This window comes from Corvus kubaryi, unplaced genomic scaffold, assembly GCF_017639235.1.
Source record: "Corvus kubaryi isolate FWS band 111438036 unplaced genomic scaffold, C.kubaryi_AGA036_p1.0 37396, whole genome shotgun sequence".
Lineage (NCBI taxonomy): Eukaryota > Metazoa > Chordata > Aves > Passeriformes > Corvidae > Corvus > Corvus kubaryi.
The window spans coordinates 26,049,270-26,114,791 of record NW_024581135.1 but is presented as its reverse complement, the minus strand read 5'-3'; the positions used below and the strand labels follow the sequence as shown (position 1 = coordinate 26,114,791).

General features: G+C 39.2%; 4 protein-coding genes across 10 annotated transcripts; 2 read left to right on the top strand and 2 right to left on the bottom strand.

Moving 5' to 3' along the window:
• Window positions 1-11,262: 11,262 nt before the first annotated feature.
• On the bottom strand, window positions 11,263-22,124 carry FASTKD2 (FAST kinase domains 2). 3 transcript variants are annotated; one of them, XM_042040665.1, is made up of 12 exons: window positions 22,049-22,124; window positions 20,659-21,426; window positions 20,149-20,252; window positions 18,599-18,707; window positions 17,124-17,247; window positions 15,850-15,989; window positions 15,390-15,562; window positions 14,842-15,005; window positions 14,028-14,246; window positions 13,014-13,098; window positions 11,870-11,984; window positions 11,263-11,410 (listed from the first exon to the last, which is right to left on the bottom strand). In XM_042040665.1, exons 2-12 carry the CDS (start codon window positions 21,316-21,318, stop codon window positions 11,291-11,293), a joined length of 2,013 nt encoding a protein of 670 aa, XP_041896599.1. In that variant the 5' UTR covers window positions 21,319-21,426; window positions 22,049-22,124; the 3' UTR covers window positions 11,263-11,290. The 3 variants fall into 3 exon arrangements, with proteins under 3 accessions (XP_041896599.1, XP_041896600.1, XP_041896598.1); XM_042040666.1 differs by lacking the exon at window positions 22,049-22,124 and adding an exon at window positions 21,649-22,039; XM_042040664.1 differs by lacking the exon at window positions 22,049-22,124 and having other exon boundaries at window positions 20,659-22,039.
• Window positions 22,125-22,151: 27 nt separating this feature from the next.
• Window positions 22,152-32,751, top strand: MDH1B (malate dehydrogenase 1B). Of its 5 annotated transcripts, none has more exons than XM_042040673.1 (9): window positions 22,152-22,224; window positions 22,821-22,933; window positions 23,883-24,014; window positions 24,163-24,305; window positions 24,966-25,468; window positions 26,433-26,574; window positions 27,541-27,704; window positions 28,793-28,932; window positions 29,625-32,751. In XM_042040673.1, exons 1-9 carry the CDS (start codon window positions 22,203-22,205, stop codon window positions 29,679-29,681), a joined length of 1,416 nt encoding a protein of 471 aa, XP_041896607.1. In that variant the 5' UTR covers window positions 22,152-22,202; the 3' UTR covers window positions 29,682-32,751. The 5 variants fall into 5 exon arrangements, with proteins under 5 accessions (XP_041896607.1, XP_041896606.1, XP_041896604.1 ...); XM_042040672.1 differs by having other exon boundaries at window positions 23,880-24,014; XM_042040670.1 differs by lacking the exon at window positions 22,152-22,224 and having other exon boundaries at window positions 22,251-22,933; window positions 23,880-24,014; window positions 24,166-24,305.
• Window positions 32,752-33,157: 406 nt separating this feature from the next.
• DYTN (dystrotelin) lies at window positions 33,158-54,476 on the top strand. The gene is given in 15 exon segments (XM_042040667.1): window positions 33,158-35,632; window positions 37,654-37,728; window positions 38,681-38,870; window positions 40,860-40,945; window positions 41,501-41,589; window positions 42,238-42,309; window positions 42,656-42,819; window positions 43,673-43,784; window positions 45,974-46,119; window positions 47,733-47,901; window positions 49,576-49,646; window positions 51,704-51,863; window positions 52,487-52,958; window positions 53,502-53,648; window positions 54,434-54,476. Coding segments are annotated over 14 exon segments (1,956 nt in total). The 5' UTR covers window positions 33,158-35,586; the 3' UTR covers window positions 53,606-53,648; window positions 54,434-54,476.
• A 2,917-nt stretch (window positions 54,477-57,393) lies between these two features.
• Window positions 57,394-61,965, bottom strand: FAM237A (family with sequence similarity 237 member A). Its single transcript, XM_042040674.1, has 2 exons — window positions 61,554-61,965; window positions 57,394-57,542 (listed from the first exon to the last, which is right to left on the bottom strand). Exons 1-2 carry the CDS (start codon window positions 61,960-61,962, stop codon window positions 57,394-57,396), a joined length of 558 nt encoding a protein of 185 aa, XP_041896608.1. The 5' UTR covers window positions 61,963-61,965.
• Window positions 61,966-65,522: the final 3,557 nt, after the last annotated feature.

The window sequence follows — 65,522 nt, the reverse complement described above, 5'->3', positions numbered from 1 at the left end:
CTTCAGAAAGAAATTGTTTCCCTCATTCTCTCTCTTGGATTAAAACTATTTTGTGGTGATTTAATGAAGAAAACTGCATGATATGGGGTGCAGAGACTCCAGTAAGTCAGTTTATGTACGTACGTAAGGGACATGATACCATATTGTAACTGTGGGATACTTATAGATTCTTCTCATCAAAGTATGAAGTCCTCTTACATTTTTACCAAGGCTGTTATCAAGGAAACAGGCAGCAGAACTGTCCCAGTATAAAAGAGGAACAGCTTAACTCAAAAGAGTGTTCTCACAAAACCAGGCTGCAGGGAAGAGAAGAATATGCTCTTCTTTATAAATCACACCAGACCCTTTCTGTTTTATTGCAAACTTCTCAACAGCCTGGGCCTGAAAATGCTGAGTATTTCTCTCCATGTAGATATCCAACCCACAATGACTTCCAGAAGAGCTGAAAGAAGTCAGGTTTACAGGATTAGATGCAGGTTCGTTTGTGAGGATTCAGCACAACAAATTGATGTTGGAAGTTCATATTAACACTCAGGACATCTGCTCAGATAACCTTTGCTTTTGTTTCCTTTGTCTCCAACATGGCTATGAGGCAGACTAATGTTTCAAAGACTTCTGCAGTGTTGTCTGTGCCCTTTTAACAGTCCTGGCTTTGAACTGGGGTTCAGTCCCTTGCAGGGACTCAGAATCTAGGAACAAAATAAAATGGAGGCATCAAGAGAAATGGAGCAAATTACAATCAGCGCTAAAATTCAACTCCTGCCCAAAGCTTACACCTTCATGTTGAAAGCAAAAGCTGTTTATTCTGTGGTGAAAACATCGCTCCTATGATGCCAAATAGTTATGAAGATAGCCAGATAGATAGATAGATAGATAGAGTCATTTTGCTTAATGGGCGTAGAATTCAGAAGAAATGACAGTTGCTTGCTAGGTCTTTGATTTGGATTCTTTTGAAGTCTAGTTGATTTTAATGGGCTTTAGATGAAAGTCCTGTGCAAATAATCATGGACATTTCTCTGATTTAAGAAATGGACTTTTTTTTGGATTTCAGTAGATTTGCTCATAAGAGACAATACTTCATTTTCTACTCATGCTCAGCTTGCAAGCAGCACTTCTGAATTCAGAATAAAAGCCATTAGAGACATTATTCTGCCACCAATGTGAAAAAATATCTTGGGATGAACAGTTAACTTCAACAAGCCTATTGCCCTCTTGGGCATAAATAATGTCTCTCTCAGTCTCTCTCTCTCATAAAGTCTGTTCTTTGGTCAGGTTCTTACTGGAAGCTGTTTATCTTTCTAGCAAATGTGGAAGGCAGCTTAATCCACTTATTATCTCCTTGAAAATCGTGAGCAAAAAGGCATGGCACTTTCTGGGGAGAGGAAAGGTCGTAAATATGTGGCACAAACATGCCACATGAAACCATGTGGTGTCCTTTCTTCCAAACAAGTTTACTTAGCATGTCTTCCATACATTCTTCTCAGAGCTTCAGAGCATTTTTTTTCGGCATCAGTTTAGCCTCTCAACTGCCCTGTTAGACAAGCAAATATTATTTCCACTACTTAAAAGATTAAGAAAAAAGAGGAAAAAAGTGACTCCCCAAGGTGACATAGGAACACTGCTGCAGAGCCAGGAATAGAATTCAGATCTCCTGACTCCCTGTCTGGTGCTTCCTTAAATATATGACCATCTGCTTTACTGCTGGAAGTATAGATACTATATGCTGACTCCAACAAGCTGGCTGCTAAGCCTGTTAGTTTATCCTCTTTTTATCCCATACTGATATCATCTCCAGCTAAGCTTTTGGCCTGGAGTCAAAGTGATTTCCAGTGTTTGAATGATTCGACCTGCTTGTTATTGTTTTAACCTTGCACCACACATATGCTCAGCTATTTGTGACTTATCTGCATACAGTCTGTGTAGCAACAGCCACAAGCTAGAACTGTTTTGTTTAAAGACTGCATACTGAAGCACACCACATGTTTTAAATAACTATCATATAGCAGTGAGTTTGATCCTGGTAGCTGCCTGCACCCAGATTCCCTACTGAGCTGCATGTTACTTTCAAGGACAAAGAGCTTGTTAAAAAGACAACAAAATGTACACACCTGTGTGTCTCCACAAACATCAGTTCATCATGTCAAGCTTTCCCAATTCACAGCTAAATCCCACACTGAACTAAAAACCTAACTAAACTAGATGGAATTCAACATGATCAACATTTTTTTAAATCATCATTTTGATTCAGAGAAAATCATCCTCTGTAAATTCCCTTCTCTCTTTGCTGCAGAAAATTTACCGTATGTGTCCAAAACAGAATCATCATTCAGTAGAGTCAAAACAGTAGCAGACTAACATGCCTTAAATCCTAGTCTTGTGCTCCACTGAAGAGGGGGGTAGATAATTTGGCCATTTTACTAAAATATCCTCTGTTTATCACTGTAGTTTTACTTGGGGGAAGCACACAATGAATTGACAGTTCTGTTTCCCATTGTCTTGACACAGGAGATAGCATATTCTATAGGTATTGTCATTTTCTATGAATTCAAAAATTTCTGGGTTTTTGTGAGAAATGTTCAAAATATTCCAATTCATTCTTCAAGATTAAATTTTATATAATATATCTCTCTATATATAGCCATAATTCTGTAGCATCTGTGTATTCAGCAGTATGTTGTGTGATCTGCAGAGTGAATCATTGTTCCTCTCAGTATTCCAAGCCCTCAGCTTCCACAGCTCTGTTATAGAAAGGTTTTACTGAAAGTTTCAGGACTCCACTGTGATTTGACAGTGCTAAGTGTTCTCAAACCTCATTAGTTCCAGCAACAATCCTAGCATAAATGGGAATATACTGGAAACTATGCTGAGTTACAACAATTTTGTTCTAGAGTTATCTTGCTGACATTTCCTTGTTCTCTCTCTTTCTCTGATATTACACTGAAAACACCCCATTAACCTTACATCTGGGACTTTAAAATAATCACAAACCAGGAAGAATTCCAGCCGACATACACTAGATTAGAATGACATTACTAGCAAACCTTAAAATTAGTTCCATTAAGCCAACCTTAAATGTCCTGCAGATCATCAAGCGACACAGGGTACATAAGCTTTATCTTAGTGGAACTAATTTGACTATTGGCACACGATCTAGCAATTTCAAGAAATACACATTTACAGATACTTGCAAGGATGTCTCAATAGATTTTACAGCATTTATATACAAGCATACTCACATATTTGAGCACAACTGTAAAAAACAGTGTGTTGTGTCAGTGTGGGAAATAACACCTGCCTTTTCTCCACAAGTCCTGTGATGCAGCTTTTAGGCAGCTTTCTTATCAGAGAGGAGCTTCAAGTACCCATTCAGCAATCAGCTCCTTACGGAAGTGGACGGAACCAAGCTGACAAAACCTGTATTGGTCTCATTAGCCTGGCAGAGCAGCTTCCTCAGACACCATTTTCTTTAACCAGGAAAGAAAAATGTTAGTACTGAATTGTCTTTCCTTAATAACAGGGGGCCTGAACAGTTATTTTTACTTCACCCTTTAGACAGCAAAATGTCACAGCTTAAGGACCTTGAGCTTTAACATACAGCCTGAATTTAAGATGATATTTACCATATTTTACTACAAAGTAACAAACTCTTTTGGTTCTGTTCTAAGGGTTGAGGATGATCATCTTTACAAGGAGTTGTGCACAAAGTCCTACAATCCTTATGTAAACACCATTGCTATGGAAAATTACTCTGCATAAGGATTGTGCAATATAACTTTTAAAAATATTAGCAGTGTTTTTCAAGTGCAGTGGTAAATTGCTGAACCCCAAAACATACAAGGCTGGCTGCAGAATATTGCTCTTGTAGTTTGATCAAAGATTCAATTTGCCCATAGATTTTAATGTGCTTGAATCCACTGTCAGAAAAAACACTTAGGTTTTTTTAACTCACCTTCTCCACCCCTGAAAACTTTCCTTTGTAAGAATACCTTCTGATGACATGATTAGAACTCATGATTTCAAAGGTATTGCTCTAGGGGGAAAGAATTTGCAGAAGTGTTTGATCCTGTGTTGATGTTCTGAGTGGGCAAGAATTAGACAAGAATCCTTTATTTTGTGAAGAAACAAAACTTCTTGTAAAGCTTTAGCTGTCGAAGTAATGCACTTTTTATTTTAATTAGGCCTTTTTAAAGAAGATGTCATGTAACATTAAAAATCTGGCTTGTATTTTTAAATAAAATAATTACCTTTGTATATAAATAAATTAGTATTATATTATTGCTACTAGCAGAACTGTAAGGGACAGCACATAAGTCTCTATTATTGCTTAATGGTTAAAAAACAAGCTTACTGCACTGTATCCTAGAATAGCCAAGATTATTTTTAATGAGTTCTGTTACAAACACTAAAATACTTTGTGATTAGATGTGAATATGCTTGCATATGATTTCTTAAACAACAATATACACTGTGTATTACGTAATTAGCTTTTGCAGCTATAAAACATGTTCATATTAACCTTTGTCCTTCATTCTGTCAACAATGACACACACACTGAGCTTTCTGTGCAATGTCAGCACTGCTGAGCATGAATGTATTGTTTGTGTGCATGTAGTTACGTATGTGTGGCCATGCAAGGGGACTAATGCTCCAGACCCCTCAACCACTGTGTGAAACTGTTAAAAATGCTTATGATGTCCCTGAAGAATCTCAGAGATCATTAATGAGGTCAATAGTACCTGACAGATCTCAAAGTGGGTCTTGCCTGAGCCAAACAAATCCATTCTGTGTAACTTACAGTCAGTAGAATTTCCAGTGTATTTTTGCAAATGAGCCTTAAAGAATTTGTAAGCCAGGTTTGAAGTGTGATGTGTATGAATGGATGTGACATGCAGTGGAAGCATCTTGTATTTTGGTGCGTGATTTTGTTAAAAATAATTGCTGCTAATGGTATCTGAGTAAGGGACTGGGTAGTGTAGCTTTGAAGTGCTTGTTGTGTGGCATGGCTGGGTAGGTTTGCAGTAAGGCTATTGACATGGCTTGCATTGGTCATGAGCTTTGGGGTTCTTCAGCAAAGGCAGCCAAGACTTTCTCCACTCTCGTGTCTGAACTGTTTCTACTCTTTGTATGAGGAGCGGATCTGAAACATCAGCCAACTCTGCCCGGGAGAGCTTATAAATCCAAGCAACTCAACATGGGGGCATCCCCATAACACGGACAAGGAACACAGACACCTGGCCTCAGAACTGTGCCTCTGCTGCCAAGCAAGGCATTCCTTGGAGTCATACACTAACAAGATGGGTGCAGAACCAGGAATCTGGTGTGCCCCGAGGACCTTCTCAGTGACTTTCCTGTGAGCAGAGAGATGAGCAGTGCCAAGCAGGGTGCTGAAGTCAGATTCCCCATGTCTCTGACTACTACCTTAGTGTCAGATCATTTTATCTCTGTTCAGAGAGAGGGGTTTTGATACCTTCATTGTTCTCTTTTTTCCCCTTCAAATACTGAGTTATTAGGTGCAGTAAATGAATGTCAAACCTACAGCGGAAATTTTGGAAAGTTCTTTTTTTTATTCTTCATCAGCCGAAATTGAACCCACCTTCATCCTCCTCAGTACTACCTTTTGGGGGGATTACTGCCTTCCGAGAAGAAAGTCTTCTTGCTGGCATCAGTGAGGGATTCACCATTTTGTACTGCTCCTTGAGCACAGACTGACATGAAGCAAATCTCCAAACACACATGCACACACTTTTTTTTTGGTCTGCTTTACTTTTCAGATATCCATCATGCTCCTTACATTTATACAGAAGTGACCCAGACTGAAGATTCATTTAGAAGATAGCATGTCCCTGGGACAAAGCATTCATTGGCAAAACGGAGCATATTCTAAACCAAGAAATACAAATGCATCATCTTTGCCCTCTTTTTGCCCCATCCAATGCAGTGTGCAAAGGATGTGAGTTTCTTTTGTCTCTTCTGGAGAGTTCTGTGTGTCCAATGAGCTGCCTGTTGTTCTGATAAAGCTGATATCTAACTGCTGAACAATCACAAAGGGCAAATGACCACCCAGTATTGTTCTTCAATATATATATTTTAAAAGATTAAATAGTCTTTTATTATGTGAATGACATTTCAGATGTGGGCTCCTCCACAACAGGCCATTGTATGTTTCCTGAATCACATCTCATCTGTGTCAGCACAAATCAAGACTTCAGTGACAATTGTTGCTATTTACACCGGCCTCAGTACAGTCCAAGGCCAATTCACCAGCTGCTCCCTCCTCCAGAACGAGAAAACTCTGTTCGTTTAACACCTGAAGTTTTTTGCTTTGAAGTTGTAAAGCCACTGTGTCAGCTGGTGTATATCTGCTGTAGTGCCCTGACTTTAACCCAAACCAGCTGAGGAGACACTCCCCCTTTCCCCACAGTCTCCACATGCTTCCCCACCTTTCTAAAGCATGATCAAGCACAGGTGACACGTGCAGCAAAATCCATGAAAATCAAACAGGGAAATACAGAAGATTTAGGAAGTGCCCCTTGTGGATTGAACTGATAAGAATAAACTATGGCACCTACTCAAGAATCAGGAGTGTTCAGTTAAAATTGCCCCTGTCTGTAGGCATGGATGGAGTCCCTTACCTATAGCAGTGAAAAGTGAAAATAAATTCTCCTGTTTATAAAACAATTTCATCTTGCTTCATAAAGCAAGAGCTTATCTAGGTTTGAATAGGTGCCATGGCAACAATGTTACTGGAGTACTCATAGGAGCATTTCTGGAGAGAGGAAACAGGATGAAACAAAAAGCTCACTGGTTATCTGTGGCCACAAGGACTTTTGCTGCAGACAAATACAAATTCTCCTTCTTCTTGTTTCTGGGTGGCTATTTACAGTTGCCACCACATTCATATACTTTCAATTTATACTGTTGTTGTCCAGAAATACTGAAAAATGGGAGAAACCTGCTACAACTAGAAGGACTGATTTTAAACATAGTTCAGAATTCCATTATATTTGCATCAGTTAAAAGAGATGAACAGCACAGAACTACTAAAACCACTGTGGTTACTAGAAAAAAATCTCAATACCACAAGATTTATATGTTCAGTAAAACCTATGCTTAAGTACCCTAGTCCCTTCACAACCAACAGATAACTATGGCTCTGTTCTTGTTCTGAAAGAACTGATTTCAGCACATTCCACCTAGGAGTGAATGTTCCACCTTTTTTGATCTTTGCAAAACACCTGCAGTTCTATTTTCATTCCAATATTCTAGTGTCAGTAAAGAAATATTGAAACTGGAACCTCATTCATGCAAACTTAGGTGCATTGGTATTTGTGTGCAAAGAGAGTATCTCAACATTAACACATGGTAATATACAATAATACTTACTGCAATGACCAGAGAGGGGGAAAAAAGCCCATTAGAGGGAAGTCCTAGTATTTTCTTGACTTTACCAATTAACCAGAGCCACATCTCTACGTCTCTGCATACAGAGCATTATTCAACCTCTTGTCCATGCAGAAACAGTTACCTGAGAAACAGGCTTTAAATCAATATCCAGTTTATTTAGATTCTGATTTCTTAACAAAAATCACACTCTTGCAATTAACTTTTAGTCCCTCTTTCCCACTAATTTATGAATAACTTTATCGTTTTGAGACCAAGGTGGAAATTTTAAAGAGAGTTCCTGTATGTTTCTTGTGAAATGAGTGGCCAGAAAATTTCATACCCTGAGAAGGCTGGCGTTAGGGTTCAAAAGTAGTTTTAGACATGAGAAATCCAAGCAGGAGAAAACTGCAGATCATTAGGGTCTGCAAATCCAGCTGTTTATGGAGAAATTTTGTTTTTCCAAAAACTCACTGTTCTCATATTGCATTAATTCACAAAATTGGTTTCATTTTTGCTCAGATGATATCAGTTTATTTTCTGTTAATGCAAGAACCCTCCTGACCCCGGCAGCCCACATCTTCTGCCTGTTTCTTGCTTTCATTTTAGAGCTGTTCACACATCCTGCAATGCTTAACATGGATCCTTGTGAAATTTGCTATATAATTTGTATTTGTAAATCCTTCTCTCAATGTTTTCTTTTTGATTGTGTGATATATGACAATGATCTAACCTTGTCACCCTTTTGTATGTATAGCCTTCAGATGATGTGGAGATTTCACAGGATGAACAGTATATGCCTTATTCTCAAGGAAAAAATTACCACATAATCCAGCTTTATCATGGCATTCTACTGTTTTGTAATAAGACAAGATTTATGAATGAAATAATGTCTAATGGCAAGCAGCATGTAAAAACCAGGAATCATAAAAGGCAGTATCTGTTTCTTTGAGATGACGAGGACAAATACTTAGGTCCAGTATTTCATAGCTCAGAGTGAAGGAAAGGTATGCTTCTAATTTTCTGACTTCTTTGTGGCCCAGGAATAAAATATAGTGTCTTCCTACGAGAGTCTGATCAAATATATGGTTGCTTTGTGCAGCTGAGTTCACTGTCTTTAAGTAATTGGTATATAATTACTCTAAGCCCTATACTTTCTTTAACAAGCCTTCAATTCATTGAAAATCCTCCCCTGCTTCAGCAATTTAGTTTACTTAATGAATTATCTATTTTCATTTCACAAGGAGTTGAGAACCTTGGCTTGCTACAGATTCAATACCCCCTTGAAATACCTTTAGTCAGTCAAACATCACAGCAAATGTCTGGGTTCCATCCATTAATAAGATACACCCATGGACTGTATGAAATAAAGCCATATACAGCTTACTTGTTCCTCACTCCTCATTGAGAAACAATTTCCAGCCACTGCACTGACAAAGTGTTCCAAGTGTGAATAAAGGTTAGAAATACATGTTCCCAAATCTGCAGGCAGATTGTGAAAATGGTAGAAAAAGAGGCAGCTTACATCTCCAGTTAGCCTTATTGGCAGGTCAGCTAAAATCATCCATTTTGTACCTGTTTGGCTTAAAAAAGAGGATTTTGCACCTTTCACACCAAGCACTCCATGCAGTGACAAACCCCATAATTACAGACACAAAATAATTATTGTTGATCTTCATTGTGAGTCTCCCACTAATTTTAATAATGATTCAGGAGAGGAGAATGGTATTCTAAATATAGATTGTAATGCACAGAACAGGGGATTAGATCTTCCTTACTATGTGAATTGGACACCTGAAAAACCTAAGTTTATTTTCGGCAGAGTAGCTTTTTAGCATATGTAAAGATCCAAGAAACCCACAGCTCTGAATCTCTGGCAGCACCTACATACTACTTGGAACTCTGAATCAGTGTAAATGACATAGGAATGACGTAAATTATTGAGAGAGCATAGAGCAAGAAATTTTAGTAAGCAAGGTGATCCGATCCTTATGGCAGACTACTACACTTCCACATTGCTTGTTTAAATTTCTACCTACTTACAAGCTGTTTAAGAAAGAAAGAATATAGTGATTAGCTAATTTAATAACGTGCTATGTCATTTTGTGCCCACTAGTGGCTAATTCTGTCCAGGCTGCTGGCACCTCTGCCTGAGTTCTGCCCCTGAAGTTATGTACCTACGACTGAGGACCCAACTGAAAAGCTCGGAGCAGCTGGAGGAAGCAGCTCCCCAGCCCAGGCAAGAGCCATGGCTGACACTGCAGTACTGGTTTGCAGGGTTGCAGCTTGAGCAGCACCAAGTGCTTTCTCAAACACAGCTCTGTGTGCTACCTGGCCCTCCAGCACAGAATATTTCAGACATCCTCCAGTGCAGGCTGAGACCACTAGTCCAGCTCAGAACAACAGAATGGCACTGACTACTCTGCTTCACAGACAATGCTTCCTTAAAGCAGAAGATCCAAAATGGAGCATAACAAACTTCTCATCAAGTCAAGCAGGTGATGTCTGCTCTGACTGTTAAGTTTTACAATTGCATCAAATCTGTTTTTCTGCATGTGCTGCATTTCAGAGACTGAAATGCTGAAAAGCTCTCTGCTTTTTGTGCCAGAAAGAGTGACAATGCTGCTTTGGTTGCGCTGCTTCCTTTATAAATATACACCATATTCTATCTACATGTCCCACAAAAAGTTGGGCAGTGAATTTTTCCAAGCATATTGTTTCTTTCCACCTTATCTCATTACTGTAATACCTTTTCTTTATCATCATTGTAGTACCTTAACCATGTGTCCATGCTACTTCAGAAAGACAAAGAACACTGTGCTTGTAGCTTAGCAAGTGAAGCAAGGGCACCACGGTTAGGTAGCACATAGTCACTGTAGAAAGTATTGCTATTTCCCTGTTTCCCTTCATGCCCATGGGCCTGTGACTGTGCTACAGTAAAATTTTGAGTGAAGATCTGATTACGCCACAGAAACAAGCAAGCTGTTGTCGGAAACTTCAGCAACTCCAGCAGAACAAAATGCATTTTATCAGTTACATGTTACCAAGAACAGAAAAGATGTATCAGTTCACTCTGCTCCTTTCTATCAAAGGTCCAAAGCTGCTTTGCAGTTCTAGAACTGACAACATAATGAATTCCACCACTACGTAACAGGTCAGTGGAGATGCATCACAGCGTGTAACGAACAAATCTGAGTATTGCAACACCTCTTTGAACAGCAGTAGAGCTAATATCAGAAACAGAGAACGGGAGGCAGTTTATAAAGGCATGGCAGATCTGTGTTCTTGTACTGAGAAGTACCAAAATCTATTACAGCAGCAGTGAAGCACAGGGTTCAAAAAAAAAGCACACAGCAAACAGAATCATTACTGGCCTAAACTTCTGAAAACTGAGCGAGATTGATTTTTTCAGAAACTTTCTACATAACCAGATCTTTTAATATACCACTTAGGCTTAGTTATTTACTGATTTACCATATATAGTTCTGCATAAGGAACTACACAGGATGTTGAGAGAGAATCCTTCTAGTGCCTACTTATAGGCCAGGTTCCAATAGCACTTGACATAGTTACATCTTTTCCCTGGCCCAGCTCAAGAGAAGAGAGAAATCTGATGAGGGGTATGCGGGAGGGGAAGCAAGTACAGATTAAATTAAGACACTGTAACAGCAATAGATGTCAGGGTGCTTTTTGGATTAATTATTTCCTTCCACTAAAGAAAATCTGCTCCCACTTCACAAAAGAAAACCCTCACTATCAGCAGGCAGTGTTCGTTTCACTAACTTTTCTTACTCTGTAATAGGGTGGAGCAGGCAGTTGTGAATAAAACTATTTATCTCTTCTGTTAAAATCCTTACAGTAATTACACAGGAAAAAGAGAAATCAGAAGACCCAAAACTCTTAGTTTATTTTAATTATTATCCTGCACAGTTGCTTCAGGAAAAGATACAGCATCTTCTGAATAAATTTTTCCTTTCAAAAACTCAACCGCATCTTCTTTTGTCATTTCCTGAAACTTCTTGCTCTGGATCTGTAAGAAAGGAAAAGGAAAAAGTACATTATTTCTATTGTCCAAACTACCCTGTCCTACAAACCAAGTGCTCAGTGATGAGAAGGCCATAGAAGTTGTTGTATTCTGAAAACAAGTTCGCTTGAATCATTTATTCTATAAAAATCAGGGAAATAAGCCAAAGACACATAGGTTTCTTAGGTACAAAGCAATTCATGGCTTGATTTTTTCCCCCTCAACTATTTATTTACTGATAATAGTAAGTAGTAGCTTGTCTTTTAGAGTTCCCCTCTCCTTTCGCCCTTAGTGACACCACCACTGCCCTCTAACTAGAAATGATACACAATTACCACTCTGGAGAAAGCCTCCCATTCCTGGTGAACCTTCATGCTTTGTAGAACAAGGCCTCATCTACCAAACATACTCATCACTGTGCTGATAACAGGATCAAAACAGAGACAGTAACAGGACTCTTCTTACCAGAATCACATGATAGCCCAGTTTATTTAGGTGCCGCTTCTTCATTGCCAGCTTTCCCTGGGGGTGTGTTGTGCCCAGACAGAAGGCAGACATAGGAGCAAACAGAAAAGCCAACCTGCAACCAAGAAGAGTAGGGAAGACTTCACTGTATAAATGCAGAATAATAATTTATAACACAACGACTCAATTATGTCTGTTAACAGTGCAGAATATACATGTCTTTCTGGTAGGCACAAATAGCAGGACTGCACAAATGTCATTATCCTCTTCCTTCTTCAGATTTAAGTAATTTTGACTCTTCTCTTCCATGAGCTTCACAGAGGCACCAGCATCTACCCAAATACCTACACCAGAATTAAGTACTTAAATCTCCACTTCTCCCACAATGAGAAGGAAATAGATCATTCAACATTCTCCATTAATTTGACAGATTCTGCATTTACTTTGATCCTTTGCTAATGATATTCAGAATCACTTCCTGCCATAAAAACCTGCTTGGAAGGGTGAGGAAAGCTGAATGCCTTGGAACACTGAGTTTCTGTTACACAATTCACCAGCTCTCCTTTTATTGAAAAGCAAACTGTACAAAATACATTGCTGTGCAGTGATCCAGCAGACAAATGTTAAGTGTTACCCAATTCTGCTTAAGTATTACTTAAATGATGTATGTCCTGCTTCAGTTACTGAGAGGTCATTCTTCTACACAAGATTAAATTAATCACCTAAAGTGTAGATATGATGATCCTTTTTATTCAAATTATATTTCAGTAGCTGAATTAACTGCCATAACATACCACTGAGATGCAAATTTTTGAGACTTGAGAGAACAACTGAATGTCTAATTGGACAAATACTTTTAAAAAAATTGCTATCTGCATTCATTAAGAGAGTATCAGATCACTGTGATGTTTCCTGCCTCTTTCTCTGAAATGTTAAGTGTTAGCCTCTGTTGGAAGAAGGTATCGAGCTGGACGGATTGTTGCTCTGTGCTGGCACGGCAACTTCTGCATATTCCAGTAAGCACAGATAACAACTGAGTTATTTACTTTGCTTCTGCAAATCAGTGAACCAAAGAAGTAACTGAATGGGACACATACAAAGAAAACTAGCCTGCTAGAAAAAATATGCAGTCAAAAAAAGACACCTCTGAACACGTGAGTCAGGATGATCATCAGTTGCAACTATGGGGAGCACTTTCTTTCTGTCTGAATCCATTCTGATTTCAAAATCTGAAAACAAAACAACAAAACATTTAACTCTGCAAGAGGTTAAAATTAATGTTCTCATTTGAACCCATTAATTGTTGAAATTGTTCAAATTGAACAGCTCATTTGAAAAAGTTAATAGACACCACCACTGGTCTGTTTCTAATTGCTGTTCTCTTAATAATTGAATTATTACTGATAGCTTTTCCCTCCCTGCAACAAATAGAAAGTTATAGCTTGCCCATCTCAAGAAGAAATAAATTTGTTTCTGGAAACTGCAGATTTAAGTTTATGGAGTGAAATCATCATTTAAAGAAACGACTCTTGATCACAGTCTGTCACGCCTACTCAGATTTTCCTGCAATCCAATTCCTTACTAGAAATACTTACGAAAAAAATTATTACTAATACAGAAAAACTGGTAAGCTAGGTGAGGTGGCTGGCAAAAAAAAAAAAAAAAAAAAAAAGGCACTAGCAAAACATAAGAGAAACCAAAAGAAGGTCACATCCCATTTCATAAATGAAAGTAGAGCCTAAATCTTAGCCAGAACTTCAGAGAAGAAACAAGAGAACAAAAGAGAACAAAAGAGGACAAAAGGCAGCTGCTGTTTGACTTTGTTTCTAACATGATTTGTATTAAAATGTCAACTCTCTCGAAGTTGGCCACATTGGATTTAGGTACAATTAACATCTACTTGCTGATGCCTAAAAAAAGTCCAAAGCATTTTGCAAATAAGAGAAAATGTAAAAGTTATAGCAAATGGAATTAAAAACTTTAACAGAAGCATCATAAAAAGTAGATTCACCAATCAATGACATCATTTGTTAAAAGACTATCTTCAAAGTGTTAAACTTCTAATCACTTGCACCCTATGCAAATTTATTACCATCTTATTACTTTGGGGACTATAAATCCATATTAAAAATAATATGACAGTTACATAGCTTCATACCAATATGATATTTGTATGGCAGCCGAACATTTTGCCGGAACATGTTCTCGCCTCCCAGAAGTTCTGTCAGTGCCTCCTGAGCCTTTCTGAGATTAAGAGATACTAATGAGGATGAATTCTCAGTCAGCACAAATGCAGGCTTTGTGAAAGAAGGGCTGTCAAGTTCCATACATGTTTTCACACAGCGAAGCATCACTGCATTTTGTTCTTTAAGATCATCTGAAAAAGGTTACAAAAAATATTACATACAATGTATTATCCCACAGAATTTTTCATTTTATTATCATTTGTAGTCTGTTCTAGTACAGCAAACTCGACTTGACTACTCTACTAGCTGTACAAAATTGTAACGTGGAAACCAAATTCTTCTACAAACCATTCCAAGGACCTTATTATAACTCAGAGCATTCCAAATCCCACTTTTACTCATGATTCCAGGTACTAAAGTTAGTTTGCAAAGGTTAAGACTTCCTATGTTTTTAAAAATGCCTGAACATCTATTGACTATAGAACTCCTGTCCCTTACACATTTCTACCATTTGCACAAATCCCATCTTCACCTCTCGCATTTAATCGCACACCTACTGTTAAACTGTTGCCACCATGGAGCTCAAGACAATAAGCCTGACTCCCTAGTGCAGGCCCAGGTCACTCAGATCACCATCACTACATTAACTTTGTCTTGAGTACTTCAAATTTAATATTAATCATGCTTGTGTTCTTGAATTTTGAATCTTTTAACACAGTTACAACCAATTACATACACAGGCAGACATCCTGTTTAAAACAAGAACATGACAAAGTAAGGTCTGACCTGACAGTATAAGTTCATCCTTGCTGTCCTTTTGCAGCAGCACATCAAGTGCATGGTGGGGAAGATATCCTAAGATGCCAAGTGAATACACTGCCTTCAGCAGTTCTGTGCTGGAAATCTGAGGCAGGCACTTATTCAAGCAGCTATGAAGAGTCTCAAAAAACCTTTTCCAAAAGCACAAGAAAAGTATCTCAAAACACAAATAAGGCTATATAAAATACATATTTCAAACAAAAATACAACTTGGAAATCTTTATTATCTTGTATCATTGTATTTTGTGTTATCTAACACTAGATTCTTACTTTGAGGATACAGCTACCTATCAACAGATTTAGTAGCCTGGTCAGTCTAGAACCAAGGTCTTTATTTTCAGTTAAAGAAAAAAAAAATCATATTCAGAAAAAATGTGGAAAGACACAGCAATTTACCTTACAGGTTAATTAAACAGGATTATGAGCTCTTTCACAAATGAAACCAAATACTAGTTGCCCTACATTACTCTGTAATGACTATAACATTTTATCAGGCACTCTAAATGAAAACCTACAGATGCTTCTGGACTCTGGGAACATAGTTGAGTCGTGAATACACTCGAAGAACAATCAAAAGGTTTTTCAAGTTAAGGAATTCAGGGTCTTCTGTCACCTTCTCAGTAAAAATCTCCAGCAACTCCGTAGGCTGAAAGCCAAGTGTCTCACAGGCTGAGAGAAAAAGGAAAATCTAAAAGAAAATACAGCTTTATAAGTCAAGAAAACCAGTGAAGTTGATCCTACCTGTTGACTTCATAGAACACATTTTTTAATGAAAGCAAATTTTTCCAAACTTTTGTTTCTTTACTTATCAATAAATAGAACAGCATTTTAAAAATGTAACTATCAACTTCATCAGATCGGTATTCATACAAATTTGTTCTCCAAAGATCAAGCACAAACATGAAGAAAGCTAAGACAGAAGCATCAGATACTCTATTCGTACCACTATACATTATTTGGTCTCAAATAATTTACCTGTCTTTTGTCCCAAAGGTAGGCAGTAGAATTAACATAGCCTGCTAATGCTGAAAACAGATTTACATTACGGTACTGGAGAGTGTGACAAGCTTCCAGAACGAGAATTAACTGCCGAAATGGAGCATCGTGGACATTTTCTGTAACAGAAGATCAAAGAAGGACAAATGATAAAAAGCAATGGGAGCTGTAGGTTGGAGACACTGAGATGTTGGGGGAACAGTTTGGTTAAGGGATGGAGGAGGGGAAAAATATGATAAGAAACTGTGGAAGACTGAGACTAGCTAAGCAAAGCTCAACTGAACTAAAACACATGAAGAAACTTGAGAGACAGAAGAAACCAAACTGAGCCAGAATCAAGCTACAATACATTAATCAGCAAAAGGGGACAAATTAACAAAATAAGCAAGAAGATTGTATTCCCAGCATGTCTTCTGTTCCAGGATTTTTGATTTTCAGCATGCACTAAAAAAAATGCTGAAGAAAGTCACTGTCCCCTCTGCGTATGCCACCTGGCCTGTGTCCTGAGTGTGGTCAAAGTCCCATGGGAGAAGCCAGGATGTGCGATTAAACATTGTGTCCTAACACGTATGAACAACCAGGACACATAAAGGCTGTTCAAGCAGCCTCAACACTTCTGGGTCATTTCTATTAAGAATGCTATTTTGCTACCTTAATGCTTTCTGAGACACAAATTCTTACATATTTTAAGCATGAATCAACACATACTAACCACATATAATTAAGCAATGTATTGGAAAGGTATGGAGAGAGGTGAAAGCATTAGCTTTCATTTAATGTTTTTATGGGCTACAGCATGAGGTTAATTATTAAGCAGTACTCAATAATTAAATCCAGTAATCAAGGAAACACTATTTTCCCTTTAGTTTACCAAGTAATCACACCAAGTTGCCAATCCATCCTGTAAGTTGTCAATTTCCAATTCAGATTTGTTATAAAATTTTATTTGAAATCTCTTTTCCTTGCTAGAATTAAATTCTTTTTCTTAAATCCTGTGTACAGAAAAATGTAAAGAAAAATAGCAAATCAGGTAAATGTTAAGAAGGGCAGAGGTGACAAGAGCTATTTGCTTTTATTATTGATCAGTAATTTTCTGTCCTGCTGCTTGTCAAATGGCTCCACATAACTATAATATCCTGTAAAACAAAGATGTTTCCTGAGATTTAAAGGAAATCAGAAAAGGGAGATGAGACAATAATTAGGAGGAATTTGGTATACAGAAGGGAAATTTAATTAACATATTTTTTTCTTACCCTGGATCTTTTTACTGCAGGCATTCAGGATTGGAAGGGAACAGTAATTCATTGCAGCAAGAGCCAAAAACATACGCAGAGCATTCGGAAAAGTCAAACCATCTATTTCTCTCAAAGCTGCCATCTAAAGTGAACCAGAGTTTATTAAATCCTTCATTCTTCAGGTATATTATAATTGCTTTCTGGTGAAGACATTTTCACCAAAACTTTCCCAAAGTCCTTAGTTCAGATTTATATGAAAGAAAAAGAAGCAAAAAACAGTAAAAGCATAAAATATCTACTCTTGATTTCTTAATACACAATTATAGCAGGTCAAATGCTCTAGAAACATGTCAATACACAAGTTGCCAGCAATTTGCCTTCATTTGATTATTTTAAAAGAAAAAAGTCTCAGTAAAGGTCATTTCCAAATACTGTGAATACGTATCTTCTACCAACTCTTAAGAAAGTAGCAGAAATAAAACAGACAGGGTTAACTTAAAAGTTCATACTAGTCCAATTATGGTTTTGCATGTGCATGAAAGCTGTAAGCCTCCAAAGTGATCCAATAGTATGTGAGTGGCCTGTATTTAATACAAACACCCAGCTACAAATGTGCACTGAGGCAGGGAAGGTCAGCTCTGACGCCACGAGAGATTTCATTTATCAAAGCAGTAATTAGATTGATATAAATGACACTACAAATGAAACTACAAAGTATATTGGTTATTAAAATACAGTATTTTTATTGTGTATGTATCAGAGGTTAAATACAAAATGCATCTATGATAAGAAGTTACACTGTAAAAAAATAGCACCCTGTGGGCTCAGAAAATTAAGGGCTCCCTTCAGTTAACAAGTGCAAATGTTACTTTCCTCTCAGTTTATGATGTTTCATGAATGCTATTACAAACTCTGACATCAGAGCCCTTAGTTATGTGATGAAAACACTAGCAGGCCCTCTTTGAAAGAAGATTTCAAAAAGAGTTTTTACATCAGGGCACAAACCCAGGACACCCTGCCATAAAACCTGCAGCCTGCTCCCAGCCATTGTACTTCCCAGGAGACCTTTCACATACACAGAAAAACAAGACCATGAGCTTGGGGAGTTCTGGCATCTCACTCCCACCAGTCCTCCAGCCCCCTACAGTTACTGGACACAGCCCCATCACAGACCAGTTTTCTGTCACCTTCTCTTCAGTCACAGGCTGGGCAAGGGAATGAGGAATCAGCCTGTCAGCTCTTCTACGGAACACCACGTGGCCAGCACAGAGGTGAAGGCACTGATGTTTTACTGCCTCAATTCCTTCTGTTACCAGCCTCCAAATATAAGTTCTTCCTACAGATATAGCTGGACTATGATGCATATAGCAAATACAGTTACCGTGCTATTACATTTTCTCTTTCGGTGTCTGCAAAGAACCATACACAATTTATAAATTATGCAAGAGCATAGGCTTTTGTGGGAGTAAAAATGAGCCTCCAACTAACTTTACCTCTAATTTCTTTTTCAGAAAAACTGGAGCATCTTTTCCCAGGCATTTCATCAGGTTTTGCAGAATAAAGATGTCTCTGATACTTGAAATGCGCTGCTCCACTAGTAACCTGATGGAAAAACACACACAAGAGCTCTTCTCATTCCAGCAGAAACAGGTAAGTAGCCCCATTCTTCTTCACTGACATACCCCCCAAGTTAAAGCTGTAATCCCCTGCTCCTCTTCCACCTCCTTTTTTTTGAAATGTTGGCATAACTCGACGTGACGTAGCTGCAGCACAGATATTTTACACATGGAAATAATTATAAATGCTTTCTTAATGTTAATCCTGATAGATGAATGTTGCTGCTGATACACTTACAGCAGGGGCACCTGACCAGACTGCACATGTGACAGTGCAAATATGAGTGCTGTTAAGCCTCAAGGAATTATCACCCTTCTGCAGAAAAAGAAAATTGCATGTTTTTATCTTTAAATCACTGATGGGCAGGCAAGTTCTGAAACAGACAGGAAACTCAAGAATGGACACAGACAACAAATAGATGCAAGTTAGGAATGAAACCAAACAAGCAGTGCTGTGGGCTGCAAGAACAGAAGGAGGTAACACAGAGATTATATGCCCAAGATGAAAGTGCACTCTTAGCACCTCCTTTTCTGGCTCGGTGGGTGGTACTGTAATTGTTATGTCTGAACCACCCTTAAATATACCTATACAGGTAAATATGCCTACAAAAAAATGAAGTGTCACTTTCAAAGGCAGTGCACTGGTCTGAAATTCATCCCTGCAAATGGGCCAGAGTTCCAGACATCAAGACAGAGAACTGTAGATGGGACGCCTGCTTTCCACCAGCTTTTAAGAACTGTGTACCTGTGCCTCCAGGGGAACCTGGCTTTTGGGTATCACTTCCACTTTCTCAAAGCAGAATGTGATACAGGGTCAAAAGTACTAATCCACGGCAAGTTTTGTGACTGCTTCAGTAAAAGCAATCTCATGGGAGTGAGCAGATTGGTCACACACACAAACCACACTGGCCCAGAAAAAATTCACTACAGCCAAAGAAGTTATTCTGATAAATCACTACACAGAGGCACTTGCTGGATACAACTAGTCTTCATCTGAATTTTTACTTACTAAACTAAAAGAAAATATTCCCAGGCTGTTAAACAATGTTTTTCATCATGAAAAATAAGATATGTCCCTAAGTAAGATAGTCTCATCACCTCCTGTCTGCATACAGATAAAAGAGGGATAGATATGTGAAAGGACTCGATCAACATCACAAAAAAACTACACTAGTGGAGCTGCAGTCAGAACACAATCCCCTGCGGACCAGCCTAGCACCCTTTACCATCGGAAGCCCTCCTCCTTGAAACTGCAACGACAGTGCCATAATACACTGTCTAGCACAGCTCTTATCTCATGTGATCATTTAAATCCTAACACCACAGGATGTATTTTATGTGCAGACATACCCTTGATGATTTCTAACAGGCATGCATTCAAACAACATTTAAATACGAAGAACACATGAAAGACATATTTTTCTCACTGTAATCCAGCTTGAAGAGCGCTCACATTCTTGTCTTTATCCATCCCTGCCAAAGTAGTTGCCAAAACTGAGATGCATCGGTTATCAAGTTGATTGAGCTTCTCCTGTTAAAAGTTTTGACAATGTCAGATTACTTCAAACCAGTAAAAGTTTCAGAAAAGAAAAACTGACCACTCTTACTCTGCACCTGCCATTTTTTTTTTCCCCTCAAAAGTCAATTTACAAGCTTTAATCCTGCAGAGACTCCACAGGGTCTCACATCAGTCAAATTTAGTTGATTTGAAAGGGTAATGATTTTTGAGACTTCTCCTCTCTTTTAAATTCGAAATCAAGCAGTGGTTTCTAAAGTTAAGGAAATTAGAAGTCCACACAAATGAACTACGGGAACTGTTTCCATGGAACATCAGACTAAACCAGGGATATAATCCAACTCTCTCTGATGCTGCACAGCCTCCCAGAATTACCCATGAGGTTTCAGCCCAAATTTAGGAAAAGGATTTTCATACATACTTGGCACACTCTCACCAAAGTCTGGACCAGGAGCGTGTTCTGAGGCACGCCGAGGTGCACCACGGCGTGCAAGCTGAACACCAGGTCCCCACGCGTCATCCTGCGCGCATCGCGCAGCAGCTGCTGGCACAGCTTCACAAAAGCCGGGTGCTCAAAGATCAGCTGCTTCTCGTAGCGCTGCTGCTCTTCTGACAGGTTTTTGAAGAGCCTCCAGGCCATGGTTAAACAGTTTGTGTAGTGCTTAATGGAAACAGCCGCCTCTGCAGCCAAGTCCAGCGCGTCGCAAGGACAGGTGCACTTCCGGAGACTGGTGAAGAACAGGTCACTGCGATCCTCTACATGCTTCGGTTTGAAGCTCTCAGAACCATCCAACTTTTCAACTTCCAAGGAGCTCTGGGAAGCCTTCTCACTTACCAAAGCCTCTGCACCTGTGCTAAAAACATCTGTCTTTTGAGATAGAAATCGAAGAGATGATCCATGCAGAGAAGGCAAAATATTTAACAGTAATTTCCTGAAGTTCACATTTCCCAAGGGATCCCTGTATCTGCCAATCCATAAGATGTGTTTTCTTGTTGTGGATGAAGATTTGGGAGTGAGCACAGAACTGTACCTATGCACGCATCTAACAGTATTTAACAAATAACTTATCTTATTATTCATTTCTGCTAATGCCTCATGAATAGATTTGAAACATCAACTCAAAGTAAGGGATCCGGTGACATTCTACCAGTGGAAACAGTTCTGGAGAAACTGCACAAGATCACTCATCTGTAAAAACAATTGAAAATTATGGATTAGTTACCAGACTTTCAATTCCCCCAGTTTCATTGCCAAATCTATGCACTTTTACAGGAAGGGAGAAGACTTGATCAAAGATCCCCGGAAAATGGCTTGCAGAGAGGCTTTTATTTGGTCTCCAACATTTCAGTCAAACATCTCAGCACAAGGACAGCCCGGGCATCAACTCTTGCCTCCTCTTTGCTGCTCTACCTGAGAGCTCTGGTGGGAAGCAGAGTGTTTTCCTAAATGACGTTTCCCCAGGCACAAACGTCTCCCGACAGGGCTCTGGAGGGTCCCTGCAGACCTTCACCAGCGGGTAACATCCCGCCCGCCAGCCTGTCCCAGCCTGCCTGCCATCCCACGGGAAAGCCGCCCTCACGGTACACCCGCGGGCGCTCACTCTCCCGGCGCCGGGGAGAAGCCGCTGGGTTCCGGGATCACTTCCCGCTGGCCCTGGGAGCGCTGCCCAACAGGGCGGGACAGTACAAAAGGACAGAGGTCTTTCGGAGGCTTCGCATCGGCTCGGATCACGCAGAAGGAACGGCGGGGATAGCGCCGGGCGGGAAGGGGCGGGGAAGGGCCGGGCCGGGACTCCCGGCGCTGCTGTTACCTCGCACGCGGCACCGGCAGGACACGGCGCCCGCTGCCCCGCGAGCTCTCGGCGAGCCTCGCGAGACGGACGGCGCGTGCCGAGGGACAAACTACCTCGTCGCGCGGCGCGTTGCGGAGCAACGCCAAAGCGGCCGTTCGAGGGCGGCGCGCGCATGGCCAAGTTCGTGGTGGCGGGTGAGGGCGGACCCGGGACGGGCAGCCCCGGCAGCGCCTTGTGCCGGGACTCGGGACCCCGGCGGGGCTGCCCCGGCGGCGGCGGCAGCGCCTTGTGCCGGGCCCCGGGACTCGGGACCCCGGCGGGGCTGCTCCGGCGGCGGCGGCACCTTGTACCGGGACCCGGGACCCTGGCGGGGCAGCCCCGACGGCAGCACCTTGTACCGGGACCTGGGACCCGGGCAGGAGAGCCCCGGCAGCGGCGGCAGCTTGTACCGGGCCCCGGGCTCGCCGTGCTTGCAGCGGTCGCCCCTCTCTGCGGGCTCACCCCCGTCCCCGTCTTTGCAGCTCTCCGGGAGCCGTGTCCGCACGGCGCGGGGCCTCCGCCAGTCCCGCGTCAGCGTTCTCCCCATGAACCGTCGGTGACACTTCAGCCCCTCTGTTGCTGTCCCCCCAGGGGTGGCCTTCTCGGCCCCTTGGACGCTGGCTCGAGAGCCTGTTTCACCTGTAGAAGTACCCTTCCTTAGCTGGCTCGCATTAAGCAACGTTTGGTTTTTTAAGCCCTTATCACTGAATGTCAAAACCATCCATTTGTGTTGCTGTTGCTATGTTCACAGGTAAGGCAAACTGCCCTTACTATGCCAAAGCTGAACTCCTGGCTGACTATCTCCAGACTAACTTGCCCAACTTCAGGGTTCACAAGATTACTCAGCACCCTGACAAGTGGGAGGTAAGGGATTGTAAGTCAAGTTGCTGGTAGGTGCCCCAGTGCTCTACAAACCAAGAAATGTGCTTATCTGTAGTATATTTCTTCTTCTCTTCTATTAGAGGTTTGGTATGTGGCTAGAGGTGCTGCAGAAGCAGCTTTGGCTGTGAGAGCCAGCCAGAGGGAAGGTTGCAATGTTTTGAGCAACTGACTTCTCTGAGTTTTACCACAGAAGATGGGCACAAAGTATGGACCAGCCTAAACGTGTATTATGTCAATAAAAAGTTCAGTGTGGTTTTGGTTGGTTGGTTGGTTGGTTTTCTGGTTTTTGTTTTTTTTTTTTAAGTATAAATGGCTGTTCAGCCTGTAAATCTTTTGCTCACTGTGATTACATATATCTTCAGAGTTCTTACTTGTCAAGAGCCTTCATGGCATTCAAGGGCTTTGAATTACAGTGGAAGTATGGAGTTAAATATTACATATTTGTTTACAATGTGGATGGGCCTTTCTGAGTACTTACACGGTAGACATGCTGCCTATAAGGCTCTGAAAAAACTGCAGTCTTACTCCATGAGATAGACAGTACTATGATATTTATTACCTCATATATTTTGCTTGACACTTCCACCAAGTAACTGGAGCAGTTAAGTGAAAAGCAATTGACCTCTTCAGGTTACTTACCTAATGTGGCTAAGTAAGAATCCTCAGATTACTTGCTGCTTCACAACATTGCTTGTCTTCTGTATCACTAAGACAACTAAGTGAAATCAAGACCTTCAGGTGAGCCATCCCAGTGTATCACCGTACCTTGCTTTGTGTTATTCCCCCATTTTTTACCCACTGGTACATACATTCTGAGGCACCCTGTCATCATATATTGAGAGGAAATAGTAAGAATGCTTGTAACTGTACTGTTTAAATGTTATCAAATGTGAAGTATTAAAACATCTGGTGGGGATGTTTACATCAGCAGTGGCTCCATGACATTCGTGAAACAAATGGATGGGAACACAGTCAGTCTCCTATCATTTGGAGAGAACTGTTGGACCGTGGAGGGAAGGGTCAGCTTCTGGGAGGACTTAATGATTTTCTGGAATATGCTCAGGTAATAAGCTGCCTTTAATACTATAAGCCCATGTTTTACAACATTGTTGTTCCTTTTCCCTCCTTCAAATGTAAAATAAAGCTATTGTTAATGTTACCTTGATGGGTTTGGGCTGCCATTTGATTAGAGATCATCTTTTTGTTCTTAGCAGTATTATGGCATCACTTCAATGATGCTGAGTGAGGAAATGTTAGACATTGCTGAGGAGAACCTGCAGGCGCATCTTGAAATTGTAAAAGAGGATGAAGAGATTAAAAATCTTATCAAACCTATGCAGATCTGGATCACCAGGTGAGAGTGGAGAGAGTGTCTGTGAACTTTTACTCAGTTCAGAAGAAGGCACTTTTTCCTATCACGTATGATGGGTGTAACCATCTGAAGTTAAGCACAAATCCCTGTAATTTGATTATTTGACTTGAGTTCTGCACCCCTCACTATGAGCAAATTAGAAATAATTTATGCTTTTGTTACATTTTACACCAGTTCAAATGAGGGGTGTGAACAGGCATCATTTAGACCTCAGATCAGTTTAGGGAAAAAGCAAGTATTTACAAAATAAGCTAGAAATTTTGTAGTGCAACCATCTTGCATTAAATGTTATTGGAAATATTAAAGTAGGTAAAATCTCTTGCATCTTTACCTTTAGAAATTCCTGTATTTCTAGTAATCTTAATAGAGCACCTTAAAAATTTGTGGTTCTATAAAGACATCAATTTTTAAGTGACAGCATTGAGTGAAATGCACAGGATGGAAAAGGCTTCAAATGAAAGGAGGACCCAACTGTTTTAATTCTTAACCTGTTAAAATGACAAAAGGAACAGTAAAGGATCCAAGCTAATGATATCTTTAAATGTAATCAAGTACAAAATAAACACCTTTGTGTTTATGTAATACTTTCAAAGCAGCAGTGGTTCCTTGTTAATGTAACTTTTCTACATATTCTCTTATCAGTGCATCAGTTCCAGTCTGTTATCATCTGATCCCTCTGTTGGCAAGTGGAGAAGTGTTTGGGATGACCACAGAAATCAGTATCCATTTGCTTGACACTGACCAGTTTAAGGAAATTCTTCACAGTATTGTAATGGAAGCTGAAGACATGGCATTCCCACTCCTCCGCAGTATTTCGGAGCACACAAACATAGATCAGGCTTTTATTGATGCTGATATTATCATTGTTCTTGATGATGTCCTCTTGAACCTTGAAGTCCAATCCCTTGAGAACTACATCAGAGAAGTGAGTGAGATCTGCCAAGTGTATGCTCCCCTGATTGAGAAGAATGCCAAGAGTGAGGTCAAAGTAATTTCATCAGGAAAAACCTTTGCAAACCTTAAGGCAATGATGTTAAGGACGTATGGCCCATCCATTAGGCCTGAAAATATCATTGCCATTGCGACATCCTGGGAAAGTGCAGCTAAAGCCATGCTGGCCAGGAAGCTGAATATGAACACAGCAGGTGAATGTTTATGTGGCATTTGGGGAATCCAGCGCACCTTTGGGAGTACATATTTCATTCCAGAACACAACTGAGGTGCATGCAGAAATGCACAGTGGTGCACCCACTGAATTTTGTGGCTGTACAGAATGCCAGGGTGTCTTTTGCTTGCTCCAGGATGCAGCCCTGCCACTCTGGTGTGTATTTCATGCTGGAAATATGCTAAGGAGGACAGTTGTGTTGCAGATTGGGAGCTAGGACTTCAAGATTGCATTTGCACTTTGTAATGCATTGTTATTTTGGAGCTATGAATAAACATGACAACATAATGCTGTGCAGATAATGAGAGTAAAGTAGAACTGTGTTGTAGTATTTTTTTGAGGTTAATTAATTTTCATTCTCAGGTCAGTTGTTATAGCTTGGTTATATTTGCACAGTTCTGCACTGCATAGCAAAGGTGTGCTCTGACAGTCTGCTCAGCATCAGTATTCTGTAAGTGTTGCATAGGTAGAACTGGTCATTGATGACAAGTCTAGATATTTTGGAGTCTAATAAAATAGAAAAGCAAGTTAATAGGCTGAATAGCCTATCAGCAGGTTATTTGAAAAAATCCCTTTGCACCGAAGCAGGTAGTTTTTATTTTTTTAATGAATGTTTTTATTGTTTATGTATTTGTTTTTACAGGATTTTAAAAGGAACATTGCTGTATGTTTGCAATATGATTTGTTACTGTTTTTAAGAGTTGAGTATTTACTAGATTTTGTCTATTATTTACAGTAACATGATATAAATTAAAGTTCCTTTTTCAGCTTGTGATGAGGTTTCATATGTTATGGAGAACTTGGTTGCATTTTTCAGATCAAATAATTTCTGGTAACAAGGCAGGGCACTGATTTGAGTAATTCATCTTGAAAGGGATTTCTGAAGCCTATTTTTCTGAAAGTATTTGTCTCTTCACTAATCTATGTATTTTCCTTTGTTACAGGAGTTAAAGATGTGATTGTTTGGGGCAATATTACTGGCTCTAACTACATTGATTTGTCACATGCAAAACTTTATGGATATGACTGTGCTATTTGGGGCCCTGCTAATTTTCAACGTCCTTTGTTGAATATGATTTATGATAGGTACAGTACAGATTTATTTCTTTAAAGTAAAATTAAATAACTGCTTTTAATCCATGTTTATCTGAACCGTGTAATAAAGCATCAAAAAAGGTTTTTGTTTTCAAGATTTGTCTTTACCAATTGGCACTATACATAAAGGAAAACACAAGTTGAGGTACTCCATCTGCAAAAGAAGTTGAGTAGTTCCTAGTGCTGTACATAGTTCTGACTCTCCTGCCAACTTTGTTTATAACTATATTTTTCCTACATTTTAAGTGGGTTTCTCTTCTATCATGAGCAGTTTATAAGAAGTAATGAAAGTCCAGACTTAGATGTCTAGTTTACATGAAGAAACTTTGAAATAGTATTAAACAGATACTTGTACCTGAATTACATGGAATAGGCCTGAGCATATTAATGTTGTCAGTTTCCCAAAACGGATGATTTGTTAACATATGTGAAAAGGATACCTGGCAGCTAGATAGCTTCCTGTGTAAAGAAAGAGTAGCAGAGAAAGGGTGGGTGCCGTGAGAGGGCTGCAGGTGTGACATACACCCAGGCCTGGCTATCTGGAGCTCCCAGTCTGGTCTAGACTGCATTTACTGGAGAGCAGACATTTCTTTTGTTCTATGCTTGTACTGAGCCTCACATGGTTCGTGGCTGGGTTCTTACATAAGACAGTAATATATAAATTACATATAAAATACTAAGTTACACAGAATACAAATTACAATGATAATTGAGGTTTTTACTTGAGTAAATGACCTAACTTTCATAGAAAAGTAGTACTTGTTGTTACTTTTTAAGCTACTTTTTGTTAGACCATTTTTTTTTCTCTGTCTGTAAATGCCATGCCTTCAGCAGTGAAGTTTGAGTAAGTGTTGACTATTTTCTTTCCTCATGTTTAGTTCTTTTTTCCCTAGGAAACTACTCTTCCTGCAGTCATCTTAGTTTTTCATCCCTTTTTTCCCATTTTTTTGTTGGTAGGGAATGGATCCATTCAGAATTCCTATCTGCACAGAGTACACTGAGTTCCCGGGTGTCTCGTTGTACAGGAATGTTACCTGCTCATGCAGTAGCCACTGTACTGCGATACTGGTACCATGGCTCTCCTTCTGAGGAGATCATTTCTGTGGGAATACTTAGTGAAGGTAAATCTATTTTTGCTTCACATGTTCTCTTGTAGCTTTACCCTGCATATAATAGCTTTCCCCTATCTATAATGTTATTTTTTAATCAATATTTTTAATTTAATAAAAACTTGTTAAACAAGTCGTGAGGCTAAGAGTTTGTTTCATGATAAGAGCTTCAAAATCTAACAGATGATACTCACTTTTTACAGGCATCTCTTAGGTTAATATTGTCTTTTTGCAGATGATCTCTTAGTTTTTTAGTTAAAATGCTTTTCTGATGTGTGTGTTTTGTGCAAGAACTCTTTATATCTCTTAGAGCCTAGGCTATACTTCTTGTGTAGTTATGTGAACCAATAAATGGAATATTTCACAGCAGCCATTTAACCCTTATGAAATAAATCATTTTCCCCCTTTTTTAAGATGTACAACCGATCCAGCAGTTGTGTTACTACACAGGAAAGACACCTGTTGGAGATGGTCCAGAGGAGGGCCAGACAAAATCATCATGGGGATGAACACCTCTCTTATGAAAATAGGCTGAGACAGTTGAGGTTGTTCAGCCTGGAGAAGAGAAGGCTCTGGGGAGACCTTATGGCACCTTCCAGTGCTTAAAAGTTCTTATAAGAAAGATGGGGACAAACGTTTTAGCACGGCCTGTTGCAACAGGTCAAGGGGTAATGGATCTAAAGTGAAGGAGGGTCAAATTAGATTAGATTTTTACAATGAGTATGGTAAAACACTGGAACAGGCTGCCCAGAAAGGTGGAAGATGCCCCAACCCTAGAAGCATTCAAGGTCAAGTTCGATGGGTCTCAGACACATTTGAATATGTCCCTGCCCATGGCAGGAGGGTTGTACTAGAGACCTTTAAAGGTCTCTTGCAGCCCAAACCTGTCTGATGCTATGATTCATGTACATCTAACTAAAGGACAAAGTTACAGTAAAAGGGACTTTCAATTTTGAGCTGTAGATTGAAAAAGGCAGTCTCCATTTATAATGAGATCTTGTAGTTGCAGACTTCTGCAGGTCTGTAGGACTTAATGTCAACACTGGTGAGGATGTAATCAGAAATAACATGTTTTGTCATTTTGTCCCCCTCTTGTTCAGGTCAGTTTTGCGTTCCTGAAGGAATTGTCTTCTCTATGCCAGTGAGGTTCCGGAATGGTAACTGGGAAGTCGTGACAGAAGTAGAAATTAATGAAACGACCCAAAAAGTTCTGGGACGCTTATCCCACGAGCTGGTTCAGGTGAGGATTTCTTGAGTCTCGTGTATGCCCATTCTGCCACCTATGGGCATATTGTGATGCAACTTTGAACACTGAGACGTTTAAGTGTTAGATGTACAAACTGCACACATGCACTGATGCATGGTAGAGACCGGGTATTTATAGGTGTAAGGTAGTATTTGTGTATTGAGATGAACAGACATTTCTTCTGCCAAAAAGGAGATGATAAAATAAGTTTACTTATGTAAGTATAGAATTTGCACTCCAAAGTTCTGCAGGCTTTTGCAAAACAGAAATATTACCTTTAATTTAATATTTCCACATTTTGTGCTGATTTTGCTTATGTGGTATTCAGAGTATTTCTATGCCAGAAGATGTATGTTTTGGCATTTTTATGGCTGTGACTCTGCATGAATGAAGGCCAGACCTTACTAGAATTAGGGATTTTTCAGAAAATACAAAATCATTGAGCACTAATTTAATCATAACCTTCTTGTCACTTAGTGAGGCAAAAAGAAACTATTTATTCTACTGAAATATTAAAAAAGACTGGTCCCAAACTCTACATTCTAGCTTTAATCAGATTTTGTGATCTTCAGTCATACTAGTAATGTATAAGAATTATTTTGTTTTAACATATTTTAAGTTTGTGCTAGAAATTATAGCAGATTAAAAGAATGGGTGATATTAAAAGTGCTTTTTTTTCCATTTAGGAAAAGCTCATTGCACTAAAGGAAATAAGCGAAATGCATCCATATGAAGCAGAATAAAAACTCCACATCTTCTCCCAAGTGTTTCTGTGCTGCTTTTCCTATTTAATTTGCTTTTCAAGTTCTCTGTCCTCCTTCATCAGAAAAATAACAGATGAACACTAAAGCATGTTTTAGTTTTGTTTTTTCACTTTTTCTCCATTTTCGGGTTGTGAAATTCCTGCACTTTTCTAATGTTCAAGCCATTTCTTCCTAGTTTTCATTCCTACAGACCTTTTCCCTGGTTTGTTTTCTTTCCCCCTTCCTTCAGATTGTTTCCACTACTTTTATATCAGCCCTTTCTGTACTATGAACTGTTCTTCTCCATTAAGGGCAGGCTGAAGAATGGGGAAAGTTTGGAGCTGATGCCTAGAGCCTCTTCTGAGTACAGAGCCTTTTGGTTATCCATGCTTGTTTCTTGGGAAAGGGCTACAGACACAATAAGATATTCCTGCTGAATGCAGAGTTTAATTATTGGCTAATCATGACCTTGTTTAACCCAGATGGGGGATTCCCAATTAGGTAAGTGTGGTTAGTGTCCTTCCCTGTCTGCTCTCTACTTGTATGGCACTGCTGTTCTATAGAGCTGTTCCATTCCTCTTGTGTCAGCGTTAAATGCTAAGCAGAGGCCTTACCACTGCTAGCAGTGTTGTGCTTGGTTGTGGCCTTCTCTTGTGACATTAGTATCAGGTGTTCAAGTATTCCCAAAGTGCCCTGCTTCTCTCCTTGCATGTGGAAGTATTCTAGGAGGCTAGCAAAAATAGCTCATGTTTTTGCTTTTTTTGACAGAAATGGAAACCTTGCCTACTGAGTCACTTTAGAGACATTCTAGAGTTGTCTGGAGGAGAAAATGCTGGAAATTCCCATATTAAAATAAGGTTTCCATTGCTCAAAAGAGCAAACTACAAAGAAAGCATTGCTGTAGTTTTTGCAGTATCTTCCTCATTAAAAAAAAAACCAAACCAGGAAATCTCTAGGTTTTTCAGTTATTCATATAAATATGAATAGTCATATAAATATTCAATAAATATTTGAAATAATTTCAAATATTTCAAAGCCAGTGTGAATATAACATTTTTAACCTGTAGACCAAAGTAAAATTCCTTCTGATTTTAATGAGTCTAGGATTTCATTTGCATCCAACAACTTATTTCTTCAGACCAAAAAACTATTGCAAAAATGTGCTTTAATGCCTAAAATGTTCATGTGAAGATTTTGAGCAGGATTGTCACATACAGAGTAGCAATTTTATAATTCCAAATTTTTTTTTTCAGAGGTACTGAAGCACAGTACTTATGTTTTTGTGTTAAAAATCATTTTTGCCCAAGAAGATATTTTATTATAAAAGTTCATACATCTCCTTAGTGACAAGATTATCTTTGTTTCCATGTTTTTTTAATTTATTGCATGAGTTTCAAGGGAATACTCATGTGTTTTAAGTCAAATGTAATTAAATTCTTGTTTCAACAGAATTGTTGAGGAACTGCTTTCACTTGCATGTCTTTGGTGTCTTAAATGATGGAAATTGTGTTAATGAAATGTTACTGTACTCGCTAACTTTTTATCAGATATGTTTAAAGCAAAATAGAAAGCTTCCTGTTCTTTGAATCAGTTACATATACTTGCAATAAGTTCTTTATTTCTGTTCGAATGGAGGTTCAAGCTCTGAATAGGGGTAGACTTCTTATATGAGGAAACCAAGAGAAGTTACTGGCTGGTTAGGACAGGACTAGGAGGGATGTCTCACTGGTCTTAGAAAGAGGAGCTCAGGAAGCTGGGTTGTCACAAGGGATCTGGAAGAATGTGGGGGTTTATGTGGGGTGTATATGGGAGAAGCAACGTTTAGAGGAACTGAGATATTATTATAAGTATCTTCATGGAAGAGTTCACATGGAAATTGTAGAGGCAGGTGTTGTAAAGAGTCTTGAAGAAAGGGGTTAGGAATCATTCATTTCATGAGGAAGTGGTCTCCAGGGAATTAGTTTCCAGTAGTATATGCACAGAAGATTGGCTGAGTTTCTGAGGAGCATCTTGAGGCAGATGTCTCAGGAAAACATAGCAGGGAGAGATGCTACCAGTAATCTCTACAAAATACCTGGTTTTTCTACAACTCCTTCTCCAAGACAGAAGAGGAAAAGTTAGCTTCTCTAATGTGTATTTACATTTGGGCTTTTTCTATATGAATAGGCTTTAGCAGTCTTACTCTTTGAATTATTTTATTCTGCCTGCAGAGATAGTTCAAACAAGCTGCAGTTCATGTACCAACAGTGCACAGCTGTTAATGAGAGGGAAAATAACTGTTCCTGCAATGTCTTAGTAGGCTTATCTGGCTTCTGAGTCACCAGCTGAAAACCTTTCTTCTCAGAGGCTGAGAGTAGAAAGAAAAAACTGTTTGGGATGTCTCATGTATCCTAAATTATTCTAACTGGATTTGTCTAGTGGTCTGCAGGGAGATTCAGGTCTTTCCTCATGGAAGCATAAGTGAATGGAAAAGTTTCTTTTCCTAGCTTTTGCTTAGGAGAGAAAGAAAGAATAAAAATAATAGGAAAGCTAAAATATGGTAACATATTCAAAGTTGGTTGCAGTTGTAACACAGTGATTGACTTAGTCATCACTAAGTTTGGGTTTTCTGTAAGTAATAAGCAATTGCTGGTACACGTGTTTTCACAAGTTACTAAGTAATGTTATGTATGCAGGATATTCATGGTATTGATGACTCCTACTACCTGATGTTAAAGTAACTGTTGAAAAATTTTTGAAAAAGGGCTTTAAGCTAAATGTGTGTCTTACAATGTTATATGTAGATTCCTCATAAACCCTAGCATTTGGGTGTACTGAAGAGCTTTCTGGTGGGTCTGAACAATTCTTATTCTAGGACTTTACCACTAGGGCTTACTGTTTTTCTTCTTTGTACAGCTGCCCCAACTCTTTGTTACAGCACACTGTGCTTTCTGCATTACTGTGTCAGCTTCCACCTCATTTTCAGTCTCTATAGCAACACTGTTTCTCAGCAACGGGGAGATTCTTAGTAAAGGCCCCTCAATTTAGAAATACTGCACTCCAACCATTAAAAAAAAAAAAAAAAAGCTTTGAAACAAAGATCAAAGAAGTTTTATCTTTAATAATTCAGGATATTTATTACTAATTAATTAGTGTTCTCTGTTTTGACTGCTTAGACAATTACCTGATACTTTGATCTGGGCCTTTGCTAGGCATTTTTTGTGAGCAGCTTTAATTTAAAAGCAAAACCTTTGGAACTGTGTCTTGAAGTCAACTTTTAAGTGCTGTAAAACTACTGGACTTCTCTGGCGATGTCATCTGACTTCTGGACCTTTAGTAAGTAATGAGAGGAAGGTAAGTGCAGCTACTGTATTTAAGAGGAGACAATCATTTTGGCCTTTGAACAAAACATAGAATGTTTTCACCCTTTACAGGAAACAAAAGTAATTGTAGGTTCTTTTATGCATATTTAAAATGTTGATCATATGTTGTCTGATTTCAAAAGAAGAAAAGTCTCTGTGATCAAGTCAATTGATCTATTGGGAGGTTTCTGCCTTACTTCATGTGGCTTGTCTTTCTCTGTACTTTAATTTAATTATGTAGCATGCTTCAAAATGCATTTTATTTGCTCAAGTACATATTCTGAGAACCTGTAAGGTAAGCAAAGTACATACAAGTAATTAAATGTTACTTTTCTTTCACATTCCACTAAGATTCAAGAAAAAGGCTACCCTTGTTCTGCACATAGGAGTATTCCTGTTAATGGGACCAGGGTTTATAACTGTAACAATTTATTTCCTGTACACGTGTACATAATTTTAATTTTTGTTTGTTTTCTTAAGTGGTTTTCATCATTAAAGTGCACAAGTAACTGAAATATAGCACACAGGCTGAAATAGTGTATCAGTAAGCAAAGTTACTTCAGATTTCATGGGCTTCAACTTTCATATTGTGTTCATGTGCTAATGCTAAAGTAGATTCTCCTCGTTTCACCCGGGCAGTCCTACTGCAATCAAGATCTGAACTGTTCACAGAGTTTTGTATATGAAAATGTAGCCTGTACATACATTAATAATGTCTTTTGTAACTTTCTGGAGGGAGGGTTCACAGATATGATGATGTGCAATGATGGCCAGTTTGGTAAAACACATAAACACATGCTTAACTTTGAGACCATGAATACCCTAGTACAAGACTATAGAGTGTTTTTCCATATGGGTAATTTAAATGTTTGACATTGTGCTGCGCTGGGTAGAGATCTTCTCATCTTACAGTAAGTATCGAGCACTCATAGGTTATGCATGCTGTATAACTCAGTAAGTCAGTGGATCTGTTCTTATTTGAGTGAGCAAATTCTAATGAGTTCTAATTTAAGTGAGTTTAACCTGGATATTTTTACATTCATCCCATCCACTTTCTTTATTTTATGTACCTCTGGTACAGAGAAAAAAAAGGAAGCAAGCTGTGTGTTTGTAAGTCTACCTTCTAGTTTGCTACATGTAGCTTTCACTAAACACTTATGTTTAATTCATTGCTCAGCATCTTCTGATTTCATTGATTTCCATACATGGACTTTTCTGTCAAGCTATGCAGGGAAATCTACTACTGCAGCTATTTTAGGAGCAATTGTATAATATTTTCGTATATATTGCATATGAATATCTATAGGCAAAGTTACATGCCTGTGTAAATGCTGGACAGAGCTGTAGTCTTGCAGAACCCTTAGTAAGGAGGAAAATAGAATAGTGGAAAAGAAACATAGTGGTATTTCTTTCAAAGAAGGACTTCGGTAAAAACTGTGGCATTGTAGTCTTGAATGAAAAAGACTATTAAAGCAAATCTGTGTCCCAGTATTTTAAATATCTAAATTTAGGTTATGACTGAAATTTAGGGACTGAAGCACAAAGTTGCAGCTTTCACCAATTAAAATGGTGAGAAGCATATTTATGGTAGACTCAATAATTTTAGATCATTGAATATTTATGCTTTATAATTGACCAGTGTTCTGTCATGTTTATGACAAATGATCAATGATTCTCACTGAAAAAATGTAAGATGTGAACATTTGTTTAAGTTCAGATTTAACACCAAATTTATTATTTAAGGTTTAGATCATTTCCAACTATCTAATTTTTATTTATTTTAGCAAACTTTCCCTTTTTTCTCCACAATAAGTCATACAGATGGCCTTTGGAATGTTGTGTGACTTAGATCCATTATACCTAGTGTTGTGCAACTGCAGTGTTAACTGAAAGATAGTTACTACAGTTAATTCGTATTTATATTTCTGTGTTTGGAGATATAATGTAGTTTAGATCATTAGTGGAATAAATCCTGAGGGGAGACATTCAGTTTCCATTATTACAGGGACATAACTACTTTTGCTTTCAGAGTTGTTTAAACAAGTAGATTCATGGTTAAGTTTCCTTTTCCCCTTCCTTATCAGATCAATAAGAAAGAATGTCAGCTCAGCCTAAAAACTTTAGTTCTGGTTGAAAATTTTAGAAAATACGTGTGAGTAATTGCAATCAATTAATCTTGGGAAGAGTCTGGTGTAAAGATATGCCCTCTGTGCCCTGAAATTGTACACTATGGATCATGTAGTAATCCTGCATGTGAACACCGGACTCTTAATATTGAAAGATCCCATTTTCTGTACTTAAAACTGTTTTGAGGATTGGTTCTGCCCTGCTACAATTTTGCAGTTACTCGAATTACTCCTATTTTGTGCTATGGAGAGAGCTTGCAATTTGCTGGCATTTCTCTGCACGTGGCACCAAAACTATTTTGTTTTATGTAATTCTGTTTAATTTAATTTCTGAAATGCATCCAGTAAATTGTTCAGATTAAAAGGTTTAATTTGAATGGTTCGATATGTTTCTGTCTAGAATATGTGGTTTTACACTTTGGTTTGTTTTGTTATAGAATGCCTAATGCCATCTGTTCATTTCAAATGGATCCAGACTTGCAGGGTAAGGATTTTTCTTATTTTTTCCTAACTTTTCTCAAAAGGCATTTCTGTGTCTTTTTGAACAGAAACTATTGAATTGTAATGAAATCATGCCACCTTGAGAATCTCTGTGCTGTAGCACGTAAATGACAAATTACACAGCTGTGATGTCCTACCTTTATTGTTGGATCTGTCCTGGCACCTTCCTTGCCATTATCACATGTTCCCTAATTTGTAATATATGCTAAATTTTTTTCCCATATTCTGGAATAGGCATGAAGGATGGTCATACACTCCCTTTTTGAATGCAAAATCTCAGTGTATACCTCATCTGCCACAGAGCAAACAACTCAAAATGCAGAATAGCAGGTAACCAGCTGAAGATGTCAGGAATCAGCACACTCTTCTATGTGTGTAGGAGCTCCTTTGTCAGCTTGTTAACAAAGGGCATTTATGCTTCTTGAGGTGAAATTTGACCTACAGCAGAATGATTACATGCTGGTTTTCTGTCCAGAGGGGAAGCTCCCTTCCCCTTCATGAGAAATGAAAGACTTCGATGTCCCTAAATAGCATCTCATCAATAATAATTCTAAAATGCTTTGTATTTTAGTTGGGATTTTTTTTCTTTGCTATTTTACTTGTGTGCCCTCACAAGTTAATTCTGGAACTGTGCTTGACAGGCACAGAATGCCCTACTTTGAGACCACATTTTGTCTGTAAGGGTGGACTTGAATTGAGTAGCAGATGGCTACTGAAACAGATTCCTTTCACTTAGAAAATCATCCTGTGCATGGAAGGTGTTTGAGTTGGATCATGTGTATATTTGTAGCATTTGTATTTGAAAATAAGCATTTGGAACTTAATCCATAGCCTACTGAAAACTGTGGGGGAGTTGTTCTGTTGCTTTCAAAAGGGCTTTGGATCAGTTTATTGAGGAAGGAGAACTGATGATGCGTGGAAGTCAAAACTCATTTTTCACGTTGTATGACATGCTACTCTACATCTCCAAATAATATCACAAAACATAGTATGACAAGAGCAGGACTAAACAGATGGTATAGCAGTTACTGGCATCTTTCTATAGCTTAGATAGCATCTGGGAACCAACAGAGCCCATAATTTGCTGGCTATTAATATTAATCTGGTGTATGTGTTGGAAACCATTGCACACAGATTGGCTCGTTTCCAGACCAAACAGGTAAAGTATTTTGTAAGTTATTTCTACTCGTTTATACATATTTGTTGCTTATCTTTAACCTTAATCTACTGTGTGTAACTCGTCTCTGAAGTACAGGGAGAAAGAGTCTCTGAGGACAGGAGGATAACTGATAAATCCCTTTCTAGTTTCTGAAGTTTAGTGAACAAGCCTTTTTTTTTTGGTCTTGAAGTTCTAGGTATGTGTGTAAAGTATCAGGTATACGTCATGGTCAGCATCTCTTACTTTCCACTCAGAAAAACATCCTTTAGTGACGTGAAAGAAATAAACTGAACTCATATAAGGATATAAGGATATGGGATTTAGTCAAGCAGATTGAGTGAGTTTGCTAAACAGAGATGTCAACAGTCATTTGCTCTGATAAATGGCTTGTCTTCTTCTGCAAGTGTCCCCACATGTTGATCTTGACAGATTTGTTTAGTGCTTGAAACAATATGCATCCAAAACAATAACCCTGCTGTGCAGACTGACAAACTGTTCCTTGTAGAAGAGCATCTCTGATCAAAAAACCTGTTTGCCTGAAGAAATACTATTTCTTTATGATCTTGGCTAAAAGTATGTGCAGTGCGTAACCTCATAACCCTTGTTCTGCTCCATGAATAAACTTGATTCCCAAAAAAGGGTCGTGTCACTGTTTAAAAGAGGACTGTTCCCCCACACAGTTATTTGAAAAAAAAGAAAATGCTTTCTTTTTCTTCTCTTTTTTTTTCCCCCCGAATTTTCCTTCAGAGTTTTGATCAACTCCAAACTCCAAATTTGGTTGGTTTGATTTTTAGTTAGTTTTGAATGAACCACTCTATTGAATGTGTGTTTGTTTTCTTTCACAGAGACCTTCAATGATGTTCAGAGCTCCGTATACAGAACAGCCCTAAAACTACGCTCAGTACAAAGTCTTTGCCAGTGTTAGTAGCCAAAGAGAACCCTGTCCTTTTACAGGGAGGAGAATCTGAATAAAATTTGTGTTGCTGTCACCATGAGTTATTATGCTACTTTGCTCTCTCATTTTCCACCTTAGAATTTCAGAATGCATTATGAACACGTAAGATCTAGATAGTGCTTCATACACAAATTGCTTTTTTTCCCTTTTGAATGTCGATGGAAATACATTAGTGAAATTCTAAAATTATGGGAGAATCAAATTATTTTCACAATCTGAAACACTGCTATGTACACATCACTGACAATTATTAATCTTTATCTGTATATTATTATGCTCATGAATAGTCAAATTCTAATGTGTTTCTTAGGAGCTGATTTATTGGAAATAATAATAGCTTATTGAAAATGCATTGACTGGACTATAGGAATTAATGAGAGCAAAATAAAATACGATAGACCAGAAAACTCCTGGTTAGTATTCATTCTCCCTCCTGTCTTTGAAGTGAGTTAGAATTCACCGCAGGCAAAGAGTTGTGCAACAAAGTCCTGGTCACCTAGCTCACTTTGAAATTACTGGATGTAAATTCCATATTGAGCTAAATTTCATTGAAATCTTGAATTTTCCATTTGAAACAGTCTGTTGCTGAAAATGCCCAATATTGCAAGTGAGGTCTTCAGGGTAGCACAGAGAAGGTAACTAGTTTGTTGGCCTTGGACATATTTTTTTCATTTGGGGATGCTCTTCTATGAATATATTTATCATGGTCTCAGGCCTGATATGGTTGATCTGCCTGATGCTCTGTGTCATTGTGGAAGTACCAATGCAGACAGGTACTCGTTTTCTTTTTATGTTGTGTACTGTTTTAGGCTTCATTTTACAGACTTGGTTTATCTAGGTATTTCTAATAAATTGTCATGCTTCCATTCATGAAAAGACAGGGATCCTCATTCATTTTTTCCTCAATTTTCCCACAGTGGATTTGATTGATGTTTCTATGATTCAGCACATCCTATCAAATGAACAAAGCCAGATTTCTCTGAACATGCAGCAAATCTCTAGAATGCTGATGAAACTGTTCCAAAGAGCAAGATTAGAAAAACCAGGCCAGGTAGATCGAAGAGCTGCTGAATTCACATTGAGCCTGTTGGTTGCCGTGTATGACAGGTGAGAAGAAGAATAAGTGCAGATCCATGGTGAAGTACCATAGAGTCACAGAATGGTTTTTTGGATGGGACCTTAAAGATCATTTAGCTCCCACCCCAAGTACTGCTAGACTGAGTCTGTTTCTACCACTCTTACACCATTTCTGTGTGAAACTCTCCCATTTTGATTGGTTTTGCTTTGTAGAAAAACTGGGACTAGTTCAGCTGTAGGAATATGAGGCACAAAGCTGCATCAAAAAACCAGTGGTCAAATGTTTCCAAAACTATCTGGAAATCGAGACTTCTCCCAGTCCTTGCTGACTTTTTTTCTGAATAGCTTTACAGAGTAGCTCTTCTTCTGACTTCCAAGACATTTTGATACACTCCTGAAAAAGAATCCATATTTGCCTCTGGAGAACAGTACCCATGCACAGTTCAAGAATTTGGCAGTCACTTTTCATTATTAATTTTTCTCTAGCTTAAAAAGTTCATCTACTAATTATGAAACAAAATTGATGTTTCATAACCAAGCTGAGCAGCTTAGTGAATAGCAAATAGTTTCTGAAAATAATAAGGAAACAGCTCACAGAATGTGTTTTTCTTATGTGTTGTTTGTGAATAATGAGTTAATTCACTAAAGGCAGGATTTGTTTGTGATTGTATCAAATTTAAAAGAGAAAGACCAAGTTCATTGTGCAAGTTATTTACCACAGGTGAAATTTATTCCCTTCTACATCAGAGCAAAGTTTTTTACTGAAAGTAAATGAGATGTAAGTGGTCTGCAGGACTTTCCCTTGAATCAATACTCATTACTAATATAATCGCTACTGCTTAAGGTCCCATTTTATCAAATTTTTTTGTACTTAGAAAAATCAATTAATGCTAAGAATAAATGGTGTATTAAGAAACAAAGCTAGAAATAGCAAGAGTATTTTGTAATTTGTGTGCACTGTAGGGAAATATTTTAGAAGAGTCTTCTTATCAGGACTCTTGTCATTTTGTTTTGCTGCAATTTCACAAGTTTCTTGACATGTATATAAGATAGAAAAAGCTTCTTATAATTTTCATGTCATGTCTTCTCTATAGAGGGCTATTCTCCACTAATAACACTGGAACGTATTTCATAGGAGGAGCACTTAGGAATTTTCCATGTTTGTGTGGTAGTTTACTTTATAAGCTTACGTGAACATCTTAAGGGAGTTTGAATGTATACTTTAGCTTTAGTCTTGGAGTTTTTTCTTTGAAATTTCTAGAAAAGCAACAATTTCCCATGCAGCTCATACTTTAGAGATTATATTGCAGCTTTACACAGTGTGGGTTTATCTAAAGACTCTTGAAGACAGTTGAAGCTTTGAAAAAGTAATATCTTAAATATAGATTTCCAGGATTTCCTGATTTTTGGTTTCCGATTCATGTCTGCATTGTCTTTACAAAAAAATAATTGTGTTTTTTGTTAGGTGCCTATGTCACAAAATTGGAGTCTAAATTAATCTCCATTATTTATTATCTAACAGTCAAAACTAAAGTCCTGCTCCTGCATATATCCTTTTGATTAAATTGAGTTTCAGTGAAATTAAATGTAATCAGCCCAAGAGAAGCTCGATGCAGATCTGGGGCCATAGTGGAGCTTCCTGATGATATATGCAAAACTCAGATTGCATCCTTTATTCGCTACTGTGTTTGGGAAGGCTTTCCACAAAAAAGAGCAGAATTTTTTTAGGACATACATTGTACATGTAAAATTACATTTTACTTGGAATAAGAAGTCTTTGAAGGAGATGGTTTTTTGTTTTATGATTGCATGGTATCTTGGAACAGTTAACTCTGCAGTTATGTTCGGTGACAAAGGGTTTTAGACTAAATATCATTGAAATGTTACGTCAGTTGTATTTATACATATAAAAGGGTACCTATTTTGAAGTTTTCTTCCTACATAGAAATATTCTATTCTTTAGATGTGTCAGTTTTTATATTCTCAGTGAATGTAGTATAACTTATTTCATTTTCCTAGATCTGGAACAGGGTATGTCAAAACTAGATCTGCTGCAGCTGCCTTAATTTCCCTTTCAGGAGACACTCTACTGGCTAAATAGAGAGGTGGGAAATGTATGATTTTATACACTGCCTGAAATATTGAACATTGAGGAAAATTTCTATTGTAATTTTTTTACCTTAAAAGGAAGTACAGCTCTACCATGCAAAAAAGTAAATTATTTTGACTGCTTAGTTGTAGAGAAAGGCTGTAGGAGAATAATGCTTTTCAATCAATGTCTGTAGCTGTCTTTGCAATAAAGAGCCTCCAAAGAGGTCATAATAAAGCTTAAGATAAGGAGAGCTTCTATTTGCCTAGCAGAAAAGAACAGAAACCCCATAGTTTTAAAATAGCAATTCACGATTTAAATAGAGCACTTCTTGTATAAACATACTTAAATAGTTTTCTTAATGTTGTGAGAATGAGTTCATTGCTTTCTTCCTTGCTTTCCTTCTCTTTCCCTCACCCTAGGGAGAAGTATGGTCACAGCAGTTGCTGAGAGCCTGTTAGGTACATAATAAAGTGTAGTATTTGGTAGACTGCAATTACCATAGCAGTTTGAAGATAGCTTGAAGACAATTCAGGCTCTGCTAGGATTCCAGCTTTTTTCTTGTTTTCAGCTTTCTTCCAGTTTTATGCTGTCCCTGATGGGAAGGCGACCTTGATTACCCGCAGTGCCCTGAGAAGCCTGCTAACAGACTTAAATCAGGTAATGTCGCTGCAGTGCTGTTACACAACGGATTTTGAAGGAGTGTACTAACCTAGGAGAAAAAAACCTCATGATTGATGACTGAAGTTAATAGGACACTGTGGACATAGGGAGCTACCATGCAAAGTAGTAAAAGAATCAAATTCTGTCCCTTTTCTCAAAATAACCACTTGCGTTAGTGAATGCCTCTGTGCATTCACGTTGCCTGAGCTTACAGGTCCTGGAAACAGCTGGATACAACTGTTCCTAAAGCAACCCCAAACTTCAGATGTCTGTACTCACTAGAATAACTTGCAGTTGCAGCAAGTTGCCTTAGCATACAGGTATTTCCAGCTGAACTGGTGCTGAAAATGGAGTCTGAAAACGACCTCTGAGATTCAAACTCAGTGTCCTTCACTGTTATAGTGTGGAAACATAGTATGTTGATCTGTTACAGTAAGTGAGTTGGAAAGAAATAATTCTGACACACCCTGAACTATGAAACGGCACACTGATGGTATGAATATGAATGGCTTTTCTTCAGAACAGTGTGTAAAATGGCATTGCTATAGATACTTCATCATCTATGTGCTGTCACCATCGTAGCAGAGCATGATGGGAACATCTGTTTTTTATTGAGGTGTTTCTGAGCCTTTCTTTTTGATGTAGATCCCAGCCATTGTGGGAGAAGGCTGCACTCGGTCTTGTGTGGAAATTGCGATTCATGACTGTTTCCATGGGGTGAGTGAAATTCTGATGTCCTGGGAGATTATTCTGAATGTTGCTGATTGATTAAAAACTTCAAGTGTATCACCACATAATATCCCCGAGTATCTGCTTTAAAGGAGCAGGGCTGATCATCAGTCTCACAGTATGGAACGATTTGTATCTGTAGAAAAGATGCTCAGTAAGATACTACTGAGGACTCTTGCATTTATTCCAAAACCTTTGGAACCCAGTAACATTTTACATGAATGGAAAATCTGTGCTAGCAAAATCCAGTATCAGAGCTTTTATTAGGGTCTGTAGATGAGACACCAGTTTTTTTCAAGTGAATGTATGAACCTGAGACATGTATTTTTTCTAGGTTCTGAATGCAGCTATTGTTGAAGAAAAATTCCTGTCCTGGCTTAGATCGGAGCCTGCTGTTCTCCTGTGGCTCCCTACATGTTACAGATTATCAGCCACAGAAATGGTTTCTCACCAAGCTAGATGCAGAGTCTGCAAGATTTTTCCCATTACAGGCATCAGGTGTGTCAGTGGTCTTTAGCATCCACATAATTAGTTCTTACCATTGTTTGCATACCTTACAGGTTGTAACTGATGCACTAAGCAAGAAACTTTGGACGTAATCTAATTTAACCAGGAAAAGAGGGAAGGAGAGAATGCTGCAGTCTAGTGCTCAAGCCTTCATCCTACTTCTCTCTAGCTCACTAGCATAGGTGTGACTATGAAAACTTGCTGAAGGTAAACTGGCAGTCCAAAGGTAAAGCAAATTAAACCTCTGTATCTCAGTTCTTTTTCCTGTAACCAGTTGTATTAACTGGCTAGTTAAGTTTTCCATCTTAGCATCTTGGTCATCTAAGTAATGGAATAAAATGGCATAATGGTATAAAAAGAACCCTCTCCGTTACCTTCTGACCAGAAAGCTCAGGAAAGCATTTTACTGTTACTGTATTTTCACTAACAGTAAGCTTGCAGGTTTAGTTTCTTGCATTTTTAGATTTTTGCTTACAAATCCTATGTCAATATTACAGTTCCATGAGAGCAGCAGCAAATAGAGGTAAGCTGGTGCATAAGAAGCATATGAAGTTTTAACTGCATTCTCAAAAATTGGAAATGGTGCTAGAACAATGGTTTCTTCCATGGACTGCATTTCAATGCAGCAAATAAATAATATCAAAACCATTGGTGGGTTCAGAGAATAGTCCACAGTCATTTGGACAAAATAACCTGAGTTCCGAGAATGCTGAGGAAAGTCATTACTCTAACAAAGATGTTTCTTTTCCAGAGCCCAGGGATCTGGACTTCCAGTAATCAAGGTTACTTACACCAAGTTCTTACTTGCGGGGAAGTAAATAAAGCCTTTTGTTTTCCCCCACAGGTATCGCTGTTTAAAGTGCCTCAATTTTGATCTTTGCCAAGCCTGCTTTTTCACTGGCCGTCTCTGCAAACCCCATAAGAGATCACATCCTGTTGTGGAACACTGTGTACAGGTAGAGTCTCATTGTACTGATTCATTTCTGTGTTGAGGTTCTTCACATAGACAAGTAAGCAGTAGATTCTTGAACTACATTCACTATAATTATGTGTGTATTAGCCATAATGGCCATGACATATTAGCATTAGTAGTCTGGGAACAGTGAGACAGGAAAAGAAATAAAGCAGGCTTCTAACTTTAGAATGAGTGATTTTTTCTGAAATAACTGAATAGAGCTATGAAGTATCCCAGTGCAAGTCTTCTTCTTAAGGAGTTTTATGGCAAATGGGTGTGTATTTTACTGTATTCTGTGAGATATGGCAAGTTTTCTGTTAGCAGATAATCCTTAAGCCTGTGAAAAGTCCCCTTAGTGTCCCAATGCGCCTTCATCCCAATCCCAATGCAGACTCATTGAGAAATTAATTCATCCTAAAGTTGTACAAACTCCTGCATGAAATGTCTTTCTTTTTCTCTCTTTTCTGAATGTCTTCAGTTTTTCCACTTTATTGTAAGCTTTTCTGACTCATTTGTCTCTGTCAGTTAGGGATACAGGACAAAGAGGTAGCATGTGCCCAACTAAGATCACATACTTAGACTCCATTACAGGGGCAACTTGTGTTACCATCACACTAGTGGCAAAGTACAACACTGGGAATTTGTGTTTGGAAGATCAGCTTCTCCTTTGAGCAGGAGATTCCAGATCTTGTACACAGCAGCAGATGGGGTTTTTGTGGCTCTGTATAACAGTATCCTTCTGTTCCAGTAAGTGAGCTGAACAGCACTTAAGGAAGGTCCACTAAGCTGTACTTCCTGGTCTCCTCAATCCTCTGCAGTTAATGTGAAAGATACCTGGGTAGTCAGTGTCTACACTAAAATTAAAGACTGTTAGACTGCTCCTGTAGTCACCCTTTGTCTGGGGTAGCATTAAACTGTTGTTACTTCATTGCTCTCTTTCTGAAAACAAAACCCTATTGCTAACGCTGTGAGAAATTATATCTGGATGCTCAGTATCTGCATTAAAAATAATAGTTCAGTCCCCCAAATATTGTTCTTCATATTCCATCTGTGAGAAAGTAGCAGAATCAGATGTTAACTAATCTCCTCATGTAGAGATTTCTAAGTAGAGACATTAAAATTAGTGTGAATGGAGAGTGAATGGGAGTGTGTGTTTGTGGGAGCACCAGAAGGAAGGGCAAGAGAGATAAAGCAAGGCAGGAGATGTTACAGCCTGGATTGCAGCCATCTTGTTGCTGCAGTATTGCAATTGAATCACTGAACTTCGGCTTCCTTTGTGAAACCCTAGTCTAACACTAACCCTGTAAATATTACTTTATAAACCAAATATTGCAATACAGGCCAAAATCTATACCAAAATTTAAAAGATAAGCTACTCACTATGACAGATAGGATTTTTATATCTGTCGTGTGGGACATAAAGTAATCAGCAGTAAGTTGCTATCCCCATACCTTCCACTCTTAGCAGATGCTGTCCTTGTCTGGGTAAGTTTTCACACTGCCTTTGTCAGGGATTGAGCTGCTGAGTGGGGGTTTGAGATATCTGCACTGTTTTTCCTTACCGTGCTGACACCTTGTGGTAATGTTACTACCACGTTGAGAAGCCCTAGGAGGGATGTGGTGTGTTTTCTTTGTGTTTTCCTGCTCAGTCTGTCAGGGCTCACCCCATGTTCTGCAGCAGTCACCTCCTGGACCAGAATTGTTTTATGTCATCCAATAATACAGCTACTGAGTTTAGTTGTTGTACATGAGCCTGACACTCCTGTGATAAATGGATGTGTATTTTACTATATTCTGTGAGAGGAGGATGTGAGCCATGGAAGACTATATCTACTAATGCTTTATACAAGTATAAAAGTATTTCTTCCTTAGATATTAGTCAGCAGAATTATTGTTGTGACTGTGAGCTTAATCATTGTAACTACCAAAATCCTGTGTCAGGCATTTCCAGGCTGCCTGACTTTTGTCCAGGCAGTGTTTTTCCTAAAGGAATTGGATCTGCCCTTGCCTGTGGTCCTGCATCACCACCCGCCTCAGCTCCTCTTCCAGGGCTCAGATAGCAGCCATGAGCCTCGTCAGATGGTGAAAAGGTGGACCTTTGCTTTCTGCCTTTGCCTTGGACTGTGTCTGCTTCTGGGCAGTACCTGTTTGAAAATTCCCTTTCTTCTTTATTATCCCTCATTCCAACAGATGTCAGCAAAGGCGAATGCAAAGCACTTTCTCCGCACCATCAGGAACAACCTGTTTCAAGAGCGCTGCAGAAGAAAGGAGGCTCAGAGAAGGACAACTCTGGAATCAGTGGAGGAGAGGCACTTCCTTTCTCACAAAAAGACTTTGTGAGTTTCAGTTTCAGATGAATTTATAATCTCTGAATGTCAGGCTGTGGAATATTGCTTGTTTGTGTCCTTTGAGTAAGGGGTTTTGTTATGACAGATACCATTGGTTTTTCATTATTTTTCCCCTATTAAAAGGGGAAAAAATAACTGAGAAGTTGCTGCACATTGTTCTGTAGCTTAACCATGCTGACAACCTAATGATCAGTTGTCTTATAAAATACAACCTGCTTGTGTCTTACTTCCCTACTTCCTTATGTTGTCTCTTTCACTCCATTCCATTTCTTATACTCAGTCTAGGGTCAAGCATTGCAAGTATTTACTACCTTTCACAACTGCATGGGTTTTTAAGCACCTCCTCTGTGACAAATCCATTGGAAATTAACTGTGAATACTTTCTACATGTGACCCACAGTGCATTCACTGACAGGCATTCTACTCAAGTCCCACTAAATTGGAGGCCTCTGGAACTACTCACAGTAGCAAGCAACTGATCTCACCATTCCTCTTCTTTCAGACCAGTTGTTTCATGTCCTTTGGTTAATATTTAAAGTTATTACTGTATTTCTACTGATCACAGTGTTTAATAATGAGCATTGGAGGTTATGTTGAGATTTTTCCCAATAGTTTCTCCCTCCTTGCTATGAGATTTGGTTGATACTTAGGTGTAGAAACTGAAGGGAATGATCATAGGAGATTAGCACTACAAACATACAAAGGGTGAGATTCCTTCCTAGTTGTATAAAGATCTAGCAAATGTCTTGCATCTGACACATGTTCTCCAAATGAGGCTTCAGTGAGACTGAAATAGGGAAAAAATGGTCAGTCCTCTCTAAAATAATTAATTTCATCTTTATGTGAAGGAGGAGAAAAATCTGTTTATAAAACTGGATTGTGCTACTCTGGTAGGTTTGCAGTTAGAAAACAATTTTTTGTATACTATAAGACCAATGGATGGTAGTTACAGTGATCCTCATGGAGAACTTTATTTGTTTGAGAATATTATATGTTTGTTTTTTAGAATGTGGTGAAATGCAAAACATCTTTCATTGCTAATATTTCCTCTCTTGTATTCAGCAACAAAACAATATTTAATCATTTTGAATGTAATTCAATCTTTCTGGAAGAAATCAAGATTTCTCTTTAATTCTGTGGGGGTTCGCTTATCTACTTTTTGCGTAGCAACGAGACAAAGAAGAATTTGAGGTTGCTGTTACAGGTGTCACTGTGGGGCTGATAAATATCTAGGCTTTTCCTAGCATCGAATGGACTAAACAGCAGCATACTTTGCTATTTTTTGTACTTGAATTTCCTAATATATTTAACTTTTGGCTATAGGAAGCAAAAAAGAGAAGCAGCAAATTGCAGAGACTAAATGGGTGGAAAGAAGAACCTGTTGCTGAGATTCTGTTGGGGGAGTGGAATTTGTTTTCAGGAATTTAATTCTTTCAACCAAAATATGCCAGCAGGCATAGGTAAACTTTATGTCTTGCTTAGTCAATAGCACATCTGTCTGTCTATTTACACTGCATTAGCTTTATTTGGCTCTTCCTGGCTAGCAAAACCATGTGAGTCCTGATCCTTTCCCTACTCATTATTTCTCTGTTGGTATGCAGTCCTCCTGTGGAATTCAGTGCTTCATCACTACCTGGTCCTGAAAATGTGTCTTTCCCAATGGACAGTTCTGTCCCAGAGTCACCCAGGTTCACACCTGAAAACAGGACTGTAATGCAGAGGAGTGACAATAACAACAAGACACCAGAGCAAGGCAAGACAATAGCACAGGTGAGCAAAACGTGAAGCAATAATAGTGCTAAAGCTGTGAAGAAGACCTAGCAAGTTAATTATCTAATTGCCTTCTAATTCCAATGAAAATGTAATGGGCAGCTTCACCTTTCTGTTAATTCCTCACTTTTGGAAAAAAATGTGGAATCTGAACACTTAGTGAAGTTTGAACTTGGTATCTTCCCAAGATTATTGACTAACTCCTTAACTTCCATGACCTTCAGAAGCACCTGTAAAAATATTTGCTTTGGGGTTTTTTGAGTTGTTGTAGAGTAGCATGTTAAAGTCTAGATGAGTCTGGAGTCCTCTCGCTGTTCTGACAGTAAAAAAGGCCATCATGTCTTCCTACTGCAAGCAAATGTCAAAGAAGAATGCCTGAATTCTTATTAGGCTCAGGCCATTTTTGTTACCATGGAAATAGCAAGAGGACAGAATGGGTGCTCTTAGGATAAACCCAGAGCAGTGTCCACTCCAGCTAAAATAGCTAATGCACAAAAGGTCTCCATTAATCCATTCCCAGGTTCCCTCCATAGAAACAATGCTAAAAGAGTGGGTAGGACAGTGTAGCTAAGAGTAAGTACATAGCAATTTTTTGTTTCTATATTTTTTGAGAGATTGGTAGCTCTGCATTTATTCAGAATATAGGAACACTGGTTGTGTTCAAACCAGTTTGTGTCATCCACTCATCTTGTTCTTCCCAGGAGCCAAGGGGTGCAGTAACAGAGAGCTGGCCCCTGTGTGTCAGGTCACTCCTTTGGCTGCTACTCCTGTGCTGGCCTTTGGAAGACCTGTCTTTTAGAACTCCGTTGCTCAGCTCAAGATATAGTGCCAGCCAGCAGATATCTGCAGGAGAAGTTGTGGGCAGACATTGCTTAAACATAGAATTTTGACTGTTGGCATTTGTCATTTTAGAAAACAGCAGGACAGGACTTGCATCCCCGTGCTGGGATTCTTTCAGGTGCATTGCTCTCCTGTTTGTTTTCTCTCTGGGCTGAGAATTCCTTTTGAGCAGTTTTATACTGATTTCCAAGATCTTATAGTGCAGATTATTTCCACTTTGATTCAAAAGATGTGGACAGTAAGTCTAATGCTTGCTTTTAATAGAATCCATGAACATGGAGGTCCTGGGTGATCCAGCTCTTAGTCTCATGATTTCCTGGTGGCCCTTGTTCCTGCCCAATTTATATCATGTCTCAAAAGTAGCTTAGCTGGAAAGTGTTTGTCTCCCTGACTTCTGGCTCCTGTTCCCTGCATGGTCCAGAGAATGCTACTTCCATCTAAGTCCAGGAGTTTCTCTTCTCTCTTCTACATACAGTCTCTTTCTCCATCTCCTTGTCTCAAAGCAGTTGTGGGACTTGGGAGAGATTATTCCCAGATCAGAATATTCCATTTTATAGAAATTTTTAAGGGTATGGATTTGTTCTAGTTTCAAACAAATTCTCATACACTTAAATTTGTCATAGAGCAAAGAATTTGTTCTATAGAATAAATTTTCCAGCCATTAGAAATACTTTAATGCATCTGTTGATTGTAATACGTTAGATTTAAAAAGCTAACTAGTAAATCTGTAAAACACACAAAATCCAAAATTTGCCTTGCACTCTTATAGTAAAACTTGCATATAAAAATGGTATTGCTGATAAAGTTATGGACACATACTTCTTTTTGTTTTAGGCAATAGTCTCTTTTGAAGCAGATGTGTTAAAAATGCACGAATCCATTAAAAGCATTCAGAGTGACAGCAGGTAGGTAAATGCAATAGTACACTGACCGAAGACTGGTGGGCAGTGCTGTGCCAGCTGGAGGGCTAGAAGACAGATGATTTTTCCATACTTTGGAGATTTTGAGATTTAAAAAAGATCCTATCAAATGAGGATGAATAGTGAAAATTCAGCAACAAGAATTTTTTGATGGAGATCACTGAAAAAACAATGGCAAAGCAAAACATTTTGGTTTGCATTCATCAGCATTTCTGCAACTGCTAGTATATATTTCTAAAAGTAATTTTTAGGCAAAAAGATGTTCATCCACGTAAAAATGTCAGAATAGCATACTTTTTCAAATTTTTCTCTGAATAAGGCTTAATGAAAACAAATTTCATAATTTGCATGAAGCTTTTAAATCAAAGTAGGATTTCTTCCTAAAAAATATGCTGTACATTGAATAGAAATTAATAGGCTGAATACAATAACTATTGGTATAAAATCCATAAGAGTTTATCACAGAAGTTCCTTCTGATATTCAAACCTTCGACACTGTAAAATGTTAATTCCTAAATTAAAAATTTCTTGAGAGGCTTGTTTGCTTGGGTGGCATGACGGGGAGAAAGTTGGTGTATGAGCAATGATGCTTACCTCTTACTTGCATTTTTGCCTTCCACTCCTTCATTTTTGTAGTTGTATATAAATGTGCTCTCTAGATAACCATGCCTATGACCACTGAAACTGATGGAATTACAGCAAAATGTAGAATTCGATCCTGAATCTACTCTCTTTATTTCCTTCAGTATGTTTAGTTCCCTCTGTTCCTGTTCTGTTTCATTCTAAGTACAATTGCTGCTCCAAATTCACACTAGGGCACTCCAAGATTAGAGCTAAACAACTGCAGTTTCATTTTAAGTCTGTTTTCACTTAGAGAGATATGGCAAAGATCTTTAGTTTTCATTTAGATTAGCAATCCTTGAGAGGATATTTGGGATGCCTGCTCCTGTAATGCTGCATCACCCTCTGACCCAGAGCTTATCATAGTACTGGGTGAATGAATCACATTACTCATGGGAAGCTCTTTATTCTTGTTTGTGGACCAGCTTCCAGCATTCACATGTCTGTTCACAGAACTGGGCTCTGAGTTGAAGGAAGACAGCATTTTACAGTGAGGAGCCCTTAAATGTTGTTATAATGGACCACTGTAGTATTAATTTGAATTTTAGATGGTCTGACTTGCTGTCCCATTCAGACAAATCTTGCATAATTCAAGTGAAACTGATGGGGCTCTTGTCTCTAAGCCAAAGCATAACCAAAAGAAAGTGAATCAGATGAACTTCTGAATGTAACTAAGCAAGGCAGATAACTATTTCACATCTGTCATATGAAGCAGTTGGGTTTATTATTGTAGTGTTAACAAACTTTACTGTCTCTACCTCAGCCATGAGGAAAGCAAAACTATTTTTACCCTGACTTCTTAGAGAAATCACAACTAGAACAGAATTATGGGTTATATTATATTACCTATGCTCTGAGTAGGTAATTTCTAAATCTCTGTGTGCATGGGAGGGTGGTACTTCTAATTGCAAAAAATTGCAGTGTTTTTTCAAGGACAAGTGGCCTGTGCAGAAGCTATTGGTATAATCAAAGACACTGCAGAGAATACCACGAGCAAGAAAAAACTCTATCAAAGGGGTAGAAGCTACTTTTACTTCATTGTTGCCCAGGCATGTAATGGGAATCTTTTGCAGGTCAGGGATTCGCTGTAAGTAGTTTGCTTCTATACAAAGGGACTGCTATTGTCTCTCCTGTTGCAGCCACCTTTGTGGGAAAGGTAAAACCCCAGGATGCAAGGTTCAGTCCTGGCCATAGTTCCACTCAGCTCTCATTTTTCCTCATCTAGAACACTCATATTTTTGCTAACTCCATGGATACAGTCAAGCTCCTGAAATATTGGCCTCTAATCCCAAAGCTGACAAAAACTTCCTGAACTAGTAGAGGGGTAAAGGTTGTGCTAGAGCGTTTGCTTGTTTCTGTGACTGCGTATATTTGTGTATGTGTGGCCAAGCAAAAATCCCACCCTCCTCTATCTCTGGTAGGTACATGAAGAAGCAGTTCAAAAAATGGAAGGACGAAATGCAATTTCTTCATAACTGCCAGGAAGAAAAAAGCTGCAAAATAGAGGCAAAACTCCAAAGACTGAGAGTAAGCCATGAAAACCTGCAAATGATGCTGCAGCACATGAAGGAAGAAGTAAAGGTATAGTGATAGGTATATCAAGAATCATCACAGCTACGAGCCATTATTGAATACTAACAACTGCTTTTCCCGCAGAACAGCACTCTTAATACTATTTCATGCACCTTTCACTGTATTTGCAGTCATCTTAGGCTCTTTTCTTCAGAGAAAGCATGTAAGGTCTTTGCAGTAGGGATTTTCTTGTCATTCTGTGTGTATCTGGCATTAGCACAGATATCCATGTTAGGATGTTTAAATACTACTGCAGTGAAAATAATGAATATTCCAATAAGAATGAGAAAATGGTGTCCAACAGAAGTGTTAGATACTTCATTGCTGTCTGTTCTTCAGAGAAGAGTCAAAGTGCTGGCACTGAATGAATAAAATGTCATTTCTAATTTCTTTTATTGGGATGTAATACAGACATCTTATAGAAAATATTTTGTCTCTTCTCAATTGTAGTGATTCTTATCATTACAATTATTTCTGAGATTCTTGAAAGGCCCTTATTTCACAGAAAATGCATACATATTTTCCCCCTGCAGCATTTTTGTAGCACTTTCTGCAATGCTGTTTTAGTACTACTGGCTAACTGAAATATCAATTATTTTCACAGTGTATTTTCTGTGTTTTGTCTATTGTAGACAGTGTTGCAGTCATCAGAGAATTCTTTTGCACAGTGTCATAATACAATGCCAAGAAATCCACATGTTCTGCTGGAAAGGAGAATGCAGGGTGAATTAAATCCTGCCCAGATAAGACCCACTTCCAGAACACATGCAGAATGGAATTCTTTGAATCCCCCAAACCCTGTAAATAGAATGCAGCTTTTACAGGCACCTGAGGTTTCCACTGCAGTTGACTTTATGTTCTCAGATGACCCACTGGAGTCAGTGTCCCTGCGGAGTGACAAACACTTTATGGGACAGCAAAAAAAAGCAAAAGAGAAACAAACATATCTGCCTAAACTGACAGAAGACTCTCTCAGTGGAATGAGGAATACAGTTCTTATTCCCACTGCAATGCAGATACTACCTGATGAGAAGAAAGTCAGAGAGGAAGTGGAACTGCTAATGATAAAACTGAAGGATACGTTTTCTCTCCAAACCCGACCAGGTATAAGTTCTCCAGTCATCTTGACACTGTCTTCTTACCTTCATCCAGTTTACTCCATAATATTGTTCATTATCATGTAACCCTCAGAGAAACTCAGAATCTTGCTTTAGCCTTTGTAGTATTATTCTATATGGTAAGGTAGAGCATATTCCAGATATAGCCCCTAATGCTGGACTGATTTGGAACTGGATGAGCCAAAGCTCCTAAAAGGAAATCAGTCTTGGCAGTCAATTAAGGAGTGAACTTGAACTGGTGAGGGCACAGAAGGTCTTTGCTCTTGCCACTTCTGTGACACTGTAACTATAACTCTAATCCTAGGAGACTTCCAGCAGTACAAAATCCCTCTGTAATCAATGGTCTTACACAGCAGAGCTTCGTTCAACACTCAGGATGCCTCACTTTTGATAATGAGGATGTAATAAGGAATATGACAGAAAAAGCTGGTGTTTCTACAGAGTTATCTTAGAGATTTATAAAGAGTTTTCTTGTGCTCTGGAAGCATCCAAAAGCTTGGAAAGACTTAAAATCTGTTCTACTTTTCAGCCCAACAAACTGCTTTGCACCAGGAGTTCTTCTCTACAGCTGAGCATGTTTGCAGGTCCTTTTCTGACCTCATCAACCAAGTAATTTCACCAGCTTGTAAATGACAGAAACTACCATTCACCTTACAACTTCACTGAACTACTTAAGGTAATTGATGCCATGTCTCTTAAAAGAGACTCTTTAAAGTGTCTCGGATGCTGCCTTGTAATAACACAGCATGACAGATTTCTGCATTTACTGACTTCACCAGGAACATTTTGGAGAGCTGTGTCCCTTTTCTGTTGGTGGTTTCCAGCTCCTGTGCTGTGGATTCCTCAGCAGTGCAAACAATTGCTCATTTCTCTCTCTTTAGCTGTTGATATGCCATGGTCGAGTTACTTCCTTGGAATGGTGTATTTCTTGTTGATGCCAGCAACAAGGAAAACTTTTTCCCCTGTAATGTACAGAAGGATTTTGAAGATCTGAGAAATGGAAATTATTCAGTACCACTTCAGAGAGAAAAAAAATATAGAGTCAGTTACTTACTATCACTGTTTTGCAGGAGGTGCATAAAAATAGTAAATAAATATATTTGTATATGCTCAAAACCAGTTATGGTTCAAGAAAATTTGCATACTTTTAAGGATTTTAGTTATGTCACAGAAACTATACCAGCTTTCCAAGAAAGAAAATACTCCTAGTTTTTACAGAATTTTTTCTGTGATTACAAAGAAAATAAATTTCACTCCGGTGAACATAAAATATTTTTGGAAGCTCTGGGAGCAAAGCTAGGTAAATTACATATTCTGAAGCTTTTTTTCATATATAATCAAGCAGTGTTTAGGATGATGTGATTGAAAAGGCTAGTGAAAAGCACAGGGCTTAAGAAAAACTGCTCAGCAGAACTCCACATAGATTTTCCACATGGATTTTCCTTCTGTTGTATTTTTCAGGAGTTATAATCATCAAGATAAAGGGACTGCCTGACTCATTAAAGAGGCTAGAAATCTTGTTTTCTGTTGGTAGCACCACAGCCATCTTCTTGAAAGACCTTACACTGTGGCAGTGAGATTAATGAACATTCCTGGTTCTTTCTGCTAGTTTTGGTCAAAGGAGGCCTGAATTACACTTACTGCAAACACACAAGAATTTACAGCAAGAAGTAATGGTATGCTACTGGAAGCTAACAAGTGGTTTGTCTCTAGCAAAGGAACTGTAAAGAGGGTGAAAATTAAAGAAAAGAAACTTATTGAGGGAGGAGATCATTGGAAAGTGGGTATACCCATATAATAACATAAATAAATATACTGTGAGATAGAAGCTTAGTAGCTTTTGCAATATGCCAGTGCCAAGAGACACACACAACAATCCAAGAAACTTAACTGTTGATTATGGGAAGATACCTGTCAGCTTCTGACGAGGATTTAAATCTCCTTTTAATGCCTGCATCTGAATTAAACTTGGTTGGAAACAGTAGCAACTGACAACTGCTGGTTTGGTCTGAAGCAACGTTGAACAGACCTGGAGTACAAACTCTTACAAATAGATATTCCTGAACTACCATGAACTCTTCTTCCATGGCAGTATGTAAAGACTCAAAGAAGTGTTTTCCATGCTAAGAAGCAGTTGTTTAGCTCCCAGATCCCTGTAAGATGAAAGGGACAAAATCACAAGGTCTTTATTTTGTTGTTATTCAGTTCAGCTGACAGTGAAGGAACTTCAGTCAGACATGTTCATCCCATCCTTCTTCTGACATGCTCTGACTGAGAAACAGTAAGCCAGGAATGGTATCTGCAAAAACAGTCTTAGCTCACTCAAAGATCTGCCATGAAGTTTATAAGAAAGAGTGGTAGGATGCAATATCCTGTCTTTAAACACAGTGACATTTTTAAATGTTCCTGTGTAGCAGATCTACTTTAATCTCCTACTCAGAGCCCTTGTTTGGTTTTTTTTTTAATATAGCCATTCTTTCATCACTTCACTCTGTCACTTGCAGGGTTACATGCAGTTATTTGCATCCCCTTTTTTATTTCAGCACAGTTAATAACACAGATTGTCTCTTTACATCAGCAATTTCCAAGTGTTCTCCATAGTGTGATCTGTCCTAGAGTTTCATCTGCTTTGTCAGTCTTGCCCATTGCCTCAAAAGCTGAATTTTGCTACAGCCTATTAATTAAGACGCTTACTGAAGCAGAGAAGTATTGCAAATTCATTTAAGCTAAATATCATCTTGGCCCATAGTGGTATTTCTGTCTGAAGGGAGGAAGAAAGCTGCCATGAGCCATTTCCTAAGGGATCCTGTTGTTGCAGGTGGGACTTATCTAAAGTGGAAGCACTAACATCTGCCCAAAGGGCCCTGTGGAAAAGCATCTAAGTTAAACAGGACCCGTTCAGAGAATCTGTCTGGTTTGACAATTGCTAGAGCTTGGGAGCCTATGGGAACAGGTAACACCTGCTTTACTCCAATACCAATCCTCCTGGGCTGAGGCAGCCAGCCCTTAACACTCTTTGTTAGGTGCTGGTCTTGGTAGTTGTAGGGACTGTGAGTGAAGACTCTCTCTCTTATATGGATACAAAGTTGCAAAATGGGGCTTTTAGATGTATTAATATAATGAAAGTAATTATCAGCATAGGTACAGGAGTGAGCAGATCTGTTGTAACAATGCTCTTGCTGCCCTCCCACGTGGTAGCAAAGCACTCTCATAGGCTGTGGCTGCAGTTGGGGGTCTGTTGCTGAGTACACTGAACTGTGTGTTCCTGTGTTTATCCTGCTTTAGTGTTCTCTCTCTCCTCTCTTGAACATTTAAATGGCGTGTTGCATGCTTAACTTGAAGCACAAATTCAGTACTATTGAAGCTGTTAGCCCTCTTACAGTATTTTGTTTGCTTCCTTAAGTCTGGATTTCCCCCAATGGGACTGTGTTTAAGCCTTGTTTTGTTCAGGCCACTAACCATTTCAAGATTTCTTTACACATTTTGTTACTTGAACCTATTTCTGCAAGCTGATGAACAATCAGGAAGCCAGTTTTTCTGTGGGTATTTGCAAAAAAGAAAAAAACCCAAACCACCAAATATTGCTACATGCTCAAGGAAAGAAACTTTGAATGAACAGTTAAGTGTAATTGCCCTGGAAAGATGACATTTGTAGTTACATCCAGCCAGTCTGGCAATGGAAATAATTTACACCATAAAAGCATTAAATGTTACCTGCCATAAGTTATTTTGCATTAGTTTAATGTCCAATTGCCTATTAGGGTTATCAATAAGAGTCAGAAGAAACTGATTTTTCTACAAAGAACTTGTAAACTAAAAAAGAAGCAAATGCAAGTTATATATGAGAATTCTTGTGATTAAACATTTTAAGTATGAAAGCAGAGGAGCTGGTAAAATCTGTTAACCCTTTTACTGGAAAACTGAAAACATTTTTGGGAGGTATTTTTCATGTAGAAATATGTACTATTTTTCTTTAGTGGGATGATGTCTTTGAGCAGGGGCTGCTTTGTACAAGTGTACAGCTATGCATACAATCAAACATCACCATCTTGACTCTAATCCTGTCTTGGAGCCAGTGGAGGTTTTTTGACAACTTCCTTCTCTGCTTGTCTGTGTTTTATTGAAGGATCAGTTATTTCCTGTTTCGGCACCCAAAAGACAATAGTTTGAACAGATCACATGTATTACAGAAGCCTGATATACACACAGATTAAAGTAGGCAACTGCTTGTAAATCATGCAGTTTAGTACGGAGGCTAAATTCATAGGTAATTAAGAAAACCCATAAGTCCAAGTTAATCAGACATGTAATGCTCAAAGTTAGAGGCCTTCTTCCACCACATAAATTGACATCAATGGGGATTAAAATGCAAAAAAATAAAGAGAAGTAGTTAAAAATTCTCTACAAATCAAAATCTTAGACTAAATGTGTAATTTCCTCTTTTTTCCTAGCTCTCCAATGATTCTTCCAAGTAATATAGATCTACTTTTGTGTATGTGGATACTTATTAAATCTTCAAATGAGTCTTTCTTCTTCAGAACTGGTGACCTCTGAATATGAGAAAATGTCCCTGAAAAGTGACATAAAAATGCATATAAGTAAATAATTTCCAAACAGCAAAGAGCAGCTGAATACTCAGTTTCCCACATCCATGTTTCCTCTGCCTTTAGCTGCTGCTGGTCCTCATTTTATCAGCATTACCCCCAAGCCTCTTGCTCTGGTGATAGCTATATCCCTCCATTTGCAAGTTGCCTTTCAGTGTCAAGTCACTTTGATCTTTTCCCTCAGTAGGGACCTTTTCCTTTGGTCTATCTATAACACTCTTCTACTTGTAATTAGCAGAATCAAAGTGCTTAAGACTACTAGGAATCCTACTGACTGGCTTGTTCTCAACCTCTCTGCACAGTGGGTGAGATCTCTCACACTGTCTAGTAGAACATTTGTTATTTCCTTGAGGAACTATGGGGCATTTTCTTTGCAATGATCTCTAAAACGCAGCAGATTGTTTTTCTTTCTTTTAGACATACTTGTCTTCTGAAAAAGTAACTGGTTAGCACAATATTTGCTTATTTATCAGACCTCAAATGTACAATAGCCTTTACCCCACTACCCTCCCTAGCACCCTGCAGAGTTGGAAGTTATATCTGTCTTGGGCCAGGTGCAAGGGCTGGTCTGAGCCTAATCACCTGCACCTGTGAGGGAGGTGTGCACAGCTGAGGCCACTGAGTGGGAAGGGGCCGGGGGACTGCTGGGTGAGGAGAAAAGAGGCGGAGGCTGTATAGTTTTCAGATGTTTCTAGAGAGGATATGCTATGTGGCTTCTTGAGGAGGATCTTCTTATATAGCTGCTCTTCAGGAAGATTGCTGTGAGTACAAAAGCTATGTTTTCCTTGTGGTTTTGAAATCTTATTTTGATTAAGAGTTGTTGTAACTATAATGTAACTTCAGTGTTGTAATGGATTCAAAATGCATTTATGAAACCTGCTTTTTCATAGTGTTTGGATTTTGTTAGACAAAAGGGGTGAATTACTAAAGATAGCTTGGCTAGGTAACTGAAAAACTCTCCCTACTTGTCTCAACTTAAAGCTGATTAACACTTCTTTGCAAAATATCTAGGGAAGCTGAAATGCTGCTGGGTTAAGTAGGATTTTAGGTGGATTGAGGCAGTTTGTCAGGTTACTCATATCCAACTGTTCTGATTTTGTAGTATTTTTTACAGCTTGTGTAGAGTTTAAGAGTGTCCTCAAACTGTGAGTACAGTCAAAAGCCTGGAGGGATTAGACTGGTCCAGAAAACAGTGTTTGAATCTGTAAGTCGGGAACTGGGCTACTTGTCCCACTTCTTGGTGCACACTTGAAGAGAATTGTTTCCCAGGAAGACCAAGTATGGGTAACTGTGGAAGTGCTTCTAAAATGTGCTAAAGTAGTTTTGTTTGGTACTACTGAAAAGTGCTTACCAAGGGCTTTGCTGGTTTTTTTTGCTTGGAGGACTTTTTTTTTTTTTTCCCCTTGGAAAAAAGAGTTCCTGATAATACTCAATCTTCACAAGTAGGATTTATCCATTAGTTCTGAAATGTAATGCTAATAATAACACCTTAACATCAGTATTTCTGTGCCAAGTTCAGATTTCTGTCTTGCTTTTCCAATTTAGTGATATGTTTAAGAAACTATAGAGAATACAGGTTACAGGTTGCTCCTCATTCCTGATTTATGATCCTGTTTGTAATTTAAAAAAACCCAAAACAAACCCCAAATATATGGAAATTTTAACTATTTAAGAGGAATAAGATGAAAAACTTTGGTATGAAGCAATAAAGTTATCAGCTGTTGCAAAAGTAACAGTATAAAGCAAAAAAAATTGTTTCATTTTTGGATTTCTAGTATAAGCTTACTGAAAGCTATTTATACCTGCCCATGTAGGTGTGAAGTACACAAGATAATTTAAGTGCTGTTAGTGCTGCTCATGGGGCTGAGAAAACAGGCTTGTACCTCTCTTTATGCATAGGTGGTAATTCTGTTCCTCATCATTTGCTGTGCAATTTTGATCTGCATTTATTACCAATTGATTTTTACTTTCACTAATGAAATAAGGCAGTAGGATCACAGGTTACAAAGATTAAAACAGCTGGCTTTGTTAAGAAACTGTGAGACTTGGATGAGAAGTTAGCTCCTCCAAAAAAGAATTAGGCTGTCACTGCTATAAGCTGCCTGCTACAGACTGATGTTAATCAGTCGTACAGAGAAATCAGATTAACTGATTACAATTCACAAAACAAAGAGGGTGTGAATACTTAGTAGTACTTAAAATCTCTTTGTATAAGAGTAAAGAAAAGTCAGAATTTATCATAAAACCCTTAATTTGATTCTCCAAAATACATCAGACTGTTACTCTTTAATCTTGACTGGAACAAAAGCTCTTTGTTTAGGAAAATCACAGTGTGATATAGATATGTAGAGCCAGATGTAAACAAAAGGCTAAGTGGGAGTTTAGACAGTGATATTCGAAGCTGCAATCCTAAACAAAAATTAATCTGGTGCTTTAGCCTGGTGGGTTATCTCAGTTTTTGACTGCCTCATGTGTCTAAAGCTGCATTCTGTTTGCACCCAAAAGTGCGTCAGTCTGGTAAGGATTGAGCAACTTATTGCCTTTGTGATGACTTAAGAGCACTTGGAAACCAGAAGTGGGTTCTGTGCTGCATGCCAACAGAGTAAAGATCCAGTCAGAGCTATGTGATAGCTCAGATTCTTTGCAGAGCAGGATAGGATCCAGTTGTTGCTTTTAAAATGCAGGTAGTGGTTGTTTGACTCATAGTTTAGAAACTGACCCTGTGTGTGTGGGGTTTTGAGTCTGAGGGGATTGATTCAAACTCAACTCCTATCTCAAGGCCCAGGATACTGCCTGTAGGTAACAGGGTAAGGACCTCTCAGTCCTTCCTATCCCAAATTCTAACTTTCAATACCCCAAAATTTTTTACGGCAAGACTGGAATTGTCCAGTGGTATATTGTCCCTGGTGTGCGAGAACCCTGAGTTCAGGTCCATTTTTTAGAGATGCTCTAAGGGATACTTGCTCAGAGAGGCTCTTCACTATTCCATGAACATTCCCCCAAACATCATAATAACTTAAGACACTGCTCTAGGGGGTGGAGATAAGGGTCTCAATCCATTGAAGTGTTAAGGCAGTTCTGCCTTCTCAGTGTGGGCCGGATGCGCTACGTTGTTGGTGATGGCAACAGCACTTCTACCTCTCCATCAAATTACAGCACCTACCCCTATCTGAAAGTGGATATTCTCCAGGCAAGAATACATCTGTTGGTAGCAGGATCAGAACTGAAGCCTTGGAAGGGACTGAGATTTAGGAAAAGCTATACTGTGTCTCCTTCCTGGGAATGAGGAGGGTAAGTGACATGCATATGGAGAGGGGTCTGGTAGTTCTCTGGGGCTGGGAACCTGGAGACTAGGAATTGCAGCATTTAGTGCCACAGGTGGTGGTGTTCTTCCTGGAGCTGTAGTCGTGTATGAAAGCCTGTATGCATCTGAGTCCTAGGTCTGTTTCCATTGTGTGTTGGGTAAAGTTACCAATATGGAAATGGAAAATACCTAGTGGCTGACTGCTAGATGGCAAGTAGACATACCCTTACCCTTCTGCTGAAAGACTGCCACTCTCCCCAACAGCACCAGTGCAATGCACTCCTCTCAGAATGGAGAGTTCAGAACTAGCCTGTTCATGGCACAACTGTGGTAAAAATGCTGCTGTGGAAGAATATGTTGGTATATTCAGCACTGAGCTGCCTTCTTTGTTTGAATACTCCTGTATTACACTTTCTGCTGCTTCTCCTACCCCATCAAACAGAAACTTAAAAGCTGTTATTGGAGTTCAGGTTGTTTGGAGGTCAAAGTTTCCCTGAGATCACATTGAACATAAACATAGCTCTACACTTGACTGGGAGGAGTAGGGGGTTTTTGCACAGCACTGTCCTCTGTTTCTGTCCTATTACCACATAGCACAATAGGTCTCAATCTCTTTTCTTTCCCACTAGACTCTAATTATGGCCCATTAGACACATATTAAAAGAGTAGTGACCTTGGTTTCTCCCTGTGAACTGAGAATGTAGGGTAGCAATCTTCTGCTCGGCTTCTGCCAGCTGCCTTCTGCCTAGGCCATGGGTTCTGGAGAGCACACAGTCCACATAGATATCCCAGAAGAGCTGAGCCAGATCCCAGAACAAAGCCCCATGTTTCAAGTTCTCTGAGGATTTCAGAAAGATCATGAAGTCCCAAAAGCCACTGACAGAGTCAGAAATGCGAGGCTTCCTCATCTCTAGTAGAACAGCTGAGGAGGATTCCCAGCACTGGGGGTCTGCCCGCCCAAGAGCTAGTGGATCAATTTGACTATGGCAGAGGAAGGGTTTCACACAGAACACTGCCATGAGTAAGAGAGAGCAGGTGAGTCTCATGGTGCAGTGGATTCTTCCTCTGCTTCCAAGATCCATTGTGTCACTGAAATATAAGAAAACCAAGAGAAGCTGAAAAACATCTCACTCTTAGACCCAAGAATAAGGTCCTGGTACTTTACATGATATACAAGGCACTCAGATATTGTTTCTCTGCTCCTTAAAGATTTGTGTATGCTTTTTGCATATATATGAATACTAGAGGAGTTTCAATGCTCTATGCAGCAGAAACATGTGTAAAAATTTTTCACTCATCCTCAAATCTTATCTGAAGTCCTTAATATCAAAAGCCTTTTGCCATTTTTGCTTTACAGATCCCTAATATTTTTCAGTAAAAATCCATTCCTTTTTACATAATTTAAGCCTTTAGGCACTCTTGCTTTTCTCAAAATTTTATGAGCCCTTTAAAATAGTCTTCAGAATCACAAGGATCACTGGACAGCAGGTGGAAAACTTTTGTTGAAAATGTGTTTTAATGGCTCTAATTAATGGAGGTTGCAAATTCATGCAGTGACCAGGATTGATTTACGTGCTAAAATGCAGAACAGTTCTGAAAAGAGGGTATAGCAAAGCCATCACATAGCAGCTGTATTGTACAACATGTACACATGCATATAGAAACAGAACAGTTCAGGTTGCAAGGGACCTTTAAAGCTCTCTAGTGCAACCCTTCTGCCATTGGAAGGGACATCTTCAGCTACATCCGGTTGCCCAGAATCCTGTCCAACCTGACCTTGACTGTTTTCAGGGATGGGGCATCTTCCACCTCTCTGAACAGCCTGTTCCAGGGTTTCATGACCTTCGTTGTAAAAGTTTTTTTTTTATATATATATATATCTTATCTAAATTGATCCTCCTTCAGTTAGAAGCCATCACCCTTTGTCCTATTGCAACAGGCTCTGCTAAAGATCCTGTCCCCATCTTTCCTATAGGTGCTCTTTAAGTACTGGAAGGCTGCAACAAGCTCTCCCTGGAGCCTGCTCTTCTCCAGGCTGAACAGCCCCAACTTTCTCAGCCTTTCCTTACAGGAGAGCTACTTCACTCCTCTCATCATTTTTGTGGCCCTTCTCTGGACTTGCTCTAACAGGTCAATGTCTTTCCTGTGCTGAGACGTGTATGTATATATAGATATCTACATAGATATATATATATATATATAGTACCGGTGTGTATTGCAGATCACTAAGAATTGTCTGTTTGTTAAAACTGTGAAATTTGCTAAGTAGTATCTATAACTGATGGGTGGAAATTCTGAGAATGATAACCTTTTGTGCCCAGAAAGGGCCAGTTGTCTCCATCAGATTTCATTTCTAGTATGTACTACTCTGTTGTATTTTCAAAAATGCTTCTAGCATTTCTGATATTGTAACAAGTTTGGGGGTTGTTTTTAGTGTAGCTCATGGCACACAGAGAACTTCCTATTTGTGGAAATCAGCAACATCTGAGGTCAGCATTTAGGACAAAATTCTGTTTAATGTATGTGCTGATCTGCTGAGTATTCATGCTTGTACATTTTCAGTTTGATTGTTGGGGGTGGGGAAGCTACTTCTCTTAATGAGCTAGATAAGCAGCTGGATTTTTATGTAGAAAGTCTCTTCCACGAGTGATCCTGAAGAAGTGTTCCTTTGCTATGTGAAGGAAAATGCCAAAGGCAGGATATGGATGCGCAGAGGGATTGTACATGAAAGGTAGCCCAGCCACAGCCTGTGTATGAGACTAGGGAAGAGTAGGCTGCTTTGTGGAACATATTTCATTGTAGAGCGAAAGGACTCTTCAGAGATTTCAGTCCTAGCAATGATATTCTTACCTAGCCCCTTGTCTGGCTATCTGGTTTGGTTCTGGGAGCATTTTTGAGGTATTCAGACTATTCAGAATTTGCTCCCCAACTGCTTAGAGTCCCTTTTTAATCCAAGTTGGGATCTTGTGAAAAGAGCTGGCTTGACAGGCCTGGACCTGAACATTGCATTTAAGGAATAAAAGAGGGCCAGCTTGTTCTTCCCACACTGCCCTGCCTAGTGGATGTCACTTATGACAGTGGTGGTAGTAATGGGGCTGTCCTCCTGCTGCTCCCAAGGTCCCCAAGAAACATCATTCTTCTGTACCCTAGTCCACAAGGCAGGTTTTGATTGCTTTCTCAGAAGCAAGCCAAAAACATCCTGTGAGTCATTACTTCAATCTTGTTTGTGCATCAGAGCCCTTCTGCTGGGCACAGACACCTATGTATGCCATGCAGTATGCACATACCTGTTTACTGAGACTTTTTCAAGGGACATAATTAACTTTGTCAAGTTTCTGGTTTTCAAAGCAATTTAGCAATCTCAGATATGACCATGGTGGGTGGGGAGACAGACATGGGGCGGGGGGGGCGGGGAGCCCCAAAACAAAGGAATAACACTAAAACAGTCTATTAATACTAAATATTAAAATCCTTTAAATGATGGATCTGTGACTTTGACAGAGCCCATCTCATTTGTACAGGTTAACAACTTAACTGGTTGCTTTACATTTTCTGCTTCCCAGCGCCTATTCTAAACTTTCTAAGTTACAAAACTAGCTAAGATGAGGGCTCTGGATTTGCCAAAACAAAGGGGACAGCCCTGGGCAGGGAGCTGGTAGGGCATTAATATGAGAATTGGTGCCCTTAAAAGTATGATGTGCATGGCATTTAGCAAAGGCCACTAGTCCTTATGGTCTGGTCAAACTCAGGGCAGCATTGTGCTGTTAGTCTTCTACAAGGTTCAAGACTGTATTTTTTTTTAGATATTTGAGAGCTGGAGGGGATGCTCAGGAAACGCAGATTTCATTAATCTCTTACCTGTGTGTGTGGTGAATGCTTCCATGCAATTCCTTCCCTACACCCTCCAATCTTTAGATCTTTCTGTCCATAGATTGAAGTTTGTGTGCGTGTGTGAGTGCTATTTACACTTTCTGCTTCTGACTTTTCCCACCCTCCCCTTTTATCCCTGCTTCCCCTTGCAGTTTAGTTTCCCGCTCCACTCCCCGTCATGGATATGCCTTCCAATAATAATTAAAAAGTTAATCAGTTAACTTGTTATCATTTAACTTGGAGCTCTCACTTACGGATAGTCCCTCGGCGTGAGGCTGCCACGGCCGGTCCCGGGCCGGGTGCCCGCTCCGGCGCAGCATCCCCGGGCAGCTACCGAGGCTCCGGGCAGCGCCGGACTCCGCCGCCGCTCCCGCCCGCTCCCGTCCCGCTCCGCCCCGGCGCCGCCCGCAGCTCCCAGCGCTTACCTCGGCGCTCCGGCCAGGACTCTCCGAGCCCGCTGCCGCCGCCGCGCTCCTTAAGAAGCCGGAGCGGGCAGCCCCGCTTAGTTTTTACGTCAGGGCTCGGGAGCAGCCCCCACCCCCTGGGCCCGGCCGCTGCTCCCGGGCACCCGGAGCTCCCTCCTTCTCTGTGCGGAGCTGCCCTTGCTGCAAGTCTGCTCCGCTTCTCTGCCCCCCTTGTCCTCCTCTGCTTGCGGATCCCGGCCCTCCCGGGCCAGCCTGGTGGCCATGCTGCCTCTGGCCGAGGGGAAGGGGTGCGCAGTGGGGTGGAAGAGTAACAGATTTGGCAAAACTGCGACCCTCCCTTTGCCCCC

What these genes read in the sequence shown, in the direction of transcription:
- FASTKD2 (XM_042040665.1), bottom strand. Translation starts at nt 21,318, where the DNA reads ATGAATAATAAGATAAGTTATTTGTTAAATACTGTTAGATGCGTGCAT. An exon ending in TTCTGAAAAAGAAATTAGAG is followed by an intron (nt 17,248 to 18,598) that starts GTAAAGTTAGTT and finishes GGTTCACTTTAG; the next exon opens with ATGGCAGCTTTGAGAGAAAT. An exon ending in CCCAGAGTCCAGAAGCATCT is followed by an intron (nt 15,006 to 15,389) that starts GTAGGTTTTCAT and finishes CTTTTGGAAAAG; the next exon opens with GTTTTTTGAGACTCTTCATA.
- MDH1B (XM_042040669.1), top strand. Translation starts at nt 22,778, where the DNA reads ATGTCAAAACCATCCATTTGTGTTGCTGTTGCTATGTTCACAGGTAAG. An exon ending in GCTGAATATGAACACAGCAG is followed by an intron (nt 25,469 to 26,432) that starts GTGAATGTTTAT and finishes CCTTTGTTACAG; the next exon opens with GAGTTAAAGATGTGATTGTT. An exon ending in TATCCCACGAGCTGGTTCAG is followed by an intron (nt 28,933 to 29,624) that starts GTGAGGATTTCT and finishes TTTTCCATTTAG; the next exon opens with GAAAAGCTCATTGCACTAAA.
- FAM237A (XM_042040674.1), bottom strand. Translation starts at nt 61,962, where the DNA reads ATGGATCTTGGAAGCAGAGGAAGAATCCACTGCACCATGAGACTCACC. An exon ending in GTTCACAGGGAGAAACCAAG is followed by an intron (nt 57,543 to 61,553) that starts GTCACTACTCTT and finishes GTCACTTTTCAG; the next exon opens with GGACATTTTCTCATATTCAG.